Source organism: Leguminivora glycinivorella, chromosome 20, assembly GCF_023078275.1.
Source record: "Leguminivora glycinivorella isolate SPB_JAAS2020 chromosome 20, LegGlyc_1.1, whole genome shotgun sequence".
NCBI lineage: Eukaryota > Metazoa > Arthropoda > Insecta > Lepidoptera > Tortricidae > Leguminivora > Leguminivora glycinivorella.
This window is the reverse complement of record NC_062990.1, coordinates 14,128,046-14,200,134: the sequence shown is the minus strand read 5'-3', so window position 1 is coordinate 14,200,134 and position 72,089 is coordinate 14,128,046. Positions and strand designations below refer to the sequence as shown.

Genomic DNA, 72,089 nt, shown 5'->3' with positions numbered 1-72,089 from the left:
ACATGCTCCGTTTTTCGTCAATACCTCGTAAACGGTGGCCCACAGCAAAAAATTATGTTAAACAGAAAATATCTACATAAAATTTCCTATAAGAAAGGTTATATAACTTTTTTCGCTAGGATCAATTTTTTAGTTGGAAAGTATTTTTAAATAGATATTTGGGCCGTTTTTTGTTGATAACTCAAAAACGGTGGCTCACAGCCAAAAATAATGTTAGACAGAATTAATCTACATAATATTTCCTACAAGAAAGGTTCTATACGTTTTTTCGCTAGAATCAATATTTTAGTTGAAAAGTACTTTTAAATACATTTCATGGGCAGTTTTTTGTTAAAAACTCGAAATCGGTGGCTCACAGCCAAAAATAATGTTATACAGAATTAATCTACATAATATTTCCCACAAGAAAGGTTCTATAACATTTTTCGCTAGAATCAATATTTTAGTTGGAAAGTATTTTTAAATAGATTACATGGGCCGTTTTTTGTTAATAACTCGAAATCGGTGGCTCACAGTCAAAACTAATGTTGCACAAAATTAATCTACATAATATTTCCTACAAGAAGGGTTCTATAACATTTTTCGCTAGAATCAATATTTTAGTTGGAAATTATTTTTAAATAAATTTCATGGGCCGTTTTTTGTTAATAATTCGAAATCGGTGGCTCACAGCCAAAACTAATGTTACACAGAATTAATCTTCATAATATTTCCTACAAGAAAGGTTCTATAATATTTTTCGCTAGGATCAATATTTTAGTTGGGAAGTATTTTTAAATAGATTTCATGGGCCGTTTTTTGTAAATACCTCGTAAAAGGTGGCCTACAGCTAAATAAAATGTTCACGAGAAAAAAATCTACATAAGATGTCCTACAAGAAAGGTTCTAAGTATACGTTTTTTCGCTAGAATCAATATTTTAGTTGGAAAGTATTTTAAAATGGGCCGCTTTTTGTTGATAACTCAAAAACGGTGGCTCACAGCAAAAAATAACGGTATACAGAATTAATCGTCATAATATTTCCTACAAGAAAGGTTCTATAAGATTTTTCGCTAGGATCAATATTTTAGTTGAAAAATATGTTTAAATAGATTTCATGGGCCGTTTTTTGTAAATACCTCGTAAACGGTGGCCCACAGCTAAATAAAATGTTCACGAGAATAAAATCTACATAAAATTTCCTATAAGAAAGGTTCTATACGTTTTTTCGCTAGGATCACTATTTTAGTTGGAAAGTATTTTGAAATAGATGTAGGGCCGCATACGTAACATCAAAAACGGTGCCCCATTACCAGAAATAATATTAAACAGAAATAATCTATATAATATTTGCTACAAGAAACGTTATGTAAGATTTTTCGTTAGGATCAATATTTTAGTAGGACAGTATTTTAAATAGATTACACGAGCCGTTTTTTGCAAATAACTCGAAAACGGTGGTCCACAGCTAAATCAATCTTCAACGGGAATAACAAATATAAAATTTGCTACAATAAAAGTTTTGTACGTTTTTTCGCTAGGATCAATAATAATTAAATAGATTTATTTACACAAGAAAATTACACAGTATGACAGTATACAAGACTAAAGCACCGTGAATTTTAAATAAACATTACAACAAGTAACACAAAATTAAATATTAAATAAACAGCAAAATCAAAACATGACGCTCAACATGGGTTTCGTATAGCCCGGTCTACTGCCACGAACCATATCTGTTTTTTGATTACATGTTGGAAAAGATGGACTCGCACCACCAAGTAGATGCGATATACTTCGATTTCAAAAAGGCATTCGACTTGGTCGACAATGACGTACTACTGTAGAAATTTGCAGCACTCGGTTTCACCCCAAAGCTCTTGTCGTTTTTTGCTAATTACTTGAAAGATCGTAGCCAATACGTGCAAATGTCGAACTTCCGGTCTAGAGAATATTATACGCGTTCGGGAGTTAGCCAGGGGAGCAACTTGGGTCCGACACAGTTTCTTATTATGGTAAACGACCTTTGCAGTAGTATTGTTGGGGCGCATTTTCTCCTCTTTGCTGACGATCTCAAGTTAATGTTGCCAATAGATAGTTCCTTGGACTGCGACTTTCTCCAGCAGATGGTGGATACAGTGTCACGGTGGAGCGCTAAGAACAAGCTGGAGCTTAACGCTAAGAAATGTAAAGCCATCACATTTACTAGGTCAAAAAACCCGATCACAGCGAGCTACCATCTTTCTGGCGTTCCGCTGGAGCACGTTTCCGCCATCCAAGATCTTGGTATTGGGTTGGATACTAAGCTCAACATGCACGATCACATCATAAGCATTTGCAAGAAGGCTAACAAGACGTTAGGTTTTATCATGAGAACAGCCGCACAATTCAGTGACGTGAAAATTGCCCTACTATTGTATAATGCGTATGTCAGAAGCAAATTAGAGTATAATGCGATATAAACGCGTATAAACGCCCATCTGCTCGCAAGAATATCAACATTAGGTGCCACGTCTAAAAACTCATTCACTATTTGCAGTGCACGAACTAGCGGTTACTTGCGGCAAAACACGGTTCGAGCGGCCGGCACCGCCAGTAGGGGGTGCCTATATTCACGAAAAGCATAATTATTTCGTCACAGAGAGAACAAATAGACGGACCAGCTGGGATACTAAAACCGGGCAAGCACGACATTACGCCTAACTTCTAACGAGAAGAAACCCAACGTCCCCAATAAGGAATTTTGTTGGGTACAAGAATCGGTAATACCCGTACATTTTTTTTATAAAAGAAACGCAAAAATGTTTTTTGGACCTTTTCGAGCAGCAGGATGTAGGGCGCTTCATGGGGATTCCAAACGGCTGAGGCTGTCTCAAGCTTACTTCTCACCAGGGCAGTATAAAGAAGCTTTATGTCCCTGGGATTGTCAAATTCTTTGACGTTGCGGACAACAAACCCAAGCCTGCGGTAACAGTCTGCAGCAAGCATTGTCATGTGCTCATGAAAGTTAAGGTGGAAATCTAAAACATAACCGCACAGTTGTCAACATTGAACTGAAGTTTCAGAAGTTTGTTTACAAGACTCAATTCATAAACCCGATCAATATCACTTTGTAAAGATTGTAAGTCAGAATCTTCCTGGACCCTGTAAATTAGTTTCAAGTCGTCAGCATAGAGTAGGCATTGCGCATGCTTAGGCACCAAGGCCAGATCATTGACCATAACACCAAAGAGCAGAGGACCCAGAATAGAGCCCTGACTGACCCCGGAACGGGTGGGGTAGGCACTCGACACAAAGCATCCGTGCTGCACATATTGCCGTCTATCACGTAGATAACTAGCAAAAAAGCAAAGCAGTTTAGGCGAGAAACCAATGCTGCATAATTTGCTTAAGAGTACGTCGTTATCTACGCGATCAAAGGCTTTTTGAAATCAAAGTACAGCACGTCCACCTGCATCCCTCTATCTAAGTAGCGCGAAACGGAATCAACCAAGGTTAAGAGGCCTTATTCCTAAAAAAGAGCGTTTTTTGCAAAATGTAACATTTTTCATTCAAAACTAAAATGAAACTATACTTAAGTGATTATTAAAAAACTGATAATGTTTCTAAAAGAACATATCTTAAGCTAGTTAATCATAATATAATATTTTAAAATATGTCTTTTTATACTTAAAACAAATCAGTTTTTTCGGTAGACGTTTTCAAATTTCGTAGTGGGATCACTCGTTTAGAATCGTGATTGTGCTGTTAAATATGTTATTTGGGGTAATAAATGATCACAAATCACAATCCTATTTGTTATATCCAGCACGGGAAGCATGGTCGCGCGATAGACGAAAAAATATCAGGCCGCGGCCGTCCGGATATCGCACTTACAAATAGTGCGATTATCGTCTATCGCGCGACCATGCTCCCCGTGCTGTACGAGGTAATCATCGTTTGACATTTTAAGATTTATTTGAAATGGTGGATAAATAACCTTCCGTATCTTCCTCATTTTTTCGATAAAAAGAGGTTTACATTATGTATTTTTCCTGCGATTCCTGCATTTATTGTAACTCTTAAATAATATTATCCTAAACTAGAACTTCTTGTTGACATATAAGAAAAAAATTATACATATAGGACATACCTTTCTGTCGACAGACATTTTTTAAAGCACCTAAAATTCGAATAAAATACACTGTTGATAGTGAGCGTCAGGACCCCTGGACCACTACAGATATTTGATGTTTAGTACATACTAAAATTTAGTACCTATTTGATACTATTTGGTACCTGAGTACATATATTTGGTACCTCCACTGATATCGAAAAATCGAGCGAATAAAGTGGCCAGACATTCTGACGTCAGGATGTCTGGACCATTTTTGGTTTACATAGTTCTAGACAACACTACTAATTGATATCTTGGTCAATATTTACTACCTATTTGGTACCTGTCAATATATTTTTTTCAAATTTTTTTGGCGTACCAGAAAAAAGTTATGACTGAATTTAAAGTTGTGAGCCCGGCCGTGCCGTTGAAGTATGTAGCGCCTGTCAAAAGTATAGAGGCAAATCCGCCTGCCGTCCTGCGCGCGTCAACTTAAATAGGAATTTGATTTAGGCACTCGCACATCATCTCTACTACTGACTAGTGGCATTAATACAGCGCGTAAACTTAATAAGGGCGATAAATGAAACCAGGCATATAATTCAATATTTAATTTTCACCCCGTAATGAATTTTTGAAAAATTTCCCAGCAGCAATGTACTGTAAACGTGGTTGCGATGACAATCAATGACAACTGTCAACGAGCGGTTAACGCGAGTGTGTTTGCATTACGTTGCGGGCCGAATTATTTTGTATGGATAAAAAAATATTTAAATTTTAAGTCAAAGTTATCTAATTCCATTTTTTAACACGCTTTTATTAGGTCGTCGTGTATGTAACTATGTATGTAATGGAATCTAAGGGAGCTAAGGTAACGGCGGCTATCAACGCGGGTATCGAAATCGGCGTCCATTACCGCCGCATTTGCAAATACGCATTTTATAGGCAAACCGACCAATTTCTTAAAAAAGTTACTCACACAAAGGAAGCCTGTTTAGTTGACTAACGCACATATAGACGATAGAGAGTGTGAATGAAAGAAGACGCTCGCTATTTGACAGTTTTTGCCACGGGGCCACGAGAAGAGGTTGTGTCATACTGACGTGTGACGCTAAACCTAAGTGAACTCCAATCTCATTTAGTAGTTTACGTAATAATTATGGCAAACAGGTGAAAGTTATGCATTTCAAATTATTGTTTATAGTTTTCTACATGACTTCTGAGTACTTTTTACGTATTGTTTAGCCTGGAAATGTGTTTAAAGTGGAAATTAAAAGACAGCGGTGAAAGGCGCCATTTCGTGAGTAGATTCTATTACTGTGGTATACCACAGTAATAGTTATAGTAGTGATATTAGTTCTTTTTGCTTTATTTTAAGTATATGTGATCAATTATATAATGTCTTACAGTTGTTTCAATCTTGATCTATTCACGCTATCAAAGAACTATTTACGCGGTATGAAAATTATTCAACAAAACCTTAATTTTTAGCAAAAACTTCATGACTGATTTCGTAGTTTCTATGAAAACCGTTAATTTGTCAATTTTTTTTAAACATTGACATAAAGTCTGATGCTTACTTACCAGTTATGTAAACTTGGTTTTAATATAAGGTTGCAATATTTTATTTTGATTTGTAATGAAAATACATCTGTATGACTTTGTTTTTATGGGTCGGAATTAGATTTTATAATACTCCAATTTATGCCTATTACCGATGGTACGATCAGATAACCCTCGGTAATAGAACATATAAGAATCTATTACCGATCCATGCAATATTTGTTTGGGTCGGTAATGGGTTCCTATAGAAGTATCTATTACCGAGCGACATTAGTCTTGTATCAAAATATGACATTTAGTGTACCGTAAGTACAGATTTCTTAGGTGAAACTGAGTTTTCTGTGGGTATTCATAAAGGAGGATAGTATTGGTATATGTATTTGTCATAATTTGTATATTCAACCGTCGGTATTAAGCTCCGAATTTTGAGATGGGTTTCTATTTATCGATGGCAGAAAAACACTGTCATTCATACCCTCGGTAATGAAATCTCAATTCGCGTTAATAGAACTGCAGCCTGTTCATTACCACGGTAATAGAAAATTTAGGTATGTTGGCTTCAATAATCATTTTATGACATATAATAAACTAAAATGATCCTAAAACTCTTCATAACTAATAGTTCAATAAATACTCTTCCATAAAAAAAATATTTGTGGTCGTTAATGAGCTTTGATACTCTTAATTTTTTGGTATCTTTTGAAATCTTCCTTAATACCACGTTAATAGGCGCCATTACCCTAATTTAACCATCTTCCAGGAGTCGTAGCGTAATGAAAATTGGCAGCTATATGTAGTTTCGATGACAATACAATAATATGGTACTGTTGAGCTGATCTGATGATGGAGTCGGAAGATATGAACTGGAACTACATGATGGAACATCGTATCATAGCCGTTTTTGGGTTTCTTAGAAAAGTCTTGTAATGAACTTTGACTACAATTAGGTTTCAAGGTCTGATGATGAAGCCGGAAGATATGAACTGGAACTACATGATGGAACATCGTATCATAGCTGTTTTTGGCCTTCTTAGAAAAGTCTTGTAATGAACTATGACTACGATTAGGTTTCAAGGCCTGATGATGGTGCCGGAAGATAAGAACAGAAAAAGGGGGGGGGGGCTCGAGGGGGAAAGCATGAAAGAAAGATCAACGTAGTATTTAAAATAAGTTGGGTTAGCGTTTTCTTGTGAACCTTAAGAGTAAAGAAAAGGGGGGCTCGGGGGGCGAAGCCCCCCGCATGAAAGAAAGATCAACGTAGTATTTAAGATAAGTTGGGTTAGCGTTTTCTTGTGACCTTTAAGAGCAAACAAAGGGGGGCTCGGGGGGCGAAGCCCCCCGCATAAAAGAAAGATAAACGTTGTATTTAAAATAAGTTGGGTTAGGGTTTTCTTGTGACCCTTCAGAGCAACCCCCCGCAAAAAAGAAGGATCAAGTTGTATTTAAAATAAGTTGGGTTAGGGTTTTGCTTGTGACCCTGAAGAGTAAGAATAAGGGGGGTTCAGGGGGCGAAGCCCACCGCATAAAAGAAAGATCAACGTAGTATTTAAGATAAGTTGGATTAGCGTTTTCTTGTGACCTTTAAGAGCAAACAAAGGGGGGCTCGGGAGGCGAAACCCCCCGCATAAAAGAAAGATAAACGTTGTATTTAAAATAAGTTGGGTTAGGGTTTTCTTGTTACCCTTAAGAGTAACGAAAAGGGGGGCTCGGGGGGCGAAGCCCCCGCATAAAAGAAAGATCAACGTTGTATTTAAAATAAGTTGGGTTAAGGTTTTCTTGTGATCCTTAAGAGTAAAGAAAAGGGGGGCTCGGGGGGAAAAGCCCCCCGCATGAAAGAAAGATCAACGTAGTATTTAGAATAAGTTGGGTTAGCGTTTTCTTGTGACCTTTAAGAGCAAACAAAGGGGGGCTCGGGGGGCGAAACCCCCCCGCATGAAAGAAAGATCAACGTAGTATTTAAGATAAGTTGGGTTAGGGGTTTCTTGTGACCCTGAAGAGCAAGAGTAAGGGAGGCTCGGGGGGCGAAGCCCCCCGCAAAAAAGAAGGATCAACGTAGTATTTAAAATAAGTTGAGATAGGGTTTTCTTGTGACCTTTAAGAGCACATAAAGGGGGGCTCGGGGAGCAAAGCCCCCCGCATAAAAGAAAGATCAACGTAGTATTTAAAATAAGTTGGGTTAGGATTTTCTTGCGACCCTTAAGAGCAAATAAAGGGGGGCTCGGGGGCGAAGCCCCCCGCAAAAAAGAAAGATCAACGTAGTTCTTAAAATAAGTTGGGTAAGGGTTTTCTTGTGACCCTTCAGAGCAAATAAAGGGGGGCAAGGGGGGCGAAGCCCCCCGCAAAAAAGAAGGCTCAAGTTGTATTTAAAATAAGTTGGGTTAGGGTTTTGCTTGTGACCCTGAAGAGTAAGAATAAGGGGGGCTCGGGGGGCGAAGCCCCCCTAATAAAAGGAAGATCAACGTAATATTTAAAATAAGTTGGGATAGGGTTTTCTTGAGACCCTTAAGAGCAAATAAAGGGGGACTCGGGGGGCGAAGCCCCCCGCAAAAAAGAAGGATCAACGTAGTATTTAAAATTAGTTGAGATAGGGTTTTCTTGTGACCTTTAAGAGCACATAAAGGGGGGCTCGGGGGCGAAGCCCCCCGCATAAAAGAAAGATCAACGTAGTTCTTAAAATAAGTTGGGTTAGGGTTTTCTTGTGACCCTTCAGAGCAAACAAAGGGGGCTAATAGGGGGGCGAAGCCCCCCGCAAAAAAGAAGGCTCAAGTTGTATTTAAAATAAGTTGGGTTAGGGTTTTGCTTGTGACCCTGAAGAGCAAGAATAAGGGGGGCTCGGGGGCGAAGCCCCCCGCAAAAAAGAAAGATCAACGTAGTTCTTAAAATAAGTTGGGGTAGGGTTTTCTTGTGACCCTTCAGAGCAAACAAAGGGGGCTCGGAGGGCGAAGCCCCCCGCAAAAAGAAAGATCAACGTAGTTCTTAAAATAAGTTGGGTTAGGATTTTCTTGCGACCCTTCAGAGCAAATAAAGGGGGGCTCGGGGGGCGAAGCCCCCCGCATAAAAGATAGATCAACGTAATATTTAAAATAAGTTTGGATAGGGTTTTCTTGAGACCCTTAACAGCAAATAAAGGGGGCTCGGGTGCGAAGCCCCCCTCAAAAAAGAAGGATCAACCTAGTATTTAAAATTAGTTGAGATAGGGTTTTCTTGTGACCTTTAAGAGCACATAAAGGGGGGCTCGGGGGGCGAAGCCCCCCGCATAAAAGAAAGATCAACGTAGTTCTTAAAATAAGTTGGGTTAGGGTTTTCTTGTGACCCTTCAGAGCAAACAAACGGGGCTAGGGGGGCGAAGTCCCCGCAAAAATGAAGGCTCAAGTTGTATTTAAAATAAGTTGGGTTAGGGTTTTGCTTGTGACCCTGAAGAGCAAGAATAAGGGGGGCTCGGGGGCGAAGCCCCGCAAAAAAGAAAGGTCAACGTAGTTCTTAAAATAAGTTGGGGTAGGGTTTTCTTGTGACCCTTCAGAGCAAACAAAGGGGGGCTCGGGGGGCGAAGCCCCCGCAAAAAAGAAGGCTCAAGTTGTATTTAAAATAAGTTGGGTTAGGGTTTTGCTTGTGACCCTGAAGAGCAAGAATAAGGGGGGCAAAAAAGAAAGATCAACGTAGTTCTTAAAATAAGTTGGGTTAGGATTTTCTTGCGACCCTTCAGAGCAAATAAAGGGGGGCTCGGGGGGCGAAGCCCCCCGCATAAAAGATAGATCAACGTAATATTTAAAATAAGTTGGGATAGGGTTTTCTTGAGACCCTTAACAGCAAATAAAGGGGGCTCGGGGGCGAAGCCCCCTCAAAAAAGAAGGATCAACGTAGTATATAAAATTAGTTGGGATTGGGTTTTCTTGTAACCCTTAAGAGCAAATAAAGGGGGGCTCGGGGGCGAAGACCCCCGCATATAAGAAAGATCAACGTAATATTAAGAGCTAAAATAAGGTGGGGGGTGGGGGGGTTGGCTTTATCAACGAAAATTTTCACTCCACTCCACTGCTAAGCATGTCGCAAAAGTCTACAGATCCCAGAGCCACTGTCAGTCTTTTAGTTGCTTAGCAAAATGTCGCGTCCACGTTCCATATCCAGGTTTAACCCCACGTAAATATACTAGAGTGCGACTGAGAAAATTCAACCCTTTGTCTCTTTCCTACTCTGTAAGATGAAATCTTTTATTTCTGTATTGCATTAATCTTCAAATTAGCGCACCACTATGAAAAAACTAGGCGGAGATAGAAAGAATGTGGGCTCAATAAAATATAAATTGAAATAAAAATTAAAATTCAATGAATCATGAATGTTTTTATTGCGATAAACTTGGTACCTACCTATACATCGGGTGGTATTAATTATTATAAAGTAGCAATACGTGTTAAGCCACAAATGGCTTGCGAAATTCGCCTACTTGAAATAAATTTATATTTCGATTTTAATGATATTTCATTATTAACGACTAAAAAGTATAAAATAAATTTATAGTTTAAAAAAACTAGAAAAACACGCTTTTATAAATGCACGTAAAAGCCAAAAATAAATTATAGATCGTTCAAGTTGTCTCTATTTTTGGGATGAAGAGTAAACTATGTGCTTTTAATTATAATATTTGATTGTAAAAGCGTGGGGCGCTGTAACAGGAAAAACTTTTTGTAGGTATAACTTGCTGAGAAATGTTACGAGAAGCAGTTTACACAGATTGGCGCGCTAAGTAGACTTGCAGCAAGACTGCAGCGCCCCACGCTTTTACAATCAAATATTATAATTAAAAGCACATAGTTTACTCTTCAACCCAAAAATAGAGACAACTTGAACGATCTATAATTTATTTTTGGCTTTTACGTGCATTTATAAAAGCGTGTTTTTCTAGTTTTTTTAAACTATAAATTTATTATGTCCTATACTCACCACCGTTAAGAGGTTCGCCCGTATTAGGTTTACACCCTGTATAGTCGAAATATAAAAGTAATTAGTGTAATTCATGGACTTTCAATAGGGATTGAGCTCACACTTTTTTTGCCATACTAAATTGAACTTTATCACCGGTACAGAAAGGCGTTCTTATCAGACTAGTAAAAGTGTGTCCACATGAGAGGGTCAAAGTTGGGGCTGGTGTCCCTCTCGCACGTGTGACCAGTGTTAAAGAGATTACTATAGGAGTAGTATTTTTACCTGTATGATAACTAAGTTTATAAACTTCTAAAATTATTTTTGTATTATATCGAGGCAAGGATATTAATTATTATTGCCTGTGTGGTGACGGGTTAAGAATTTCACCACCCCCTTTCTTCCCGTGGGTGTCGTAGAAGGCGACTATGGGATTTGGGTTAAATTGTAGCGTAGGCGAGAGGCTGGCAACCTGTCACTGCAATGCCACAGTTTCGTTTTCTTTCAACCCCTTATTTTGCCAAGAGTGGCACTGAAGCTTTAGTAGTTTCATGTGCTCTGCCTACCCCTTTACGGGATACAGGCGTGATTGTATGTATGTATGTAAGGATATTAATATCTTGTAACGAATTGGTAAAAATAAATTCCTATTTAAGTTGACGCGCAGCAGGGCAGGCGGATTTGCCTCTATTCTTTTGACAGGCGCTACATACTTCAACGGCACGGCCGGGCTCACAACTTTAAATTCCATCATAAACTTTTTTCTGGTACGCCAAAAAAATTTGAAAAAAATATATTGACAGGTACCAAATAGGTAGTAAATATTGACTAAGATATCAATTAGTAGTGTTGTCTAGAACTATGTAAACCAAAAATGGTCCAGACATCCTGACGTCAGAATGTCTGGCCACTTTATTCGCTCGATTTTTCGATATCAGTGGAGGTACCAAATATATTATGTACTCAGGTACCAAATAGTATCAAATAGGTACTAAATTTTAGTATGTACTAAACATCAAATATCTGTAGTGGTCCAGGGGTCCTGACGCTCACTGTTGATACGGGCCCGCTCAGTCTGCGCCGAGCGCTCGTAGACAACGGACTTGCGTTCGATCGTCCGGCGCTCCTTGCTTTCGTAAGTAGCTATATACTTAGTTCCGAGAAATGCTGTATACTGCGACTTAACAAATCTTGATTGGCAAACAGGCATACGGTCTTAGATATAGCTGCAACCCCACTGATTTCTAACCTCTCCCTATATCTGGAGAACGGCTAAACCGATTTCGACGGTCGAAGGGAGCGGGGAGACGTGTGGGAAAAATATGGAATCTGGTCTGCGACTCTTGGGTCAAAAAATGTTGGACGGCCTGGCTAAACGGGGGGAGATATTGGGGGGGGGGGGGGGGGGTTCTCGACCAAATGTCATAGAGGACCCTGGGTAGTTTTTGAAGCCGCCATTTTTTTTTTCAAAATGGGAGACTTTTTTTTTTGTCGATTTTTCAAGTTTATCCAAGAGTGCTCAAATTTTGGTCAAAGAATCTCTCTAGGGTCTAGATTAGAATGATATAATTTTTTTTTGAAAAATGCTACAAATGTGAAAAAAATTTCCACTTTTTTTGTATGGCAACTTTTAAACCGTAAGAGATAGCCGGGGGGTGCTCGATCAAATGTCATACAGAAGCCCGAGTAGAAAAAAGTTGCATCAAAAAAATTCAAAATGGCCGACTTTTTTTTTTTCAAGTTGGTCCGAGCGCGCTGAAATTTTGCATGCGGAGAGGTATGGGCCCCTAGAATACAAATGTCAAAAAAAATTTTTCGAAAATCCAAGATGGCCGCCGTTATGGCAAAATAAATTTTTCAAGTATTTTCGCGAGCCCGAAGGGCGAGCTTCAGGGTGGGAGGCCGAAGGCCGACCCCGCGGAGGGCCGCAGGAACGGAGCTCACCTTTAGGCTCCCACCCGGGCCAAATCCAAGTAATTTCACTGCGGGCATAAAGTGCTCCCATACAATTTGCTTACAAAAGTGTCTTAAACAAGCGTAACCGGCGGGCCGAAGGCCCGACTGTGGAGCTTCGGAGCCGAGCGAAGGCCGAAGGCCGAGCTCCGCGTAGGGCCTAAGGCCCGGAGCGTCCCTGATCGACTCGCCGGCGGTCCGGGAAGTTGGAAAAATACTTTCCAACTAAAATATTGATCCTAGCGAAAAATATTATAGAATCTTTCTTGTAGGAAATATTATGAAGATTAATTCTGTGAAACATTAGTTTTGGCTGTGAGCCACCGATTTCGAGTTATTAACAAAGAAATCTATTCAAAAATACTTTCCAACTAAAATATTGATTCTAGCGAAAAATGTTATAGAACCTTTCTTATAGGAAATATTATGTAGATTAATTCTTTATAACATTATTTTTGGCTGTGAGCCACCGATTTCGAGTTATTAACAAAAAACGGCCCATGAAATCTATTCAAAAATACTTTCCAACTAAAATATTGATCCTAGCGAAAAATCTTATAGAACCTTTCTTGTAGAAATTATTATGTAGATTAATTCTGTCTAACATTATTTTTGACTGTGAGCCACCGTTTCTGAGTTATTAACAAAAAACGGCTCTAATATCTATTTAAAAATACTTTCCAACTAAAAAATTGATCCTAGCGAAAAAAGTTATATAACCTTTCTTATAGGAAATTTTATGTAGATATTTTCTGTTTAACATAATTTTTTGCTGTGGGCCACCGTTTACGAGGTATTGACGAAAAACGGAGCATGTAATCGATTAAAAAAAACTTTCTTACTAAATTATCCGTTTATATATTGATCCTATCGAAAAAACGTACATAACCTTTCTTGTAGGAAATTTTATGTAGATATTTTCTGTTTAACATATTTTTTTGCTGTGGGCCACCGTTTAGGAGTTATTTACGAAAAACTAAAAAAATGACTTTCAAGATCGAATGGCAGGGTACGGACCCCACCTCATGTCATGGCATTATTTTTCCATGGCTATTTAGACCCTCATCTTCCACTGGTAAAAATGACAGACTGCCTCAAGAACCTTTTTTGGAATATTTTTTTTTACCACTTTGTACCGTTCTGGCACGGTGAAGGACCCGGCCAAATGATCTGGCATAAATACTATGCGACTTCTGAAGAACTCTATTTTCACTTTTTAATAATTCCAGGTTGCCTCAAACACCTTTTTTGGGCCTCAAAAAATTAAATCTTTAAAAAATCATAGCTCGATAAAGCCCCGCTCCCCAGCTGCCAGACTTGCAGACCTGATGTTGGCTATGATCAGAGAAGCATCTGAGCACCTTTCCAGGTTGCCTCAAGGACCTACTCCAAAATCCTGCCAGCTCTCCGTCTATAAGGTTGGCATAGTTATGGGAGTTATAAATGGGCTGTAAAAACCAAATCAGATCTTGTCTTATTTATCAGACTATGGCGGAATGAGCTGGATATGTGATGTCTTATATATCAGACTCTGGCGGTTAAAGGGTTAATGCGAGATTTACTTGTATCTTTATATGAATAAACTGACAAAACGGCTTTATAGCAATCGACAAAGTGGGACGTTTTCCCGTGCACACTCTCATATGGTATCTTGTATAGGCCAAGCAATAATAACCCAGGAGAAAATTTAAATTTTGAATAAACCTCCGACAACAGTGGAGTAAGAACTGTCAAAAATAATTCGAACGACTTGTTAAAATGGAATTTATATGAAATCGAAATAAGTACCGTCATGGTCAACTCAGTTACTTTATATATTTCTATCTGACTTATTAAATAGAAATTGGACTTAAAAATAACTTCTATCCATGCTTTATTTCGTGCATGGTATAAAATATTTTAGTCAAGGTTTCCTATTTAACATTTTTAAATTATACTTGCCTATCCAAAACATATCCACCTTCCTTATTGTATTGTACTTTATTGTAAATTTAAAATCTACTTATATAAAAACGAAAAACCAGAAAGGGATAAAAAACGAGGGAAGAAACGAGATGGCGCCTTACAAATTTTAAGAACTTTTGGACCACGTTTCTCGGATACAACGCAAGTATCGTATTAGAAAACTATTTAAATCTGTTGTCTAAATATAGGAATAGAAAATATATATGAAAGTTGACGCTTATGCTGCGTATTTATTTTACAATTAGCTAACGAAGATTTCATAAAATTTACCATATCAAAACTTCGGCTAAGTTCGGGATCCAATCGGCACTTACTCGGTCTTTCGCTTCGCGACAGTGGCGTCTATGTCACCAACTTAATGTAAGCACGTTCAAAAACCTTAATATGTTACGCAATTTGTCATGATTATTTTATGTTATTTGCAATACTTCGAGGTATAAATGGTCGATCGAATTAACCCATTAACGGCTAGCGGTGCCATACGGCATCGCTTTTCCTGTGCTTAGTATTTCGCTGTCTAAGGTTACAATTATTGAAAAACTAAACAGATTTTTGATGAATTAAGGTAAAATACCCCATAATGGACGGTGATGCCATTATGGACAAAAAAACACAAATCCTTAAAAATAAGTATCTAAAATACGTTTCTAAAAACTGACGGCTATGTACCATAAACTAGAGTTGTAGAGCTGTTTAATTTTGAAGTTTCAATTAATTCGGTTATTTCTGAAGGATTTGGAGATAAGATAAAATTCAGCAGTTTACTGAAAAAAATATCAAGACGAATTCTTAGTAATGTTGCTAAGAGAGATGAGTTCATGTATAAAATAATAAAAAAAATAACACACGGTGTAATCTTGAATGCGTTTTACTTACTGCATTAAGCATGAGATAAGGTAATAAAACATACTAGTTTGTTGCTCCAAAGATATAAAGAAATGATGTTATTTTGCAAGTGTCCATTACTGGACCCGAAAAACTGCCTACCTCCTATGATGGACAAGGAACAATTTACAAAACCAAAATTTACAAGAAACAATCCTATGTTAAAATAACCCAAACTAATTGTATTTATGGTGTATAAAAATGACTCATTGCGTATCAGTTGGCTTTAAAAGTAAAATTTTAAACTTATTTCACTGTCCATAATGGGGGATCCATTACTGGAGAACTGCCGTCCATAATTGGAGAAAAAACACCTAGTTTTAATTTGTTAACTATGAAGAAACCAATAGGAGTATCTATTCTGCAATACGCTTGAAATGTAGAAGAAGGATAGGACATTCAAGATTTAACACGCTTGGCGGTAGAATTTTTACATTTATCAGTGAAATATCAAAAACTGGCGAATTTTTTCCTTAAACTGTCCATGATTGGGTTCGTCACCTTAGATACCTAAGGGTACCAGTTATCACTATAACCACATATATTGTAGCAATTTGGATTATATCTACTAATTTCGAGTACCCAAAAATATAGTATCTAAAAATGGGCAAATTCTTCATGTTCGGTCTGAGGAAAATGGTCAAAAATGGTTTTATTTCTAGTAAAGTATAAATTAAATGCATTTTATTCTATTTTGGTATATATTATTGATCCGATGGTACTCAAAAACTATTAAATTTTAATTTCACTTTCCGTGTATAGCACGGCAAAATTTGCCGATGCCGTACGGCATCAGTAGCCGAGTATGTTGTCTTTTCAAATGATATAATATTACGTGTACTATGTTTAATTCCTCTTATGTTTTAGCATTTTGATTACAGTTTTAGACTATTATTGTCCTATTTCAACATATCTAGTGAAATTGCTTCAAGAAAAGTAAGGTTTTGAGTTATAAAATCTATGTTGGTCCTCTTGCCCATACAGTATATCAAGGTTCAACCCACTTGGTTATAAATTAATTTCTAACAACACTGGTTGAGATTAAGATAGGATGATGGCGTGGTACGATGATGCTTTTTACAGCTAAGAAATCTCAATACCAGTATCAATATAATTAAAAGCTTCATATAGTATAACCTTACACCGGAGCTTCATATACCTCGTTTTTAGCCATTATAGAACAATTAGGATGTCAATGCTACATTGTGATGAAGATTTTGGTCACTTAGTGGTTACTAATAATATACAGATATATTCAGACTGTTTCACAAACGGTTTACAACAAAATTAGTGAGATCAATATAAAGCAGTTGGCTATGTCTGGAATCTACCTAAACAATCAATCATTTTCTGGTACCATGCGCTGAGGGTGTACCTCCTAGATGGGTCTTATAATAGTGTAAAAAACAATCCAGATAACGTAGTTGCCAGTACGATTTAGGCCTAATGTACGTAAAACTTACAAGTTACATAAATATTTAAAAAATAACAACTTGTAATTGTTGACACGGTACAAGGCTAGAGGTGCCATACGGCATCAGTATTTTTCTCCAAAACTATTGGTCCGATTTAAATTTTAACTTTCGGTCTCTGATCCTGGAAAGAAATATAGTAATATATTTAAAAATTATCAAAATCGGCGACATGAAAAAAAATCAGCCGTTAATGGGTTCAATCGTCCCAAATCGTAAATGTTTGTTTTTATGGCACACAATGAAATAAATAAATTGTGTTGGATGGATAGCAAAATTAAAAATACGAACGCAAGTTTAATAGTTTCAATGCTTGAATTGTCAAAAATGCGTTACTTAATGTTAGTGCGAAAATTGGGAGTTCGAATTGTTTATCGTTTTATTTCGTTGTAGTAGTGTTTTTTCGCAACTGTATAATAATTACGATAAATAATATTAAAACTGTTTTACAGATGGTTTATTTAGCATTTTGTATATATAATGAAACGTTTTTATTTTTAGGTTTGTATGAAAGATTAAAGATTTAATTATGCGACCGAGTATGTTAAAGGGGTATAATAAACAGCCTTTTTTTGTTCAAAATAATAATCAAGGTTTTTGACTTCAAGAAAGGTAACTAACTTCCAAGGAACAAATTACGTTTAGTCAAATGACATATGACCTGAAGTGACTACTAATATGACGAAATAACTAACTTCCAAAGAACAAATTATCTTTACTCAAATGTCATATGACCTGAAGTGACTAATATGATAAAATAATTATAAAAATATATTTGTTTTACAGTTTGGGCAATTCGCTGTTTAAGCAATCCTGATTTGTTTTTTTGGAATAAATTTAAATATGTAATTCAATTGGCAAATATGGGACATAATAAAACTGCGTTGGTTATAAAGCCATGACACCAATATATTTACTTGTTGGAAACACATCAAATATTCGACAAGGGAGTAAAATCATAAACAGGGTTACTATTAAGTTACGTATAATGAAATAGTAAAACATATCTACTAATTTTTAATTACAATTTCATTAGTCCATTTCATCAATTTATTCAGGTAGTTTTCATTGATTAATTTCATAGTTAAATTCAAATAATTATTATGAAATAATCAGACATAAACAGTGTTGTTGTCGAGTTATTACGAAACACTAAAACATATTAACTTTTTAAATACATTTTTTATTAATCCATTTCATAAATTAATTCAGATAATTTTCATTGAATAATTTCGTAAATTAGTTCAGGTATTTATATTTATTAAATAATCAGATTAAGGCACTTAAAATAATTACATAAATTAATTCAGGCAATTATTATTATTATATAATCAGATCAAGGTACTTATCTCTGTTCGTGGCGCTGGTAGAACTAAAAGTGACCGCTCGCCAGCGAGCAGCCCCTTTTATAACCAACTCAGGTAAAGTGGCCGGATCGACCCGGTTTTCTTGTCAATTAGAATTATTGCTTTAAATTTAAATGTTTGAGTGAAAAGTACCTTCAAATGTTACATTTTTAAATATTATGATGACAAATCCAACAGTTTCATGAATTGTGAAACATGCAGGCTTGGGACAGCAAATGGGCTTAAGCGAAAAAATAAAATAGAAAAAGCGAAACAACTGTCGGCCGTAGCTAAGAGGAAGCAACCTGGAAGCAACAGAGTTCAGTTCAGAGCGTTTAGCCCTGGATATCTACATATTGAACCAAAACGACTTAGTAAGACGATAATGTTCTTAAACATACATATTATTTAATATACTGAATCGATTTTTGTGGGTAGACAATGTGACCTTCGAGGGCTGAAGACTGAGGATACGATATAGCTAAACAGATTACTTTATGAGGATAAAGAATATTCCTAATAAGTAATGATGCATATACTTAAGACTGATTGTTTTGCATAAAGGTTTTAAATAAATAATGTGGATAAAAAAGTACAATATTTTCTTTTTCAAATCATATCATTTATTGAGTGCAAACTAAGTTACATTTCACCTTTGTATTTGAGGTTTACAGTTTTGAGCCCTGGCAGGATTGAATGTTGAAGGCAATGATGCTTAGAGTATACATATAATATAATTAGTCGATATTTAATCATGTTCATGGTTCTTAACTGAAAAGTATACCCTACTGTTATAGGTAATATGGCATTGAAATTAGGGCATGTAAACAGGTAAATAATTGTATGGGAAATTGGGAATTACTGAGAAATCGGTAACTAACAAGTTATTTTCATACAAACTATTTATCGATTACATTCCCTAACTGAAATTGAGGCTAATCGTGATTCCACATTGGGTGCAAGGACAATGAATGTGTAATGGCCGCTGTACACATATGGCCAACGGTTCCACCAACCCCCTTGGCCAAGCGTGTAGAGGGCTCTTGGCCGTATGTTGGCAGTTGGCGCTTGCGGTGGCCGGCCCTCTACACGCTTGGCCAAGGGGTTTCACCAAGGGTTGGTGGACCCGTTGGCCACATGTGTACAGCGGCCATTAGGATATCGATCACTTGCGCGAGCGAAGCCGCGCGGGTACGTCTAGTTAGACAATAAGTACCAATCACCACCTTCAATCAAGAAACCTCAACCATAAAATTAGAGAAACTTTTACTTGGTGTACTTACCCTTGTTTCGCCGACAAACTTTTCATCGAATATCATTTCATCGACAACAAATCATCGAAAGTTTAGTTCGAGTAAAATTGTTTCGAGTAATTTTGTTTCAACTACTATTTATTTGAAATCTTCTTAGTTATTATAAATACTATTCAACTAATATTTCTTCATCGCTGATTCATTTCAAAGTTATTCAAATAGCAGAACTACAAATCATCGCAATTCATTTATTCGACGTATTATTACAAAACTTTCTCATTTGTCCTACTACACATTATTTTATATAGATGTTTTTATTCGAGGAAACTTCAAATTGTCGATTTCATCGTGGCACATCACATACGTCCATAATTAAACTATGACCATTGGTTTATATCCTATATTAGAGTAGATTTAGGTTAGAAGTGTGATCACTGATCACACAGAAACAAACGGATTACCAAGGAGGTTTAGGTTAGGTTAGAATACGACCTTCACAACAACGAATGGCTTTTAAATTAGGTTTAGGTTAGGTTAGAACTGTGACCACACAAAAAAACAAATAGTTTACAGAGTAGGTTTAGGTTAGGTTCGACCTGTGATTTACACAGAAGCAAACGTATTGCAGAGTAGGTTTAGGTTAGGTTAGAACTGTGACCACACACAAAAACAAACAGTTTTCAGAGTAGGTTTAGGTTAGGTTTGAACAGCGACCCCACACACAGTGACCAATCAAACGTTGACAAATTGTAAAATTTTAGACAAACTCATAATTAAAATATAATGTTATGCGTAATGAATTGTATTTAATGTAAAACAAAATGAAATGAAAAAACACGAAACGAAATACCGCGAAGCATACTCGGAATAAATTAGGTATCTACGAAATAAAAGTCTACGGTTTGATTTTACTTGTATCAATTATTCTACGATATAAACTGTCGATGAAATGAAATTATTTGAAACGTTGTCTTTGAAATAATATTCGAAGAAGCGTCTGTCGGCGATTCAAGGGTAAACCCTTTACTTGTACATGCAATTGCAATGATTTGCAAAAATATGAAAATAGCCAAAGTGCCAAACTGTAACAATAAAATTTCATTCTCCTTAATAAAGTAATAAATTTAAGAATGCAAGGCGTAGGTTACGCCTTCTACCGCCCTCTGTCGGAAATCGGCAGGAAGTCATCGACCGTGAGCTGTCTGATCCTGGATCGGCCTTCCTCGCCATCTAGCGTGGGATAGCTGCACTCTTGTATTCCTCTATGGACTTACGTGGATCATAGTTGCCATTTTGAAAAAATAGAAGTAAATCGTCATCGGGCGTTTGCCTTCCTTCCTTTTATTCGTAACCAGACTTAATTATGGTTTTTTTTTAAGCTCCGCGTTAATCGCGAAGAGTTTAGTATTATATTTTATTGTTGACTTAATTTCCATTGAACGTCCGGAGCCGGCTGTTTGCGGTGCGAGCCGATTTAGGCTTGGCAACACTAGTCCCGTCCAAAATGGCGAATGAGATGGGATTTCTTTTTGCCGGAGAGAGAGTTGAAGGGATATCGTTGGCCCAAGCCAAAATCGGGCGCAATCGCCCGTTTGAGTGAGTTTCAATAGTGATTCGGTTGTGTATTTCTTTTTAGTTGGTTAGTTTCTAACGAAGCGTTGCATATTTTCCAGCCCCGGAATCGGACGTGAATAAAACCATGTTCTGATGGTGATAGGCGACGCCCAGCGTGCCCGGATGTCGAAATAGGTGCAATTTTGCCCTCTGCTGGCCCTTTCTCCATCAACGGTAAGTCATACATTTTTTAAACCTTGTTGGAAGCCAACTTGTTCCGTAGGTTATGTATATCTTCCAAATTAGCAGTAGGTCGTTTCACAGAACGCGTTGTCGTTCGAAATTTAAATTCCTAGGTAGCCCCCGTGTCCTGCGGGCGGTATAAACCCCCCTTACGGGCACCATTTTTAGGAATTTTACTTACAGACTGGTATAACCATTCCAGGGTTCACGCCGCGTCGCCTAAACCTCGCGCCGGCCGCGAGAGGTTCCCCTGGTATCCCGGTAACTTGTGGGCAGCAGATTGCTGCTGTTCTACCTACTCCCGTCGTTTCACCCCAAGGCTGCTGACGTGGCAGTTGTGGTGTTTCGAGGTCAGATCTTTCCACGTTTACTTATTGACTGAATGAACCGGCCTTTCGGTTCTGGCGCCCTTCCGTGTAACTACCTTAATATATATTGACCGCTGTATCCGTTTCTACCAGTAATGATAATTTAGAGCTCGCTGACCCACGTTTGTTCCCTTAAAATATAAACTCAACATTATTGTTCTCGTGAGCTAGCCCTCGGCAAACAATTGTTACCGTGTATCTAGGATAACAAATTAGCATAAACAATTTAGATTTTTTTTCCTGAATTCAATAAATACCTGGTTCCTCTTCAACTGTTGTTTGATTTTTTTTTATTTTGGCGTTGGCTAAAGGAAACCCCCCATAAAATTAAATATCGTAACAAAACATATGTACATAATAAACATATGGACTTTACCACAGTCAAAGACATAAAGATAGTCTCAGCAGTTCTCGAAAAGTTTGTACAAAAATTAAGGAAAAAGTTAAATTTGTTTTTATTAATTCCTATTTTGTTACCAAGATTTTGTTGATGAATTGAGATTTTATTAAGTTTTATTTCGTCATTAATGTTCTCTAGTATCTATATTTTCTTAATTATAACAATTAACCCGAATCAAAGACCTATATAACTTCGTAAAGAACGATAAAGTCTAAGAGAAAAACGTACCCCAACACCATACAGAAAAAGGTACGGTGAGCTAGATGGCGATACACCTTTGGGGTATGCTCGGCTAGATGGCGCTAATATTAATATTTGACATTTTAAAACATATCAAGCTTCTTAGCTTACGGGCCAAATTGTCAAAACTGAGGTTCAAAAGTTTTAAGCTTGTGTCGAGAGATGGCAGTATATGCACTGTGATTACACATGCATTTTACCTTGACAGTCATTCTCTACAATACTCGATCCTCTTTGACCCGAATACATCTTACGAAAGTCGACTTATATTACTAAATGATGGTAACAAAATAAGATCAATTAAAATTTGCTGACGTGGCTATGTACACAGTTGCCGGAAATTGCTCGTCTAAGAAAAAAAACGTACCTCAAAACCATTCAGAAAAAAGGTACGGTGGCCTAGATGGCGATACACCTTTGGGGGATGCTCGGCTAGATTGCGCTAATATTAATATTTGACATTTTAACACAGATCAAGCTAATAATGTGGGCCAAATTGTGAAAACTGAGGTTCAAAAGTTTTAATCTTGTGTCCGAGATGGCAGTCTATGCACTGTGATTACACATTTTACTTTAACAGTTACTCTCTATAATTACAAGCTTTTTTACAAGCTTTTATTCAACTTGCCTTGTTAGTGGGTCTATATTAATTCGCATAACTGAATACTCCTAATATGAATTGGCATACCGTTTATTACGCATAACGTTTAATACGCATATCATTATTTCGCATAACAGATTTCGTATAATGCTAATGCGCATAATGTAAATTGTTATAACGATGAATTGGTATAAGTATAATAAGCATAACTTTGTTTCGTAGAATGTTTAAATGGCATACAAGAAAATTATATTTTCACCACAATAACGGGTAACGGCTTACTTTTCTGTTCGAAAACAGATAGCAAAATTGCATTTTATCCACAAGAGTGCAAAGTAATTTCATACAAATTTTAACTTGATGTCTTAAGCTAGCTGATAGAATTTTACCTATAAATGATGATTTTGAATCATAAATATTGAAGAAATCGATGGATTTGATTTAGTTTGATGTTTCATAGTCAGTATTTTGTTCGTGTTGGGGTGGTGAAAAATTTGGTTTTCAAACTCGGTGGCAATGTTTAACGTGCCATACGAAGGTTAATGTGCCTTGAAACCCTCGTAACGCTCAAGATTCCACTTTTTGAACCACTTGCTACGCTCGCGGTTCAATATTGGAATCTTCCGCTTGCTCGGGTATCAGTATTGGCACGTGCGATCAGCGAAAATCTGAACGATGAAATAATATTATTTATTAAATACTATCCATTTTCAATTTTTTAGTAAGGTACAGCGGGGCAAATCTAGACTAAAAGGCAATTTTAACTAAGCCATTTTTTCCATTACTACACTATTTCCATTATTCCATTATTACATGTACCCACTGAACACACTTACTACATAACTGGTAGACATTCTATTTTCTGAAAAACACTTATGAAAAACGAAAAAACTTAATAAGTAATGTATAAATAAAATAAAGGCTCCTTAACTCAAATAATCTTTTTAATTTAAGATTAGCAGATAAGTTCATAAATGCATGTATGTTTCTTAAAAATAAACAGTTTTTTTTTTAAATAATGCAAACATTGTAAAACATGGAAGAAATTGACCAGTTACATTTGCCCCCCACTTGAGATTTGCCCCGCTGTACCTTACTTACCCCTATTTTTTTCATGCTTAATAAGTGAGACAGTATAAAATTAAACACTCAAAATCGAGCGCTCGAAATTGGAAAATCAGCCCCTGATTGATCCAATCGCTTTCTCCATACAGTTAGTAGGTATGGCAATTCATTTTAGGATAATTAAAGTTATACGAAATAATAGTATGCAAATTTCAATTATGCAAATTCATTGTTATGCGAAATAAGAATTATGCATTTTTAATATTATGCTTATTCAATGTTATGAATAATTATGTTATGCCAAATCTGTTATGCGAATTTAAATTATGCGAATTAATGATAGGCGAAATAGAGGGCACCCCTTGTTAGTATGTTAGTGTGCGTCAAAACGTAGAAGCTAAATTTGACCTACTTCCCGCTTTCGGAATGAGCTGAAATTGTGCACACATATGTAAATCACGTGACAATGCACTATTATGGTATCATGGAGCTGATCTGATGATGGAACAGAAAGGTGGTCATAGGAACTCTGTCACGAAACGTCGTATCCTATCGAGTAAGGGGTTTTTAGAAACGTCTCGGAGAGCAGTAGATGACTGTTGAAAGAAAGGTACAGTCGGATAAAAGCTTGTGCCAAAAATGATTTTTTTGCAAAAAAACTTATACTCAATCCTCTTTACTACAGTATAACCAGTTTATTGACCAGTTGACCTGTCACATCTCACTCATACAAGCATGACGCGTTTACCTATACGAGCTTAGACTGTGTGCGTAGGCGTAGGAACGCGCCTCTTTCATATATCTGATCGCCAGTGTCCGAGGTGTGACTTTACCGCATTTTCATTAAGGTCGTGTATATATATTTCTGGCACTTTGGCTGTATTTATATTTTTCTTGCTAATTCTACAATTCTATTTAACCTCATAGTTTCCTCAAATATTTATCGTATAAATTGTAATAAATCCTTTTTTACAGAGTCCATCGAATACTCATATATTATTATTACAGTATCTACATTATGTTGTATTATGGCACTGTCGATTGACTATAGGAATCTAGCACCAAATCAGCATACTGATTATTTGGCATAAACTTCAAACACTTGTATCTTTCGTCATCCATATAACATAAATAAGACACTCACTTCAAAAATGGAAAAATTCACACCTCCGGCAGGACTCGAACCTGCGACCTCTGGCTTTGCCGGAACCAGTCGCGAAATGATTGAGGAAAGGCATGGATAAATTCGCAAACATCCAGCAGGAATCCGTGGCGCAGTTGGGAGCGCGGCCGGCTCCGGCAAAGACAGAGGTCGCAGGTTCGAGTCCTGCCGGAGGTGTGAACTTTTCCATTTTTCCTTTAATTTAAAAATACACTCACTTTTACTTCTTACAGTAAAAACATATTGTAAAACAAACTATAGTTTTTAGGAAGATTAACCTAGAGATTGTACATTATACACCCTGTTTTTATTGAATTCCGTTACCTTCAAGGGAAGATTCTTTAGTTCAAATACAATAAATTTCTCTAAGAAACTAGCCTCTTAACTCTTACTAATTACGGTTACTTAACCTTCCCTGAAAGTTAACGGAATTCAATAAAAACAGGGTATATATGATTATAAACTGAAATAGATACCAAACACTAAAGAAAAAGCGATCAAGCCCACTGGTGGCGAAGCCGGGAATCGAACCCGGGTCTCCAGCTATCGCGTTTCCTACATCGATGGTCAGGGTGTATATGACTTGATGATCCGGTTAGGCGTGCAGCGGGGCAGGGCGTGCGGCGTCAATTTCAAACAATTAAAGCTCCTACAAGAGTCCTGAGTAGACGCTCTGACCCTCTGTACGCCGCGCCATACGCTCCACTCCGAACGACCACACAGAACCCCCTTGTTCCTCGTAGATAACAAAGTTTGATAACTGGTTTTGTATGAAGAAAAATAATTCTTCTTAGCTAACTGGGTTCCAAAACCATTATTTTTTGCAGTTTTCATATTCGGGTAAGCTAAGAAAAAAAAAATCTTCGCAGAAAACTGCGTACAATAATGGTTTTCTTTAAGGAAAAAAAAAATCAGGAAGAAGAAAGTGTCTTCATAGAAAACTGCATACAATCACATTGGAAAAAAAAAACCATTTCATAACTGGGTAAGCAAAGGAGAAAAAATATTCTCCGTAGAAAACTGCAAAAATAATAATCGTTTTCTACGAAGAAAAAAAAAAAACTATTTATGAAATAAAATGAAAATATACCCAGTTAGCTAAGAAGAATTATTTTTCCTCATACAAAACCAGTTATCTACGAGGAACAAGGGCTCAGGACACTATTAAAATGGAGAGGTGCCTTGTTTTTTGCCTACATAACCTGCAATGGGTAGCAACAATGGTGTTGCACCTTATGCGTTGGCAGAGAATATAAAGTCCTCAATAACATTTAGAGAAAATAAATTCGGTCAGATACCGCCGGGAAGACAGTGTGGTGGCGTATCTGTGTCAACCAGAAGCCGATAATTGGCAGGAAGCTGCGCAGGATCGGTATAACGGCCCAGCCACGACATTAGTCTAAAATAAATAAATTAAATAAACGCTATGCGCGACAACGGGGAGCGGCGGCCATACATTGGAGCGAGACACAGCGATGGGACTTTTCATTCGCTCGTATGGCTGCCGCTCACCGCAGTCGCGCTTAGACCAATGTCGTGGCTTATCCGTAAGTGGCGTACTCTCGTTTTAGAGGCCAAGATCCTCTTTGGATCACAGAGCCATCCTAGTTAGTTAAACTTGGCTACATCAGTTCAGTCTTCGTGTTTGCAGTAGCAGTACGGGGCGAGGTGTGGATGAGAGTCCAGAATGCAATCCGATTCTCCACGGTAACTGTTGAACAAAATGTCTCAATGTTTTGTTTGCTTTGATATTTTTTATTGAATTGTTTCTTTTGCTTATTTATTTTAATATCTTCCGAGTAGTTAGGTAAATGACACATTGTACAGTTTTGGAAAAAAAAATACTGCGTGTGGTCCCTCCGCGCGGAAAAAGTGCAAGTTTGTTATGTGGAAATGAAAATAGGAAGAGGTATTTCAAAATTTGAGTTGGCAACACTGAACGTTAAACGTTTAACGCTGTCTTTTGGAAGTCACATTAAAAGTTTCACTTCAATATACTTACGCGTTCACTCTTGAGATGTCTCTCGACTGCACTACAAACTTATCTTCATTCAAATTGTATGTCAGTGATGCTTCGTAAAATGCGCCTCCTGGGTTTGACTCAATCTGTAACCAAAAAACTGGTTTTAGTCATGCTAATTTGTTTTTGTGTTACTTATACAAAACTAGTGCCTACGCCAAATTTTGGGATTCGTTAGCTGACATAAGGCTTCCATGAGTCGCGGCGAATGCCGGGATAACGCAAGGAGGATAATGATTGTTGATTATTACTTATAATAGAAATAAAAACTAAGATACAGATTTACAGAAACTAAAATTGTTGGTATTAAGTAGTTCTTCTTTATAATCTCTAAATATGATTCTAGAATGACATTTGCTTTGCGAATAGATCAGAGTATAGTAATGTATTATTACTACTTGATGTTTTCAGGACACTATTTAATTTTCCAGGTTAGGTATTCATATGGATCAAGAAAGGAACCCTGAGGCAGCCTGATACTTTTGCGCTGCGTTTTGGATTTTTTAAATTTATTTACTTAAAAATCATATGGAACAATCAACAAGTTAAAGCCAATAGTAGCATTTTTTAGCAGGAACCACCCTGTATATCACTTTTATTTAAATTGGAAAAAAATAATTTTTCATAATTTTCATACATAATAAATGAATTGATTCATATTCATATTCATATTCATTTATTTCGTAAATGCACAGATACATTACACGTCAACAGTTACAGTTCATATATTAAAATTTAGAATAATAATTAAACTTTAAGTTTTGAATTAAATTAAGAGATCATAATACAATATTAAAAATAATACAATATTAGTGTGAGAGACCCTTAAGAATAACTTTCAAGTTAGTCTCAAGTGATTGACGGCACATGTCAAAACAAATAGCATTAGGAATTGGTAAAGGCTGTCAGACACGTGTTCAGTAATTATCTTAATTTTTTTGTAACTCGATAACCTTTTGATGTTAATTTTTTTTATACTTACTCCGATCTGAAAATTCTCCATAGTTATTTCTGTCTTAACGTTGAACCGTCCCAAATAAGCGTCGTAGTCTATAGCGGTGTTGAAAGCAAGAAGTCGGTTGTTGACTCGCTGTCGCAGTACATAACTTGTGGACGCCACGGTACGACGAACACATTGAGATCTGTTGACAAAGATAACACGCATTGAAGAATATCTAAAAAATATTTACAATTTTATTAAGCCATCTTTGAGACCATGGACATGACATGGACATACCTCGGACAATGGCGATCAAATATAAGAAAGAAACGCGTTCCTACGTACACATTCCAAGCTTATGTAGGCAAACGCGTACCATGCTTATATGAGTAAGATATGACACCGGACGAGTTGGCAAGGGCGGGGGCGGAGACGGAATTTTTGGGTCCGGAACCGGGTCTGCCGATGTCAACTGACGTCACGAAGGGAGTCATTGAGATGATAAAAGAGATGGAAGCTCAAAGAGACTGGGAAAGAGAAACCAGTTGCAGACAGACGAAGATGATGATATAAGATGGAGACCAGAGGAGAAACTAGGTAAAAACAGTCTAAGAGTCAACATTCTTATCGGTATTATAACGGGACACAACACTCTCAACAGATATATGAAGATATTAGGTATCAGTAGTGACGAATCCTGTCCACACTGTGGTAAGGAGACAAGCTTGCACTTACTAGCAGAATGTATCATGTATGCGGCACCGCGATATGATACATTCGGTAGAGACAATTTGAGAGAAGATGAACTCAAGGATGTCGAACTTAAAGATGTACTTTTGTTCTGCAGGAAAACAAGAAGATTTGAGGAGAGAAGTGTGGGAGGGCAGCCGGGATAGTTAGTAACCTGAAGCTCCAACTCCAGGGAACTGGGCTGAATGAACGCACCAGCGATCGACAGCCCGCCTATATCCGGCTAGGCGTCCACATCTGCAAGATATGACAGCACGACTGGTCGCGTTATTAAAACACATTAACTGTGAGGTAACTAAGAGAATATGGGCGACACTTTTAGTGAGAAGCAGAGAGTGGCCATACTGTACGATGGTACTCGTTATTGTACTGTGCCACGGATTTCAGTCTTAAAACTTAGTTACCTCTGCATTTAAGTACCATCTGTTTTTATTTATTTTTGATAAAGAGGCAACCTTGGACACTTTGGGAGTGCACAGCTGGGTCAGCGGGGTTAACTGATGGTTACTACTAAGAAAGCTTACTATAATATAAGTATTTTAATAACTTCCAACATACCCAGCATCCTTTGTAAATTTATTGATATAGTCTATCAAAGCGGCAGCAGTCCTGTTGTTCATCGGATCTGAATCTGACACGATTTGCCAGACGAGGCAGGTGCACCAATGGGTCTCGATCCCAGCTTCGCTGCAAGATCGGCTGCTGGGGATCTGAAAATTTGTGAACATAGAGATGATATAATTATAAGGTAGGTGGAAAAAGATAAGATAGACTTTTTTGCTTAGTAGGAGTCTGCGTGATTGAGTTTCAACAATCCACGGAAAATCCATAGAAATTCATTGATAGAAACGTGAGATGCTAGAAAAAACTTCTACCAACAAGCTATTTACTTAATCCTTGGTAAATTTTAGCGGTTGAAGTGAAGACCTAAGGAAACAGGAGATATAGTCCGTTTCCATAGTTTTATTTCATGAGTTGAAGACCTTCACATCCGTCTTTTTTAATTTGTAAGGATTCCTAGGATTCCTTAAACGCATTGAATCTAATCATCATCATCCTCAAAAATCTACGTTACGTTCTGGTTGTCCTATAACTGAAGTTTCCACAGTACAATAAACAACTTTTTTATTTAAGATATTTACCGGTTCCAACCAAGGAGCGAATCTGACGAGAGGCCTCTTGTCAGATCCGCTCCTTTCACCTTACAAGGATTCCAATGTCTTTTCAAACCAACAGCATCCAAAACGGTTGCATGTACAAATAAAATCCTGCGCTGTAGTCAGAACGTGCGTGCGTGTTAATCTAAAGTACTTACAGGCTCTAGCCAAGTCAACCCCCTCTTCAGATCCGCTCCTTTCACCTTATAAGGATTCCAATGTCTTCTCAAACCAACAGCATCCAAAATCGTCGCATGAAGGTCATGCGCTGTTGTCAGCACGTGCGCGTTCGCTTTAAGCGCGCGTAACGCGTCGGGGCGAGCGCGCGTGAGTTTGTCAGGGAGGCGGATGGCAAGGAGGGGAAGTCGTTCGTCGAGTTTGCCTCGCAGGGAATGCTTTTTACGGACTGCTGCGTATCTGTGGGCAATGGTTTTGTTTTAGAATACTGCCAATTGTTTAAGGTATTGTTTCTATTCGTTCTCAATCTCCCCATTCTTCATCGGGTCGGTACGAGTATACATATATGTTTCTTGTCTTTGTCTCATTCGGGCTCATTAGTTATTCATTTATCGTCTTTGGTCTTATTAATGTTCGAATACCAAACTTGCCAGAGTTTCTAATGTAAGCATCACAAATATCACAATAACATTCTGTATATATAGCCTTAAACTGACCGTAGCTCATCTGTGCATGGGCTTAACGAATGTCAACAGTAAACATCAGATTTGGCGGGACTTCACTTTTGGGTTGTAATAGTTTTGGTACGGATTTGACTACTGATAGTAGATGATTAATTGATGTTATATTAGAACAATGTAATTAGAACAATGTAATAAAGCAAATGTAGCTGGAAGCAGTGGTTTAAATGATAAACCCCTATACCGGAGCTCGATGGCCATGTCATGCCATGGAGTGATGCCCTCAAATGTAACTGGAAGCAATGGATTAAATGATGGACTACTGTAACTGAGCTCTCGAGCCTTTGCGTGGCTCACACTAATGGGGTTGGAAGGCGCATGTGACACTGTTTGAGTTGCAGGCGTCCATAGGTTACGGTGACCGCTTTACATCAGGCGGGCCGTATGCTTGTTTGCCACCGACGGATCGTAGTAAATGAAAATCCGTGGTCTCTGCCTACCCCTCTGGGAAAGAGGCGTGATTGCATGTATTTTTAAACTAAAACATCTCAACACAGCTCAAATATTATGAGCATGACATCTAGAGAGTATATAAACGTATGAAATTAAACGCAACTGTAATCAGGTCAAGAAAAATTTGATTCACCCAAACACCCCACAAGCTCATTCCATACCTGGGCCCATGGTCTCCCATAACAATAATAAGCGTGTCCTCAGTCCGTTTCATCATACGCCTCAAAAACGCCGCCGTATCACCGTCAGCGTACTGAATGTCGTTGAAATTGTCGTGAGATATGTCTGCGATGAAAGTGAAGATGAACCGCCTTCCGTCAAGCTCGAGAAACTGAAATAGTATAACGAAGTCATCGTTATCGTCCATGTGTTATCTCGGCTCAGCTCGTGAGAGAACTGCCATCTGACCTTACAACCTGAAAGGTAAGTAGACCTTATTGGAATTAGTATGGTTTCCTCACGATGTTTTTCTTCACCGAAAAGTGACTGGCAAATATCAAAACCGGGATTCGAACCCGCGACCTCCGGAATGAAAGTCGCACGTACTACCAGCGCTTCTATTCGGTGTTAGAAAACATCGTGAGGAAACCTGACTAATTCCAATGAGCCTAGTTTACCCACTGGGTTGGTCAATTGGCACTGGCTCTCGTATAAACTAGTGTATACGTCAAATCCTGCGATAAGTTTCCCAAGCGGACTCACATTCCTATGAGTCGTAGCTAAGAGAGAGAGAAGGCAGGAAAAAATAAACAAATGAAGATCGGCTGTGCATTAATTGGATGCATCAGCAGTTCTGAAAAAGTTTGTACAAAAATTAAGAAAAAAGTTAAATCATTTGTTTTTAGAATAGAATAGAATAAACATTTATTCGTGAACACAGACAAGACAAAGAACACATAATAACAACAAGACAGAAAGTAATGAAGTGCCACGAAATGGCCTCATCTCAGCGTGTTGCTGGTGACTTCCAGCGCTGATCTTCCGATGAGACCATCAAGTGAGAAAGATTCACGGAGGGTAACAGACAGAAGAAATGCAAAATATATGTGATACAAGAAAAATGGACTACAGTTAAAAAGAATAAAATTGAAAACATTACAAGAAAAATAACAACAGGCTGTGATATAAGAAAGATCTAAGATCTCTTTTATTCCCATTTTGTTACCACTATTTATTTGATGAATTGATTTTTTTGTGTCTTATTTACTTAAGGTGCTCTAGTATCTTTGTTTTCTTAATCATAACATACCAGCTCTTGCCCTCGGCTTCACTCGCGTTAGAAAGAGACAAAAGGTAGCCTATATCACTCTCCATCCCTTCAACTATCTCTACTTAAAAAATCACGTCAATCCGTCGCTTCATTTTGCCGTGAAATAAGGACAAACAAACAGACACTCACACTTTCCCATTTATAATATTAGTATGGATGCCTGTATATATCTTATGAAAGTCGACTACAATGATTACTAAATCATGATGATGACGGTTACCAAATAGGATCGAGTATTATAGAGAATGACTGTCAAAGTAAAATGTGTAATCACAGTGCATAGACTGCCATCTCTCGACACCGGCTTACAACTTTTGAACCTCAGTTTTGACAATTTGGCCCATATTCCTAGGTTGATCATAGATTTATACATTATTAAGCTAGATTGAGTTGTTAGGCCAAAAAGTGTGTCCACATGAGAGGGTAAAGTTGGGGCCGGTGTCCCTCTCGCACTTATTGCCGCTGTCAAAATCATTTGACTGACATCATCACTGTCATTGTCTGGGGATACCAGTCAATATTCAAAGTTACTACCAAATCTACAAATACCGAATTAAAGGTTTTTTTAATTGCGCAAATCTTTGGTTTTATGGCTTCATAATAATGACTTACCAATTCGTTACAAGGTATTAATGTCTTTGCCTCGATATAATACAAAAATAATTTAAGAAGTTTATAAACTTAGTTATCATACAGGTAAAAATACTACTATTATAGTAATCTCTTTAACACTGGTCACACGTGCGAGAGGGACACCAGCCCCAACTTTGACCCTCTCATGTGGACACACTTTTACTAGTCTGATAAGAACGCCTTTCTGCACCGGTGATAAAGTTCAATTTAGTATGGCAAAAAAACTGTGAGCTCAGTCCCTATTGAAAGTCCATGAGGTTGATATGTTTTAAAATGTCAAATATTAATATTAGCGCCATCTAGCCGAGCGTACCCCAAAGGTGTATCGCCATCTAGCTCACCGTACCTTTTTCTGTATGGTTTTGGGGTACGTTTTTTTCTTAGACTTTATCGGTCTTTACGAAGTTATATAGGTCTTCGCGGTTACTAAACGATGGTAAGATAAGATCAATTAAAATTCGCTGACGTACAAAGTTTTTGGGAACAGCTCGCTTGGTAAGAAGTTATTGGGAACTGGTTAGATTTATCTAGTCAAGTTCTTGGTGTTTTTACTGAAGGAGACTTACTTGTTCCGTGACATTCATCATCATAGTATACTGTGGCGTGTCTCCATAGCAAAGGTTCCACCCCTTAAACAGGTGTGAGTTGGCGTTTTTAAACGCTCTGTAGTAATGGTCTGCTGGTTGTTTCTTGAATCCGTTGAAACGGAACGTGAATGTGTTGTCCAGAGGCATGTCTTCCATGTATGCTGTGATGTACCTGGAAGGTGATAATGGTGTGAAATATCATTAAATGAAAACGGGACTTAATCGAGTAAAACTTACGTTTATATTTAACCCGACGTTTCGGACATGACATTATGATAAATTCTCGTATTTAATTGTATGGAAAGGTAAGCTGGTGGCAAGAGCGTGCGACTTCCAATCCGGAGGTCGCTGGTTCGAACCCCGGCTCGCACCAATGAGTTTTTCGAAATTTATGTGCGAAATGTCATTTGATATTTGCCAGTCGCTTTTCGGTGAAGGAAAACATCGTGAGGAAACCGGACTAATTCCAATAAGGCCCAGTTCACCCTTCGGGTTGGAAGGTTAGATGGCATTTGCTTTCGTAAAAACTAGTGTCTGCGCCAAATCTTGGGATTCGTTGTCAAAGTGGATCCCAGGCTCCCATGAGCCGTGGAAAATGCCGGGATAACGCAAGGAGGATGATGACAGTATTTATAGTGCCTATTGGGAATTTTGGTGGCCATATCTATACTCCACTTCTTGCTTATCAGCCATTGATAAAGTTATCATTTAAATTAGGAGAGTTTGGTGCTAAAAGCTTTTTCTGGTTCCTGTAAACTTTATATTAAATACGGTGTCATGTTGAAACAAAATACATACATTTGAATAAATCTTGCATTAGGTCTGTTATTTTTTATAAAATTATAAATGGGCTTACTCTTGGCCACTGACTAGACTAGACTAGCCAAAGGCAATGACAGTGGTCTACGGTGGATTATTAACAAATGAACATTAAAATAAATGTCATATACAAGGAAAAAGTGACCAAGGCCTCCAAGTGTTCCGAGCTGGAATAAAACCAGCGTACTCCGTTAACCGGACGGATGCCTATAAGACCACTCGGCCAACGGATCGCGAAAGAAAGGGTCGAAATTTAAAAAACACAAATGGAAATATTTTCAATGAAAATAATTTAATTTGATCTAAGATTATTAACAAATTATAAATTTAAATAGATATCATACACGAAAGAAAAAAACGACAAGGCCCACTGGTGGCCGAGCCGGGAATCGAACCCGGGTCTTCAGCTTACGCGGCTAACGTCTTCACCACTAGACCACCCGCCCGCCGCGGTACCCGACCAAATTTCTCTAGTGTATGTTATCTCTGATAAGGCTAGGCGCCTTTTATGACCAACTCTAAGGGCGACGTACGGCGGCGGCGCGGCGGGCGGGTGGTCTAGTGGTGAAGACGTTAGCCGCGTAAACTGAAGACCCGGGTTCAATTCCCGGCTCAGCCACCAGTGGGCCTTGTCGTTTTTTCTTTTGTGTATGATATCTATTTAAATTTATATTTTATATATAGTAGTGTGACCACTTGAAAAAAAGAAAAAATCAAAAAATATTCAATGAAATAATTTTATTTGTTCCCTAGTTGTATTATTACAAATGTTTTTTACCAATGAGTTTTTCGAAACTTATGTAAGTGCGAAATGTGATTTGATATTTGCCAGTCACTTTTCGGTGAAGGAAAACATCGTGAGGAAACCGGACTAATCGCAGTAAGACCTAGTTACCCTCCGGGTTGGAAGGTCAGATGGCAGTCGCTTTCGTAAAACTAGTGCCTACGCCAAATCTTGGTATTAGTTGTCAAAGTGGACCCCAGGCTCCCATGAGCCGTGGCAAATGCGGATAACGCAAGGAGGATGACGATGAAGTCATAATGGACAACTTTGATTACGGGACTAATGCTGAAATCGCGAAAAAAATGTACTGTTCCATAGAAATAAGAGGCATCGCTTCAGTCGAAACCGCTTGTTGCCGCTTGGTGGCGCTTGAGGCCATTGAGGTATAATGTACTAGAGAGGACACGGCGAACAAAAAGTTTGCGCCACGAACATAAGTCCAATGGACTTATGTTGCCTCAGCCAGTCTCTGCGCGTGGTGGGAGGAGGTTGTCTCTGACTGCACACAAATAAAATGAAAAAATGCCTTCCTGTGCTATAAGATACTGTTGAAGCCATACGAGAAAATCTAATAAAAGTGACGGTGTCACATTTCATCGGTTATAAGACAAGCTATTTTGATCTAACTTAATTTAAGTAATTATTATAATGAAGGGACGGGCTCCTTAAACGCGAAGCTATGGCCGCCATTTTGACAACTGGAATCATAGATGAATCGTGCAGACATGACATGTAGGTAATAAGGTATTATAATTGTGATCATATTCTGTTTTCAATATATAATATAAAAATATTTATTTCAATTTATAGTTTTGAATATTACACGGTTCTAATACGAATTTTAGTCGATAATATTATACAATAAGCATGATTTTGAATTATTTCTGAATTATAATTCTCATTATTGACGAAAAATAGTGACACCAAAACTGAAATAGTATTTAATGCAACCGGTGTTTAAGGGAGGTAAAACAAGGTGAATGGCGCGATTATTATTCTGAGCGACAGAAAATTACAAAACTAATTTTATTCAAGGGAAATTAAAATTTATGAAAAAAACAATTACGTATTTTTATTTCACTGAGTAGAAATTAAATAATATAACACAATGTATAATAGTGCTAAAAGTAAACTACTTAGTACTTATTTCACACACAAAGTAATAAAACAAAAGTCTACACTAAAAGTGTCGCGTCTAGGTGGTCAAGTCTTACTCGTTGGCGCACAGAATATGTTCGAGTTGTCATTTCTAATCTCCAAATGCTAATTCAAGTCCAAAAAATCTACTACGAATACTACGATGTTGCCACTGCAAGAAAATGTTTGTAGAATAGTATAATTTTTTTTTTATAAAAGCACACGCAAAGACAATTTATTTATTGATAATTTCAAACCTTTGATTTAAATAATTAAAAGCATTTACTTCTTTACATAAATACTAGGACGTCCGAATATAAAAAAATATTTTCTATGATTTTGGTTGCAAAGTTGGTTTGCGCTTGTATCACTTCAGGTGTTAATAACGTTTGGTACATTATTTTACGGTAAAGAAAACCTAAGACATTGTGATATTTTTTTTTTAATATACTGGTACTCATACTGTACTTGACTTATGAACGAAATTGTGTACATCGCGTTTTATGGTTATCATGGGCATCATGGCCGCAATTTTTTTCGGAGGCAGCCATGACACCATGGTTTGTCACTTTCATCAATTTTCATTCATTCTTGTATATTTTATTGTGCTCCGTGGTGATTTCTGTCTTGTTGAGTATTTGTTTTTTGTTAAATTTTTGTTTCCTGTTGAGATATCGTGTGACTAATTTAATACACATGTGCAGAAATTGCATTTAGTGCATAAATTTGTGATTTATTTATTCATTATCTTAGGTGTAAGTAAGTTAATTATTGGAAACGTGCATGAAGGAGTTAGGTATTGTCACAAATACCCCTAATCTAAATACCAATGACCAAGATTCATAATTTGTGGCGGACGTTGCCACTAATTATACTGATAAGTTTTCAAACAAAAAAAAACACACACAACACGGAAAAAAACATCAACCACGCATCACCACATCACCTGCATCACCAGTCGCGAATTTGATCATACGTATAATTTTGTATTTTGGGTTTCTTATATGCTATAAAGAATGTATTTAGATTAGATTAGATTTTTAAAATTTAATGGCCTCAGTCCCATTGGTGGGACTATTTTGCCAGTGTCAAGGTGATATAAGCTAATTGTTTTAGATTTTGGTACGGTAAGTACGACAGTGTTCGGTAGTTGGCACTTGTAAATTGATAGCTAGATTTTACAAGGGCACGTGGACTATCGGCCGTTGACGACAAAAAAGGGGCTAAACGCGTTTCGAGATTAATTCTTCATCAGCTTCTCACTATAACATTAGTTTACTGCATAATAAGCTATCGATATTACACTTTAAACAAAATTAATGAGCAAAAGAAGGAGAAATTATTCACGACACGATACCGCTAAGATAGCGCCCGTACCGGAAGTCCTCAAAGAATGTATTTATTTAAAAGTTTGACGAATTCTGAATAGTACTTTGACAGTGACATAAGTGACATTGACAGCTTTGACAGCTAAGTGACATTGACGTATCTGTCGTAGTTTTTTTGAACTTGAACTAGTGTTTGGAGTATAGTACGTAGTACATAGTAGTTTAATGCTTGAGGCATAGACAATTTGACTTGGTCGCGTTCATGAAAAACGAAAAGAAAGCTAATTTTTCGTAATGTAGAATTAGTTTTATTTTATTTTACTTCTGTATTTTTATTTTTATTTTTTACTGCTTAAAATGCTTTTGTTATTTAAATATTTTTGTTTTGTAGTGTAAATAGTAAGTATATTTTATGTGTTTTTTTTTTCTTCTTCTCGATCTCATCTCTTTATTGTTCTGTGTGTGTTATCTGTCGTGGCTTCACCGAATGGGCCCTACGGAAGACCAGCGCTGGCTTTCAGTTAGCAATATGCTGAGTTGGGTCCATTTCGTGATGCGCACTTAATGTTCTGTTCTGTTTCTTGTTTTCTTATTGCTTGTACGTCAACCAATTGGAACCATAGGCCATTCTACAACCATGTCAAAATGACAAGCAGTAAGAGATTTCTTACAATCTGATTTATAACGTTACTATGACATAGTTCTACAGTGGCCTAGGGTTCCAATTGGTTGACTATACAGTCATGTACGTACGTGTTGTGAATGACACGAATAAATGTCTTTTGTCTAAACGAAATACAATAATGTCCTTTAGAGTCAATGTTTACATTGTTGAATGCCACTTTCTGTGACTTTAAACTTTTTTACAAGCCTTTATTCAACTTGCTTTGTTAGTATGTTAGTGTGCGTCAAAACGTAGAAGCAAAAATTCGACCCACTTCCCGGTTTCCGATTGAGCTGAAATTTTGCACACATATTATGTAAATCACGTGACAATGCAATATTATGGTATCATGGAGCTGATCTGATGATGGAGCAGAAAGGTGGTGATATGAACTCTGTTATGAAACATCGTATCCCCATCGAGTAAGGGGTTTTTGGAAACGTCTCGGAGAGCAGTAGATGACTGTTGAAAGAAAGGTACAGTCGGCGATAAAAGCTTGTGCCAAAAATGATTTTCTTGGAAAAAACTTATTCTTTCTAAGTGATAAACTTACCCTTCTTCTTTCAGATAGTTGAATATAAAGGGGATGTCGTCCAGGGTCCTTTTATTTTCCTTAGTTTTCCTCACATCCGGGTGTTCCAACTCTGCCTTCCCAGTGAGGAACGGGAACAGGCAGGATGGAGTACCGTCTCCCAAAATATTGTACCTGAAAAAGAATAACTTTAAACAACAGACATATATAACTTCGTATAGTCAGATAACGACTAAGAAAAAAAATCGGTACCATACAGAAAAAGGTACGGTTGCCTAGATGCGGATTCCCATACAAAATACGAAAATTTATCAGAAAATGACTACTTGATTGTAAAATGATGAATGATGGTTAAACGTGTAAGTAAAGCAAGTAGTTTGATAGTGAAAATAGGTTTCATTTGAAGAATGGTACTCGCATGATAACGAACGTGATTTGCGCTGCCTCGTACAGTGAGTAAAATCACGTTAGCATCTGCTGCAAAATAATAATTAACTTAAAGAATTTTTCCCATACCATATTTATTCTGATCAAGCTATCTACAGTCGCCGTCAATAGAATTTGTGAACAATGTAAACAAACCTTGTAGTAAATTTAAATAGATATCAAAAAAACAAACAACACTACAAATCGAAAAATATTCAATAAAATAATTTGATTTGTTCCCTAGTTGTAAACCTTGTAGTAGTCAAAATGTTTTTAATTTCCATTCTAATTTCCCTTTCATTATAGTAGCTTTCAACTCCTCATTAAGAACCTTCCAAGTCTTCGGCATCAGTCTAATGAAGCCACTTCTTGGGGTTGGAATCAAAGGCGAGTATCATCACATTAATTTTATCGTCCAATGGTTTAGCATCCAGTGAATTAGCATCGAGTGGTTCATCAACCATTGAATTTGCATCCAGTGGTTTAAAACGCTGACAACAGCCAATGACCTTGATGCTAGCGTACACTGACTATTCCCATGGGAGTAAGTGAGAGCGCGATGTCACTAAAACACGACGGCTCGGTACGAAAAGTACGGAAAAATATTAAAATAAAATAGAAAGATGAATTATTTGCGCAATATGTTTCGTTAGAGTTTTAGATATGTATATTTTGTAATTTAAATTTTAATTAAAGACAACTAAGTGAATAATTGAACGTCATAGAACCGTTTAATGACGAATTGGAGACCAATCTTTGCAATTTTTTTTCTATTTAGCCGAGCCGATTTAGTTAAATTGTGTATTTGATTACGGCTATATTCGTTGAAATACAATGAATAATAACATATAATTTACATGCCTTACTAAAACGAATAGTTTGTCTTAAAAAACTGCGCAAGTAACATCAATTTTGCGCAGTTGGGTGTTGTCAGCCCCTTAACATCCAGCGGATTACCATCCTGGCCCCGTAGCCGAATGGCATTTCTCCGACGCCAAACGAAAGCGATACGCCGCTGGCTCTGTCGCGCCAATACGCAAGCGCGATAGAGATAGATATCTACTAGCGCTTCGTTTCGTGAGCGTTTCGTGAGCGATTGTGCCATTCGGCTAGCCACCCAGTAGTGCTCATGCGCGCATTCTGAAGCAAAAGGTCCCATATTATGACTTTTCATAACGACGAAATTCGTTCATAACTTTTAATCGTACGAATTACCGAAGCGTCGATTTGCTTAAAGAGAATGTACCTACCTACTTAAGCGAAAATGTAATACCTTTTGCTTAAGGTGGCTCGCCTAGGTTACCCGAAGCTCAGGCTGCGTTAGATGGCGTTAATCTGCAAATTACCGGTCTTATTTTTTTTGTGGAGTCGTACAGGCATTTATATACTTTCAATTATGCTTCGCGAACATTTAATATTAAAATTGACGTATTACAACATACATTCAACTTCTCATTGTAACGTTAATCCCCTTAATGTAGATAAATTTACTATTTTACACTATTTTTAAGTACCACTCACACATACAAACAGTGTTTTTGTATTCCTTCTAGTCGATAATTTCACGCGGCGACAGCTTGTTTAAATAGCCTTGCGGTAAATACGTGTTATCGCATGATTTGCATGGAAGTACTGGGTTCGAATCCAGGACTTTTTCTCTTTTTTTTTAATACTACGTCGGTGGCAAACAAGCATATGGTCCGCCTGATGGAAAGCGGTCACCGTAAGCTATGGACGCCTGCAACTCAAAGAGTGTCGCATGCGCGTTGCCGCCCCATTAGAAACTTGTACACTCCCCTTTGCTGTGTGTGCACAGCAAAAAGGAGTGTACAAGTTCAAAGGAGGGTTTGGGTTGCCGACGACTCAAAGGACAATAGACGGAACAAATTAGTTCCGTAAGTCCTCCCGTCGTCAGCACCCCGCACCCTCGTTGAGCTCTGGCACCCTTACTCACCGGCAGGAACACAACACTATGAGACACTATTTTTTGTTTTATTATTATACATAAATGTATATGTACTCGTACAGTAGTTACTGAGCGTTTTCCACAAAAAAGATTAAAAACCTATTCTCTTAACTCTCTAACATAATCAGGGGCGGCTCACTTCGCGATTCTATCGCCGCGCTACAAGTACATGCCCGCGGCCGCGAGTTCGCGGCCTAATCAGGGTTGGCGCGCGTTCTCACGGAACGCACGTTCGCAATTTCTAATGTTACTTTACGTCGCGAGTTTTTTTTTTAAGGTTCATATGCGATGTCCGCGTGTGGAATGGCTAATAATGCTTAGTTAAATATATATCATGAATAAAATAAATACCATAGGACATTTTTAAACAGATCTACTAACTGATTAACTCCCCCAAAAAGATTCAATAAGGCTTGTGATGTTGGAACTCAAACAAAAATATATACTATATATTTTTAACTTCTGATTAGCAGAAACGTCTGCAATCGATGCCACTAGGCTTAGAATAAATTTAAATTTAAAAGTGCAAAATGTCTGCCTTGGGTGAGACTTGTACTCATGGCTCTTATAAAACCATGGATGCAATAAAGAAATATGAATATATGAATAAGACTATCCATCCAGAGGCCATGAGTTCAAGTCTCACCCAAGGCAGACATTTTCCACTTTTTAAAAAAAATACTAATATACCTAGAAATTACCCAAGACTTAAATATAATAGTATAACATTTTATCTGAGTATTAATTCGTTTTATTCCATAGGCAACCCTATCGCCGGGCGCCGCGCACGTGCGGCTCGTTTCTTTGTAAGAGTTTTGTAGGCATTTAAAAAGGCGGCATGTCGTGAACATCAAAGCAGTGGGCCTTCTGTACTTGTACTATTATATATTCTGTGACATAATTATCCTAATCTGATATTTTAAAAAATTCCAAAAAGTATAGATAAATTTTAGTTTCTAAACTACGATTCGAATGATTTTTTTTTTCTAATTGTTTATTTTCGATGGAGCAAGGGTATGCAAATCGCTTTTGAAATCTTAAATTAGTAAATTAAAATGCAATAGTTAACTGAGTATCGTAGTGCTTTAAAAACTCAAGTGGACTTTTTTTATCTAAGGAGTAATTTCGAGAATATATTATATTTAGCGAGGGTATTAAAAGTTGTGTTTTATATCTCAACTTAATAAATAGAAAATCAAAATGACAATAAAAAAATCAATATGTTTTCTAAGATAAAATTGATACCTTCGGCTCTCCATTCTTGCTCGGTCAATAAAAAATACGAAATTTATATCCAAAAAAAATACAAAAAGTTTATAGAATCCCGGGATTCGAACGCAGTTTCACGGCGTGACAGGCGATTGTTCACCAATGACGCCATTACATAACACGCTGTTACCGACGAAATTAGGCTATACGTATATAATTATTTAAATATAAATAATAATGTCAAATCCGTACTAAAATTACAAATAAGAATGGGTGTGTGTCTGTTTGTTTGTCCGTCTTTCACGGCAAAACCGGAGCGACGAATTGACGTGATTATTTCAGGGGATTTAGTTGAAGGGATGGAGAGTGACATAGGCTCTACCTTTTGTCTCTTTCTTACGGGAGCGAAGCCGCGGTCAAAACCTAGTTTATTATAAATGGGAAAAGCTGGTTACTCTATAATCTGAATTGGAAGAATTCGTTGTTTCACCAAAGATAATGTGTGTTTGTTTGTTTGTTTGTCCGTCTTTCACGGCCAAACGAAGCGACGGATTGACATGTTTTTTAAGTGGAGATAGTTGAAGGGATGGAGAGTGACATATGCTACTTTTGTCTCTTTCTAACGCAAGCGAAGCCGCGGGCAAAAGCTAGTACAGCACGGGTAGCATGGTCGCGCGATAGACGATAAAATATCAGGCCGTCCCTGTCGCACTATTAGTAAGTGCGATTTAATAGGGACGGCCAGATGTTTTATCATTTATCGCGCGACCATAATTGCCTGCCTGGACCAGATTATATTGATGATAATTATTATTTGTAACCATTTAGTTAATATTGTCTTCAGTTACCGCGATAGTTACTCATGAAATAAAAACTATGAAAACGGATTAAATCGTGTATAATGAATTTACAATTCATCCCGAAGTTTCGAACACTACAGCGTTCGTGGTCTCTGAGCTGAACGGGTGACTGAGGAAAAATTACAATGTGCAAAAGCTACCCACATACCTACATACATATTCATATACTTATATAACTATTTAGTTGTTGAAGAAAAACATTCACACAACAATAACATAGGTCAACTAGCTCAGTAAATGTAAGGAAGTCAGCACATTACTAATACTATGCCCACACTATGACCGATGTACCTGACCTGACGTGTAATATTTTATTTTATCAACAAAGGCACAATAAAGATTGTATTGTATTTTTGTATGAAAATAAAAAATAGGAAAGAAATATATATAGTAAGAGTCTTTTAGCTTGACAATCCAGCGAGGAAATGCTGCCAGCGTCTTCGGTACTATGCCACAGGGGCCGTTTTTAGATTTACTTTAGTTTAATTTTAGATTTATTTAGTTTAATTTAATTTTAATTTTTATTTTATTATAATATAATTGTCATGTAAAAAAAAATAATAATAATTAGGTACTTCAATATGTATTTATTATTCAAATAAGTTACACAACACAGCATAACAATAAAACCAGAGTCTTTTTTAATAGAATATTTTATTCTATTAAAAAATATAAAAAAAACTTAATAAATCCAAAAAAAGTTCAAATGATTAAAAAAGACTCCGGAATGGAACTCGAGATCTTCTGCTTCATAGTCAATGCGTTTGACCGAGACGCCATTTCGATTTACTCTAGCAGTGTCGAAATACACGATATGTATCTTTATTGACAAAATGCGTCATTATTTCTGAGTCTGCTTGAGTTAAGTAAACCAATATCTTTAAATAATTACTTGTCAAGAGCCAAGTGTCACTGATGACAATGTCAACTAAAAATGCGCGAAATATGACAGCTCTGTGTCTGTACACAAAATTTGGCACGCACATTTTCGTAAAATTAATAAAAAATTCACATGGATTTGTCCATGATTTCTGTATGAAACAATGTATTTCGTTCAATACTGCGACGATGGATAATGTATAGTAGATGTATGCGCATATTTTTATTTAATTGTAGTGTAGTGTGCGGTGACTAAATAAATGGTAGATGTTTTTTGTATGGAAAGCGAGCCACCTTAAGAACAGTGACAGTTTAGCTATTATAGAGAGTGTTTTTTGTAGTGATCCCTCTGTCACTCAGATTTTTAATATATTATATAATGTATTACCCTTCCATTATAGTAGCTTTCAACTCCTCATTAAGAACCTTCCAAGTCTTCGGCATCAGTCTGATGAAGCCACTCCTTGGGGTTGAATCAAAGGTGAGTACCATCACATTAATTTTGTCATCTAATGGTTTGGTCGAGTCTAGAGGCCGGAAACCGAGAATATTGCCGGACCATTTCTCAGTTTTTGTCCTGTAACGTAAAGTATAGTTTAGAGAACTGTTGAAAAATTTGTAATAAGGACGTGGGACCGCCACCAAAGAAGATAGAATCATTATAGATGGAAGAAAAGAATTGAAGTTATTGTTACAAGCCATCATGAAAAACAATGAATTTGAATTGTGAAAGGTCGAATTTGGGGATTTGCATGTTGTGTTGATTTTTTTTTTACTTTTATGTGTTTATAAATTTGTTATGCTTTTATGTACACCGTGTCCAATAAGTCCGAATACTCAAATTTTACCTCAGTTCTAAAGATATAGGGATCACAGGCCATCAAATTCTTATTAAAACTAAAGAGTATATTCCTCTTAATAAAATACAAGCACAAAGTACATGAAATTTCCGAAGTGTCTAAGAAAAACAAAGAGGTAAAGTGCCAACAAAATACTTGCTCGGCACGCAGGTGACGAGTTATTTTTTATAAGGAGAATCTGTATGTGATAAAACAGACGCCACGTGTCCAAAATAAACTATTATGGGTACCGAGGATAGATAACGTTCCGGGCAACTAGAAAAATGTGTGTTCCAGAGCTCACCATCGGCCCAGGTGTGGGATGCAGTATGTAAGCGAGGTAAACTACCTTCAGTACTTACAGATAAAAGCGTTAAAATCAACGTTTTTTTTCTTTAAAACCAAGGTTTTGGAGAAAAAAATGCCTTAAAGTTAAAAAGGATGCTTGGGAATGAGTAATACTGATACTATCATGTGTCCCAACAAGACGCACCTCCAGCACATTCGGCAAATGGTATTCTAGCGTAGTTTCAGACTAATTTGGCAGTTTTTTATCCGAAACATGAGTGGCCACCCAGGCCTCCAGGTTTAGGCGTATTAGACTATTTTGTATGGTCATACATGCTTTGAAGACTAAATTTTTATAAAATCATAAACCTAGATCATTTCAAAAAGGTTATCGAGAGTATTTGGGATGAAATGTGAAGAAAACGGTGCGTGCCGCGTGTGATCCGTTTGAGAAGCGTTTGAGGCTGGTAAACAAGTTAATGCTGGAGTTATTCCAAAACATTTGTTGTGAATGTAGTAAATAAGAGTGCCATTCATAAAATATAATAATAATGTAGTAACTATTTGTTCATTTTGTTTTATTGGCTATTTGTGCTGTATTCAAACTTATTGGACACGGTGTATTTTAGTTACTCAGTGCTTTGGTTTTTACTGTCATGGAACATGAAACTAACGAACTAATTAATTTGAAATTTGGCACACATTATTAAAGATCGTTATCAAGGTGCACTTTTCGTGGCAAATGGTACGGTTGGCAAAAAAAACAAATACTTACAATTATACTTTAAATACATATTCACTTTGTTCTTAACTACAAAATAAATGCTTTTTTTCTTAGGATTACACCTCTACGGTACAGTCAAGTGCAAAAATACGTATCGAAATAATCTTCTCATAAATATGGTACTACGGTCTTATTACACCGGACTAAGATGCTATAGGACATATTTTTGAGTAAGATGTGTACACCCATATTTTTACACGTGACTGTACAAAGCTTTTTCCAACCAACTGTATATTTTTAAAACAAAATACGTCAAATTATGTCGTAAAAATACATTACGCGAAGTGTATAATATTATTTTAATCCAAATAATCAAATGCACTCTAGATACGACTATTTAGAATTGTTATTCAAGTAGTTCAAGTCAAAAGTAATGCGCGAAGCCAAATCTGTTGAACAAACTTTAGTTATTTATTCAATGTAATTTAGATAAGTAATTATAAACATGTATTTATATTTCATAATTTGTTAAGTATATGGGCCATTTTTATTTTCAAAGTTGTCCACCCCACTTTTTTTTTGGATTTGGAAATTTGTATGTGGTTTTCACTTAGAATCGCGGGCTCTTTCAATTCTAATAGGAGAAAAAAAGTGTCCCCAGATTTTTTTTTCCATTCCGTTACCATTTTTTCATACATTTTGTATGGCGGTAACGGAATGGAAGGTTCGAAAAAATGTATGGATATCTTGGGACATTTTTTTTTCTTTTATCAGGATCGAAAGAGCTTGCGATTCTGAGTATTAATCGCGTAAAAAATACCCATGTTACAAAATAAGTGGGGTGGACAACTTTGAAAAAAATGGCCCATATAATGTTTTAAATACTTGTGTATTTGTTTTTTTGTCAACCATACGCTGCCACCGATACAGCACGCTGATAACGATCTTTACACATTATGTAAACCTGTGACCCAAAGACGGACATGTAATTTAAATTAAGAAAATTCAATTATAAGGGCCACTTCTAGGGGGTAAAAGTGAAAATTAAAAATCAAAGTTACCAGAACTGTATTGCGTTACATATCAATTGAAAGAACTTTTTATAAGTATTTAATTTTCAAAAATATTTTTTTTTTTATAGTTTTTGGTAAAGTAATTTTCAAGACTTTTAAGAACGTAGGCAAAAAATTACCACCCCCTCCCCCTTTATCACCGAAACTACCAAGCGTAAAATTTTCAAAAAAATACAAGAGATAGTTTTCAATCATATCATTACAGGAAACCCTATTAGAAATCTCAGTAAAGCGTAAGTCGGACTTAAAAGAAAAGAACTCAAATTACAAATTTCACTCACTGCCGCTGCAAATCTCTTTAAATTGTGTGAGCGCGTTTGAATATTACATATATTATGTCGGCGGCAGATCGAAGAATCCGGCAGAACACGAGATTCCTAGGCATATCGTGAAACGCCGCCAAATCATGATTTGGCTTAGTAACATTCGCCATATCTTTCAAAACTCACCGTTTAACGATTTGCCCAGTGACGTTTAAGCAGATCGTGAAATTCCTAGACATATCATGAAACGCCGCCATTTCATGATTTCACCAAGTAAAGCCCGCAAGTGGCATTTAAGCAGATCATGTGATTCGTAGGCATATCATGATACGCCGCCATATCATTCAATACTTAAGTAGGGTGTCCAAAATTGAAGTAAAAATGCAATAAACATAATAAGTACTATATTTAATTAAATAATTTGTATTTTATAAATGAAATGTAACGAGACTTACTGTTTTTTTGACATTGTGCACAGAATCCTTGTGACTCACATAAAATGAATGGAGCTGATGCTCAAAAGCTTCTTTTGCACTTCTATATTCCATAATGACACTATTTTCGGTGCTAAAATCGTTTTGTTGAGGCGCCGACATCTTTCACTCGGTAAACAAACACCGCCGTAGCATGCGCTGCATACGCAGTAGCCAAGAAAGAAGCTATTCTACGAAATGCCCGTTATAGAGCTAGGAATATCGACGAATGCGTTGCTCTAATCGATCTGCCGTATTGTTTATCAGGCATATCGTGATACGTCTGGCCAACTTTTAGGCAATTCATGATTTGGCGGCGTTTCACGATATGCCTAGGAATCTCGTGTTCTGCCGGATTCTTCGTTCTGCCGCCGACATATATAAACTCAGTTCTGTTTCGTTTTGTTCAAAATATCGATTATTCGTAAAAATGGTTCCTACTAAAAAGGAGGCGCTTAAGCCCTTCTTGTAGTGTACGGAACCCTTGCAACGCGAGTACAACTCGCACTTGGCTGTTTTTTTTTTTCGTTTTCCGTTAAATTCGACACGCAGTTAGGTTCGTCATCAGGCCAGGAACCACCCTGAATATCGCTTTTTTTGTTCCCATGCATAATAAATTTATTAATTAGTGTGATTTGGTGTGATATATAGGACTTTAACCATAAAATTAAAGTCATTGTCAAGTGTTTGACGGCACATGTCAAAACAAATAACATTAGGAAGTGGTAAGGGATGCCACACACGTGTTCAATAATTAAATTATTTTTGTAAATAAATCGATAACTGTAAGAATTAAGAGGCCAGTTTCTTCGAGAAATTGATTGTATTTGAACTAAAGAATCTTCCCTTAAAGTTAACGGAGTTCAATAAAAAATCTATTCAGGAGCGTGGGTATACAATCATGGCCAAAGACCTTTACAACTTCGTAAAGACCGATAAAGTCTAAGAAAAAAATGTACCCCAAAACCATACGGCCATTTCTCAAAAATTTGGCACCGACAGGTGAAAGATTTGCTTTTTTTTAAATGTCGCATTTTAAAAAAAAAAATTGTAGGGATCGTTTGAACGCGTCTCAAACATTTCAAAAATGTCAAAGGCACCGATATCAATTAATTATTTCAGAAGTTATGATCGATTAAAATTCAGGTGAACGACATCATGATCAGGTGAAGGATAAATATACACAGGTTATCGACAACAGCAGCAGGTTAACGACAAATGAGTACAAATTTGTATGACACATTTGACAAGTTAACGACAAGCGTCGCTAACCTGCGTCCGTAGTCGATCACCTGTAGTTTGGTGGTCATTCACCTGATATGGACGTCATTCACCTGCCCATCAGCATTATAATAGGTTTTAACCGCCGCCCAAATCTCAAGGAAGGGGCTCATTAATATTTTATACCAGACCTTTAAATTAAATCATAATATAATAGCTACTCTGAAGTATAATGAATGAAGTGACTTCACTTCAAGCAACCACTTGCTTACTGACACGGTATTTAAACTATAATTAAGATTTCATTTTTTAAAGGGGGCAAGAAACAAATGAAAAAATTAAAATATGTAAATAAATCACAGAAGAGTTACTTTTAATTATAAAAATATAAGGATACTCATTATTATTTATCTTTTCTCTTAGATTAGGCTGTTTTATAATATGATTATAAAAGTAAAATACAAAACCACATACAAAACAATACAAAATATATAAACACATTATAAAAAACCTAACCTAGGGTGCCGCCGGCAGCGGGGCAGGGCCCAAGCTGCCGGTGGTTAGGGCTGCAGAGAGAGGAACCGTCGGACTATCCGCGCCGTGTCCAAGATCACCGCCTTCTGCATCTGACCCTTGATCCAACCACCTAGCGAGAGTCTCTCGAGATGTTGGTCGAGACTCTTCGCTATGAGACCGTTCGCTGAAACGACTATCGGGACAATGATCGTCGAATCAACATCCCACATGGCGGTTATCTCGTAAGCCAAGTCTAGGTACTTACTGGACTTGTCCTTCTCGGCTTTCACGAGATTCTCATCATGGGGGATGGTGATGTCGACGAGCACGGCCCGGCGTTGCGATCGATCTATTATGACAATGTCAGGCTTATTGGCTACAATAGTCCTGTCAGTGATAATAGATCGATCCCAATAGAGCGTGGCACGACCATTTTCGAGAACTGGCGCAGGTATGTACTTGTAGTACGGTACTTCGCGGTCCACAAGACCGTATTGAAGAGCAAGCTGCTGGTGAATGATCCTGGCTACGAGATTATGCCTGTGCGTACTCACCGTTAGCTAGATGAGAACAATCGGAGATGATATGCCTGAGTGACTCTCCGGGACGGCGGCATGCCCGACAAATGTCGACCGTACCGTCCTTCAGGATATATTTCCGGTAGTTGTTCGTCATCATAACTTCGTCGGCAATTGCACAGGCAAAACCCTCGGTTTCTCTGAAGAGGTCCCCGAATCGTAACCAGTTCACCGATGCGAGCAGATCTACATCGGGTCCCGTGAGGGCCTTGTAGAACCGCCCGTGTAGCTGCTTGCTCTCCCATACCGCCTTGTGGTCCGCAGTACTTAGTACCACAGGTTTGCGCCAGTTCTCTTTCGCCAAGGAGAGCGGCGTTAGGTTTCCGTCTACTGCCACCACATCACGATGCATCCCACACTCGTTGTTATGGAAGTAATTCCTGAGATTGTACACCTCACGGTTGTGAAGATCTTTGGCGTTTAGGAAGCCTCGACCTCCGCACTTCCGTGGGATGTACAATCTCATAACAGACGAGCGCGGGTGTAACATACGGTGTGTGGTAAGCAGTAACCGGACCCTCCGATCCAGGGCGTCCAGCTCAGTCTGGGTCCACTTTAGTATGCCAAAGGAGTATGTGAGTAGATTATGTTTTAATACTCATTATCATTACTTATTGATCCGATTGATCGCCCCTCGTAATGGTTCATCTGGCTTATGACAAGTGATCGACGTGTCGGTTTCCTGTCACTGAGTCGTTCACCTGGCTTTATCGCACAGGTGAAGGACACACACCACAAAAAAGCAACAATCCTTTGAGAAATGCAGCCTAAACCGAAATTACAGTAATACTTTTCTCATTTAACGCACAAAACAAATATTGAAGGTGTCAAAAAGTATTATTACGATTGGTAAATTTATCATTATTGTCATCACCCTGTCCCAAAATGTCGTTCACTTGCCTATTTTAGCCAGGTGAACGATGCACAGGTGACCGACAAAATGCCAGTTATTTCGCCAAAACTCAAAAAGTATTTGCCGAACGAACTAAATATTTAGGTGCCTAAAAATAAGCAACAAAATACGAAACATATGTTACAGTTAATGCATTATCTCAAACAATAACCAGTTTATGATTGACAGAATATCGACTACTTACCCGTTACAAACTCCCGTTCGAGGTAATTAAAAATTTATATTTTCTAATCAAGGCGTAGTGAGCACGTGCCGTTGCTTGCAGGTGATGGCCGATACTGGCGGCTTCGATTCATGTGGGGTGGGGCGGTAGAGGTGGAGTAGGGATCGCACAGTGCTTGCGAGTTTGTCTCGACAGGTCAACGACAAAAACGGCCGTGGACAAACTTTAAAGCCAAATAACTTGGAACATAAGTGTAATATTATTATCAGATACTCTAGTTTTAAAAGTTAAGGATATATGCAAATAAAATACAGCAATAAAAGTAAGTAAAGTTAATAATTTGTGTACTTTTAACAACTCGAAACATGAGTACTCCGCGTTGGGACACGGAAGGTGAACGACAAAACTTAGTTACAATTATTATTTATTTCATTAATATAAAATAAATCGATTTCAAAGCATCAGGCCTCTATGTAAAAACTGTCTTTTAATATGTATTGATAATTTATTTATGAAGATATTGTATACTAAAAAAAAAGTTCTAACATAAACGTACTGACAGGTGGGGGTGGCAAAATTTTGAGAAATGACCACAGAAAAAGGTACGGTGAGCTAAATAGCGACACACCTTTGGGGTACGCTTAGCTAGATGGCGCTAATGTTAATATTTGACATTTTAAAACATATGAAGCTATGAATATGGGCCAAATTTTCAAAACTGAGGTTCAAAAGTTTTAAGCTTGTGTCGAGAGATGGCAGTCTATGCACTGTGATTACACATTTTACTTTGACAGTCATTCTTAAATACTCGATCCTTTTTGACATGGCTAACGTTCTATAACGTCAAGCCACTATCAGATACCTAATAAAAAGCCCTACATATCATTTGTTAGTCGTATAACTCGAAATCAAAAAATCCTTGTAGCTTTTCACCTATTCGCGTTTTGCCGCGATAGCGTATTTTGTTGTAGCGTGTAATATCGATAGTATATTTTGTTACTCGCATATATTTTCAATAGATTTTTACAACAGTAGCAGATTTTAATGTAGCGTTTATCACTAATAGCCTATTCAGTTAGCCGCAAATATTTTTAGTCGCATTTTACCTGGGTCTCATACTATTGTATTAATGGTTTAAAAAAAAGGCTATATCACTGGGATATAATACGTTGTCAAATGGACATATATCAACATCAACATTTGCATTAGTAATATAATATTTTATTAGTAATATCAGTGATATGCACAACGAGGTTATATAACCAGGAGAAACCCTACAAATGCGAAATGCATTTGCAAAACAAAACTAAAGTGCTAAAAAAAAGGAAATATCACAATGTCTAATAACGCATTACAAACAAATATCTATTGAGGTGAAAAGCGACTACAGTGAAAAAAGGCAGGATAATAAATATACTATGAATTTTATACACAATTGTAATTGGCGACCAAAAATTATACTACAAGAAAAAAATATTGTTCAGAAATTTTGAGATCGCGGCAAAACGCGAATAGGTGTTGATTTCGAGGTATACGACTAACAAATGCTACATATTGGTAACATAATATAATTCATAGTGACATTTGATCTTCATTTAAAACAGACATGAGACATGCTATACAGAATATGTACATTTTAGATAATGCAATCCACAATTTAGGTTGTATTAAAAAATACTAGTTTTTTCTTAATATTAATATACAATTTTTTGCCTTTTTCGATTTTTATACGCCAATGAAATTTTAACTTATACAGGGTGTTTGTATAGTCACTTGCAATAATTACCTAAGGGCCGGGCCACTCGCGTAAAAAATGGGTACTGAAGTATGATACCTTTTGACGGTTTCACCTAGAAATTTTCTGAGATGCAAAAATAATCACGTAAAATCGTTAATTTCATCTTTTTTCTACTCCCGTACTGTTATTCGTGAGTTACAAGGTCGTGCATAGAACTTAAAAACCCTACATAAAAGATGTCAGGACAAGTCTATCTAGTCTATACCCTGAAAACATTTAGTAGAAGTAGCACGATATAGCTGTTACAGTTCAGTAAATACATTGCTACCAACTTAACAAACCAATTCGCAGAGTCGAGACTCCTTCGTTTTCTGCTGCGTTCATTGGCGACGCGTCGAATCGCATTCAAATGTATGAGAACTCGATTCAACTCGGCTCGATTCGTCTTAGTGGCCAGGCTTCAAAGAACCATACCATAGACAGTTTTATTTTCATGTTTGCACTCAAACTGCATATTCAAAATGGTAGGCGGTCCACTAGATAACTAAGATGACTGAAAGTAGGTATTTGTTGATTTATAATTTTCTTTCAAAATAAGTGCTTGGTCGTAGAAAAAGTATTGTATGCAACGGTGTTTAACTGAGTCAAAAAATGCTCGTGGCGTCTTTACCCACGCCACTCACCTTTTTTGACCTCTTTTAACCACCAGTTGCATAAAATACTATTTAGGGTTCCGTAGTCAACTAGGAACCCTTATAGTTTCGCCATGTCTGTCTGTCCGTCCGTCCGTCCGTCCGCGGTTAATCTCAGTAACCGTTAGCACTAGAAAGCTGAAATTTGGTACCAATATGTATATCAATCACGCCAACAAAGTGCAAAAACAAAAAATGGAAACACAAACGGAAAAATGAAAACAGAGAATGGAAAACACATGCATATATATGTACCTCCACCTTTATACTAGTATAGGAATCGTGGATAAAAAACTCATATACTTAATAACTCCTTTCCATTTGAAGACTGTATACGACAAAATCCGGCCATTCATGACATGGATTTTTTTTTCTAAATCCACTTTTTGAAGTAATTTTTGTACTTTTATTAACCAGTATATCTTAACCTATAATAATAACTAGCTTTTGTGAGCGGCTTAAAAAGACAAAAAGTAGCCTATGTTATATATATATACTCTCCTTTCCTTCAATTATGTCCACTTAAATAAATCACGACAACTCGTCACTCCGTTTTGCCGTGAAAGACGGACAAACAAACAGACACAAACACATTCTCATTTTTAGGGTTCCGTAGTCAACTAGGAACCCTTATAGTTTCGTCATGTCTGTCTGTCCGTCCGTCCGTCCGTCCGCGGATAATCTCAGTAACCGTTAGCACTAGAAAGCTGAAATTTGGTACCAATATGTATATCAATCACGCCAACAAAGTGCAAAAATAAAAAATGGAAAATAATGTTTTATTAGGGTACCCCCCCTACATGTAAAGTGGGGGCTGATTTTTTTTTTCATTCTAACCCCAACGTGTGATATATTGTTGGATAGGTATTTAAAAATGAATAAGGGTTTACTAAGATCGTTTTTTGATAATATTAATATTTTCGAAAATAATCGCTCCTAAAGGAAAAAAAAGTGCGTCCCCCCCCTCTAACTTTTGAACCATATGTTTAAAAAATATGAAAAAAATCACAAAAGTAGAACTTTATAAAGACTTTCTAGGAAAATTGTTTTGAACTTGATAGGTTCAGTAGTTTTTGAGAAAAATACGGAAAACTACGGAACCCTACACTGAGCGTGGCCCGACACGCTCTTGGCCGGTTTTAATATTAGTATGGATAGTAGCTATTCGTTGTAATAGGTACTTAATTGTATTACATGAGTGTGTGAGTTTTCGCCGAATATAGTCCATAAGTAGTACATTTCATTTTTTGTTCAGCGTTTTTTGACAATCTTCACAGGCTTTCTATCCCACTTTTCACAATTATAGTTATATTTTTAAAAGCCGTTTTACATGCACTAGAATATCATCTTATTAAAAAATAGTCACTTCAACATTTGGGAGTCAGAAAACTTCAAGCAGAGAGCCAAAAACTGTCTAAAAGTCGAAGTCAGCAAAGTTAGAAAATCCTATTGTGAAATCAGTATGTCATCACTCATCAGGTATATTTTGGCTAATATAATTATTAATTATACCTACAATAAAAAATCTTTTTAACGTGAAAGTTTTGTAAAGACTGCCAGAAGACAGTGGACAAAAAAATATTGGTACTATGAGATATACACTGCTAAAATTTATAAACCAACTAACGTTATGGTATGTTAATATCTTTAACAACTAACTATATTCCGCGGAGGTGACCTTACCACAAGTGTAATGATAGAAGCCTTTGCAGGCCCCACATACTATTAATTCCAGGCGGGTGTTTATTTCTAGTTTGCAGGCTAAGCATATCATTGTGTTGTATTTGTTGAAATGTGCGTAGATGTAAATAATAGTTGTACTTGCTGTGATAGCAGATTATCCGATGGCGCGTCGGGTAGAATTATCCGTCTAGAGTTGAAGCAGCACAGATGATACGGTCTGCCGCCACGTGCGACAGAGATGGCGCACGATCTACTGATTGATAGCCGTCGGGTAGAACAACACTTGTTTATGCACTTCGAATTACGCTACTTAATTGCAACTTATTTCGCAAATAAACTGTTATAATCTCGCCAATTATAAATCGCACTAATGTTCTTTTCACTTTGAACATCCCATATACGGTTCCAGGTGGTTAAAATAATTATGGTTACTGTTTTTTGTTTCCGCGCTCGCGTTTAACCGGCCGCTCACTCGCTCGCTCGCGCGGTAATTTACTTACCAGAACCACCTAAAAATAAAAACTTGTTTAATATCTTTGCAATCAATCTATATTTTTACAAATTTTAGGTAAGTTCTACAATTATAGTACATTGTGAAATGTGAGCGGAAGTTGAATATTGCTAACGAGATTAAGTTAAATCGCCACGGCTTGACGGAGGAAAGACCCAAGTTTTCAATATTCTTACATGTAAGAAAAGTTAAATACAGTACAAGAAATTCCATAACTCTCCAGGGAGAACGAATATTCTGCAACTCCCGCTCCGCCTGAGTGCAATTGCACATTTACTGTGGGAGTGTGATGAAAATACTTTTTCAGTACAGATGTTGTTTTTTTTACGCACTAGTGCGAGAAGTGGTTCATTATATAACAGGTCGAAACTTCGGAAGCTCATCTGTACTGAAAAACGTCGTACGATACTCGTGCGAAAAGGAAATTCGCAACTCGTGTCGATTTAAAACACTCCCTTCGGTCGTGTTTTAATTTATCACCACTCGTTTCGAACTTCCTTTTTTACGCACTTGTATCGTAATGTACTATTTCAGTACAGATGGTGTTTTTTTACGCACTAGTGCGAGAAGTGGTTCATTATATGCCAGGTCGAAATTTCGGAGGCTCATCTGTACTGAAAAACGTCGTTCGATACACGTGCGAAAAGGAAATTCGTAATTTATCGCCACTCGTTTCGAACTTCCTCTTTTTCGCACTTGTATCGAAATGTACTATTGAATAACAGGATATAATTATAAGATTACAGTATTTACCATCTTATAAGAGAGTCCATTTAATTTTAACCTCTTATTATACTAAGTTACTAACTAAAAATACTAAAGTAGCTTGAAACACTAATTTACTAACTCTTCTTCTTACATCCATACCTACCAAGCATGTACAAAAACATACAGGATGGGCCAATGATAAATGCATTTTTGAAAATTGAAATAATAGGATTTTTTTGTGGTTTTGAAATAAAAAGTATATTTAGAAAGTATGTCAAATAAATAAATTTTACATTTTAAAAATTTAATCATCAAGATGTCGACCGTGGCGGTTGCGGCACTCTTCCAGCCTTGCCTGTAAATTTTGAAAGACTTTCGTCAGAAGTTGCGGAGATATTGCTTAGATTTCTTGGCGAATGTTCTCCTTTAATTCTGCTGTGGTTGCCGGATTATTTGAGTATACTTTACTTTTCAAGTAACCCCATAAAAAAAGTCAGCTGGAGTTAAGTCAGGGCTCCTGGGAGGCCAAGCAACATCACCCCGAATCCGAACTCAAGTCGAAAATGCCGACGAACAGACACATACGATCGATTGTTTTCATAAAAAGCTTGAATGCAAAACGCTCGCTGTTCTCCCGTGTAAGACACCATTTTGAATAAAAATTTACTTTTTTTTCTTTTAAATGACACCATTATTATATGCCAATGTTTTGTAATTTTGACAAAGGAGGTCGAGACAAAAGTGAATTTATCACTGGCCCACCCTGTATTATACAATCTACGTCGGCATTTCAACAGCGCGTTCTAGAAAACGCCATCAATCGCACAGCGACATCTATCGTCAAACTAAAATATTACACTTACATACCTACTTTTCTCAGTCGCAGTACAGGATACGCTGACATGGTCACTTTCTTTTAGTTCATATACGTCGCCATCTTTGACTATAGTAGGTTTCCCGAATTCGTTGTGAAAATCGTCTTTGTAAATTATGTCCTTGTATTCACATTTTATGTTTTTGTGCTTGGCTCTTATGGCGTCTACGACGCGGCATTTTGAGTGCTGAAAAAAGAAGTATTAATTAATTTTCATGACTTGCAGTACATAATTTCTGTAAGGAGCAATATATTAATTATTTAAATATATTACGTTACATAAAAAATAAAAAAATGTTATTTGTAATACACATACAAGGGAGGACGAAATCAACATCCGAACTCAAAACACCTTACGCTGCAGTGCTGCGCTCCACAAGGTCTTGGTGTCCAAGCTTCTTAGTAGACACACAAAACTACGGATCTATAAGACCGTGATCCGCCCCATTTTAATGTATGGGTGTGAGGCTTGGACACTAACACTCAAGGAGGAAAACAGCCTCCTAGTAACAGAACGTAAGGTGTTCAGGAAGATTCTGGGACCCGTGAAAAGAGACGATGCCGATCCGAAAAAATGCCGAAATTGAACATCTTATAGCCGAACCGAATATAATAGGTGAGACCAAGGCACATCGTCTCCGCTGGCTTGGCCATCTTATAAGGATGGGTGAGGATCGGGCAGTCAAAAGAGCCTATCTGGGTTGTCCAACTGGACGCCGTCCCGCTGGCCATCCTAAATATCGTTGGGCAGATAGAGTGGAAGCAGATCTCCGTGAACTCGGCGTTAACGAGGGCTGGCGAGAGGTCGCTCTGGACCGCGTAAAGTGGCGTGCTCTTGTGTTGGAGGCCAAGACTCACTTTGGGTCGTCGCGCCAACAAAGTAAGTAAGTAAGTATTTGTAAGCTTTTTGTACTTCCTATTTTTCATTTTTTTATATATTATAATGACTGTCAAGCTTTGTAAAAAAAACAAATTGGAATTATACCTTATCTCTTTCATTATCAAATATCTCAAAAACCCATTAGGATGATTTTTTTTACCCTAATGCACCGCCGCACGCTTACTATCCATAATTTACGAAAAAATTTGCCTGCCCATCATGTTCATAAAATATTGCCTGTTATAAAAATTACATTATGTATAACTCAACAGTCTGCGATGGGACTTACTTTTACTTTGACTTTAGTTATTTTTTTTATAATAAATTACTTTTATTATTTATTTAAAATCGATGAGTTTTTTTAACATTCTATTCTCGAACCACTCGCTTCGCTCGTGGTTCAACTATAGAATCCTTTCACTTGCTCGTTTTTCAATTCCACACTCGGCGTTAAAATACAACTTTGCCCCCTTGTATATCAAATAACTATTAACTTAACGTAATAATTAGCTTAACGTCGAAATAATACATTTCGATACAAGTGCGAAAAAAAGGAAGGTCGAAACGAGTGGCGATAAATTAAAACACGACCGAAGGGAGTGTTTTAAATCGACACGAGTTACGAATTTCCTTTTCGCACGTGTAACGAACTTCGTTTTTCAGTACAGATGGGCCTCCGAAGTTTCGACCTGACATATAATGAACCACTTCTCGAACTAGTGCGTAAAAAAACGACCATCTGTACTGAAAATTATATTAAAGGATTACCCCCTTATTCATAAACGTTCACTAAAGTAAGTTATCAAGCCGATAAAGTTCCTTTGTCCCTTTCTGTCACACTGATACGTTGGAAAGGGACAAACGAACTTTATCGGCTTGATAAGTAACTTTAGCGAAGGTTTATTAATAAGGGGCTTAGTTTACATAGATAATTTGAAGTTAAAACTTTCTGTAAGCAATACATCAAAACTGTACCTAGCGTATACTTACTTAGATAGTTCTACCCACTTAGATTATGTAGGGAGTCCCCTCTGCCAACAAACTGTCCTGCAGTTTGGCAGAAGATTTAATGTTGTTAAATAAGGGTTTATTTTAAGAATAAACGATTTTTTTTTTACGAACGACAAATAAGTGAGGAGGGAAAAGGCATGACCCCTCCTCTAGTGATGCTAAAGGGACAAGTGAAAGTAAAGTGACGAGAAAGGTATAAGTAAAAGTAAAATGAGTAAGGGGCAAGTGAAAGTGATGGGAAAGGGACAAGTGAAATTAAAAGTGACTGAGTGAGTGACTTACATAGCACTTGACCCAATCTTGTCCCTTGCATTTGAGGGGTTCCAGTTTCTCGTAGGACCAAGCCATGTCGTTGGAGTAAGGGTCCAACTTTGGGGTCTGGCAGCCTGTCCCTTTGTCCCATTTTAGGGCCTTTTGTAACTTCTGTTCTAAGAATCTGTCAGAAATAATTTCAAGGTTACCTATAACATGGAATACTGATTTTTTTTTAATACTACGTCGGTATCAAACAAGCATACGGTCCGCCTGATGGAAAGCTGTCGCCGTAACCTATGGACGCCTGCAACTCAAAGAGTGTCACACGCGCGTTGCCACCGCATTAGAAAATTGTACACTCCCTTTTGCTATGTTAAGTATAAGTAAGTACACAGCAAAAAGGAGTGTACAAGATCTCGGGTCGTCACAGATAATAAAATAAAACTTTACTTTTGACTTTTAAGGTATGTATTAATTAGTAATGATTATACCACAATACAGACATACAGTTATATGTTGCAAAAGTATCACTTAACTATGTTCACAAGTCAAGTAACCAATAAAAACTTTTATTCAATATTTTTAAATCAAACTTATTAAGAGGTTTATTTAAATGTACTTACTCGATAATAGCGGTTCTGGAAAAGAAAAGAAGAATAAATAATTAATTCATAACATATTATTTTCCCATCCCGCTTTTGTTTTCCCATCCCTCCACGTACTCGTGTTACTCCTTATCTTAATAGTGGCAAGACGCTAAAGATGAATTCACGACGGTCTTTACAATTTGCGTCCTTACTTTTTGGGATAATAAATTCCAAGCAACCTCATTACCTATTTGAAAAGTTATCGTTTTCCTCCCGCCCAATGAGAGAAGCGATTCGACTCCTCTGTTCAAGACACGGCAGTTCTGCAGCATTTCGTGGCAGTTTTCGCTACTCTGCCACGAAGTGCTGGAACAACATACCCCCTCCCATACGCAACTGCAAAACATTATTCTCCTTCAAAATTAAATTCAAGCAATAATTTTAGCTTGCAACTGCCGTGTTCTTCGCGTTCCGTACATCACATTTAGGTAATTTAATGCAAGTAGCCTTTAGCCGTAACACTGTGCGTACCTACCTAATACCTACTTAATGGTTTTCTATATGTCAGAACGGCGTTACAACGATAATTATGAGTATTTAGTTGTTTAAAATGTGATGACTATTTATCAACTACGTAATATTTCACTTTATATTATATTTAATACATTCACAGACCTGTTTATATATTAATTATTCAAATAATTGCTATTCACTTCCTTATTAAAATCAAATTACTTTTTTGTTCCTTATATTGACACTGCCTTTAGTTTTCTGAGCTATCTCCTTACTTCCTGGGCTTCACGGAAGACCAGCGCTGTAGCATTATATGCTGGAGCATATGCTGAGTGGAGTCCTTTTGTGGCCTCTATCTGCAGCATCAGCATCTTTTGTTGTATAATAATAAGCAATATAGTTTTAAGTATTAGTTCATAAGATCTCTCTTTTCTCTATTTTTTTTAAATATATCGATACCTTTGGGTTCAATTGGCGTAAAGGACAAAATGCAGGTTTTCAGGAGAAGCAAAAAACAACTTTTTTTTTAGAAAAATGTTTATATCTTTTTTGTTTTTTGACCTATATTTGTGACGTATATAGAAAAATATGTAGGTTTTTAGTATCCTTCACCTAGTGTAGCAACCGTAGTGATAAACTAAACGGTTTAGAAGTTAGATGGTTGTAAAGGACACGTCAAAATGCTATGGACGTCCTTTACACCCACGATTGTTTTGAACAATTAGAGTTGATAGGGTCGTAAATGACGGTCTTAGATGATTTTTATACAAATTCGGGGCGTAAATGTAACCGGAATGGTACAAATGGCAACTGTTTTTAGCTTAGTTTATAATTGAGAAACTTGAAAAATGTATCAAAACGTAGTTAATATGGCATAGAATAGCCACATTAGTGTTACAGTGTATATTTATCTAAATATTTAACAGAGACAAAGAACAAGACTATTTCATATCCAGTTTTGCAATAAAGAAACAACATTTGCTTAAAAACTATCTAATATTTTGGAAAGTTATTATTTTAGTACTCGCCGCTCGGTTGTCTCAATAAGTTACGCATTCAGTAGCATTCTAGCAGGGAAACGATTTCGTAGTTTAAGTAAAACACTAATTGTAATCACGTAAAATTTAATCAGCAACTGTGAATAGTAGACTATATTAATACGACAGTAATTTTAAGTCTAAAGTAGAAAGAAGTTTTAAGAATAACTAAGAGTTAAGTACTTATTTATAAACGCAAGTTAGGACGCGTATACAAACTGTAGTCAAGACTACCTACTATGTTGATTCATATTTTTGATAATTTTAAAATAGAAGATTGTTATTTAGTCTTAAACCTGTTAAATAAGAATAATTTTAATTATGAGTTCAATCCTAGAAATATTATAGTCAATGCTTTAAGTACCTGGGTACATAGCCAAGTCACTAAACGCTAACGCTCATTCGCTAGCGAAACGCACCTGTTATTGTCGCAGTCGCACTAAATGTTAGTATAGTCTACTGTTAAAGTTTACTGCCGGCGTAGCTGAATGGCAATCGTCGACAAAAATGCAGTCTGGTGCAATACGCAAGAGCGATAAAGATATATAGCTACGAAATAGATATTATCGTGAGCGTTTGTGCATTTGGGTACGTACCCTGATTACCATAATGTTTTTTTTTATTACCTACATCTCGCCGCAGTATAATAATACTACGAAAGCGTTTCCCTGCTAGAATTAAAGACTGAATGCGTAACCTACTGACTATTCAGACAGCGGCGAATACTAAAAAAATAACTTTGAATTTGTTGCCAAAGTATTAGATAGTTTTTAAGCAAATATTGTTTCTTTATTACAAAACTGGATATAAAATATTAGTCTTGTTCTTTTTTGTTGCTAAGTAGCTTAGATAAATAATACACTGCATTAAACTGATGTAGAGCTATTCTATGCCATATTAAGTACGTTTTGATACATTTTTCCAGTTTTTAATTGTAAACTTAGAACAACATTTGTACCATTTCGGTTACAATTACGCCCCGACTTTGTATAAAAATCATCTAAGACCGTCATTTACGACCCTATCAAATCATGGGTGTAAAGGACGTTATAACATTTTGACGTGTCCTTTACAACCATCTATCTTCTAAATCGTTTAGTTTATCACTACGGTTGCTACACTAGGTTAAAGATACTCGTAATCTGCATATTTTTCTTATACACGTCACAAATATAGGTCAAAAAAACAAAAAAGTGGGTTTATCTTTCTCTTAGAAACCTGCATTACATGTCCTTTACGACAATTGAACCCAAAGATATCGATTACAGTTGCGGATAAAATATTTTTAGTGCTGGTCGTAAAGGACGAAGAACAAAAAAACTTGTCCTTTACGCCCAACTTTATCACACTACTATAGAAAGTGATCCTTAGAAAGTAAGGGCTTAAAGGTCAACAATATATAACAAGGCGACTTGCGACTATATTTTTATTTGTAGTTTTCCTTTACGACACAAATAATAATTTATAATTAATGACTTGATATTTACGCCCCTTCAGAAAAGCTATTTTTGCAAGTCCATAGTAGAAAATCTTGGTCGTAAAGGCAACTTTTTAAGAGATATCGAAATTTTAACTACACAGATCGATAGCGCTTGAAATTCTGAACAAAACTGTATATATAACTCATTTTCGCCAAAATGTCCTTTACGCCAATTGAACCCAGAGGTATCGATATGTGATGCTGTATGATGGTTTCTGCAATAAACGTTTTTCTATTCTATTCTATTCTATTCTTATTACAACTATAAACTCATACATTTTATCAATATCTGTTTACTTTTCCATACAATTGAACAAATAAAGGTTTTATCCATACTTATGTATTTTGGATTTCTCATATATACATACATACATACAATCACACAGAGGGGTAGGCAGAGGTCACGGATTTCCATTCACTACAATCCTGACGAACCACTTTCTCTTCACACAATTTCATAAAATTTCTCATACACGCTCGCCCGTCGGTTTCGAGTATAGTATAAATTTTCTGAGATGTTTTTTTATAGCTTTTACCGTAATCTGTTAAGTTAAAGCCTTTGTTTCTATTATTCACGGCGGCTAGATCCCGTCTTCACGGCACGCGCTATAGTCTCAGTGTAGTTAAAATACAACTATCATGATGGTAATAAGGTTCAAATCCATAAAAATCCCTTTCGGAGATAACACGTTTTGTCATCTTCAAAAAAGTTACCTGCGTACTGCAAACTGTTGCATAAATTTGAATCTTATTGCTATTATGATACTTAGTCGCTTTTTGACTACACTGAGACTTTAGCGCGTGCCGTGGAACCGGAGGGAGCCGTTGTGAATAATAGAAACAAAGACAAATTACAGCAAAAGCCAAAAAAATCATCTCAGAAAATTCATACTATACTTCCGACCCCGGATTTCTTATTTTTAAATTGAAGGAAAAATGGAAAAATTCACACCTCCGTCAGGACTCGAACCTGCGACCTTTGGCCTTGCCGGGGGCATCCCGGATTTCTTATAATTATTTTCAATTAGAATATATTTAATATTGTCTTCGGTTACCGCGATAGTTACTCATGAAATAAAACTATGGAAACGGATTAAATCGCGTATACTGAATTTAAAATACATCCCGACGTTTCGAACTCTTTACAGCGTTTTTTTTTAACATAGTAATGGTAAATTTTTTGAATATTGTATAACTAGCTTTATTAATAGTGTGTGAACCTGCCTTGGAAATCTATTATTTGTGGTCATGGTTTGTTAATATTTCTTGTAAGTGGGTAGCTTTTGCACATTTTAATTTTTCCTCAGTCACCCGTTGACCACGAACGCTGTAAAGAGTTCGAAACGTCGGGATGTATTTTAAATTCAGTATACGCGATTTAATCCGTTTCCATAGAATATATTTTTTGAAGTTTATTGTCGTAGGTAGGTGTACCTGTTCTTTATGTCGGTTCCCAGTAACTTATCGTCATCCTCTATTGTACCGGGAACTTGTACATACGCGCCACATCTACAACAAAAATTTATTTGCCTAAACAGTACATTACAATACACGTGCGGAAAAGAGGAGGTTTGAATCGAGTGGCGATACATAATAGGGTGGAGCGTGCTTGTATGGAGAAAATTAAAAATTCGAAATTCATAACGGAATAGGTATCGAAAGTTGCGGAAAAAATTGTAGATTATATTTCCGGTATCAAATTTAAAATTAGGTACTACTTTTAGCCCTCTACCAGCCGTAAAAAAAAGGTAAAATTAACATTAAATTAAATATTTCTGATATAAATTATAATTTTTTATTATTAATTTATGATATTAAAAAAACCTGTTATTAAGTGAATTTAACCATAATAATGTTTAAATTTATAAAAAAAAAATGATACTTCAATATTTCATTTTTAACTCAATAATCACTTTATCATGCGAAATACGATAAACGAAGTAACAAGTACAGTATATTTTTTGGGTTGTCTTTTATATGAAAGGACATTTTTAGATATAAATAAAATGCTTTGGGTTTTTGCATTTCTCTTGATTTTTCCTATTTTTACATGATGACCAAAAGTGACATTTTAGGCGTTAATTGGGCAATTTAAGCATACTTTGATGCGATATAACCAAAAATTTTGGTTGGACAGTTATGTTGTTCAATGTGCTATGAGTTTATTTCGATTGAAAGCTTTTCTGTCACATGCTTAGAATATTGTTTTAAGCACTAGTTATATATAAATAGGATTTTTTGGAAAATTCCAAGTTTACAGTAAATTTAGGTCTCAGAAAAATTTTTTTTAAAAGTAAATAAATCTGAAATTAAAATCATTTCCGATTCCAAAGGTGGTGTTTAATATATAAATGTAAAAAAAATATGTAAAATTTAAAAATGATATTTTACAAAAAATATATATATATTTTTATTAAATCAATAGTAGAGGGCTGAAAGTATATAGCTAGATTATTTTTATTATTTTTCTCGGAATCTACATAAAATTAGGCATTCTTTGAGAGGTATTCAATTGCATATTTCCAAAATTTTTAAATTCGCTCCACCCTAATACATAATCTTAATCGAGACGAGTAAGTTATATTAATAGACACGAGTAATTTTTTTCAATACAAATGGTGTTTTTTTACGCACTAGTGGTTCATTATATGTCAGGTCTTAACTTCGGAGGGGCATCTGTACTGAAAAATGTCGCACGATACATGTGCGAAAAGGAAATTCGTAACTCGTGTTGATTTAATTTATCGCCACTCGTTTCAAACTTCCTTTTTCACGCACTTCTATCGTAATGTACTATTTCACCGCACCAACTGGTAAATATTCTCTTTGCTATTCGAAAACAGATAGCAGAATTGCATTTTATCCACAAGAGTGCAATGTAATTTCATACAAATTTTAACTTAATGTCTTACTCTGACTGGTAGATTTTACCTATAAATGATGATTTTGAATCATAAAATATTGAATAAATTGATGGATCTGATTTAGTTTAATTTTTTATACTCAATATTTTGTTCGTGTTTGTGTGGTGAAAAATGTTGTCTCACTCGACGGCAAAGTTTGTTTAACCTTCGTACCTTGAAGCCCTCGCAACGCTCAAGATTCCATTTTTTGAACCACTCGCTACGCTCGCAGTTCAATATTAGAATCTTTCGCTTGCTCGGGTATCATTATTGGCACGTGTGGTTAAACAACAACTTTGCCCCCTTGTAAAACAAATAATAGTTCGGTCTTACCAGGGCTTGGATACCGGTTAAATTGTCAAACCGTTATCATGTACTTGCGGACAAACCTTTAAATTTCGTTTTCGCTGGAAAAACCGTTATTTTAAAACCGGTTGTTAGAAGAACTGTTTCATAAAGATTTCGTTAATCGTAACCCGTTTAGAACAAAATAAACCGGTTTATTCCGCAGCATAATAGGTAATACTGTTCTAACCAAACAAAAAACTCGCTGCGTGAACTTTGGTATTTAGGTGCGTCTCGCCGCTCGTCGAATAAACCGGTTTATTTCAGTTAAAATAAAGTTCTCATATCGCGTTCTTTAAAAAGTTCGAAGTGAAATCGAAATAAACCGGTTTTAGCCGGTAAAAATAAACCGGTTCCAAGCCTTGGGTCTTACAGCTGATGTCCAACCAACCTTGACACCTTGGCTAGAGAGCAGTAGAAGTAGAGTGCACATAGACCGACGGTCACCAACACGTACCACCGTTTTCTGAACATCTGTGCGCCCTGCGAAAAAAAAAGTTGACAAAAATTCCTATGTAGGGAACAAATCAAATTTTTTTTTTTTATTTTTATTTGTTTTTTTAAGTAGTAACACTATTCTACTATGTATAAATTATAAACTGAAATAGATACCATACACCAAAGAAAAAGCGATCAAGCCCACTGGTGGCGAAGCCGGGAATCGAAAATCGGAAATCGAGCTATCGCGGCTGACGTGTTCTCTCGCTACATCGTAATCCTGCAAAGGATTCGTATAGGAGGTGCAAGCACTAATTGCTCGCCCTTAGAGTTGGTCAAAGGCGCCTAGCCTTCAGAGATAACATACACTAGAGAAATTTCGACGGGTACCGCGGCGGTCCTAGCGGTGGTAGCGGGTTCGATTCCCGGCTCAGCCACCAGTGGGCCTTGTCGTTTTTTCTTTCGTGTATGATATCTATTTAAATTTATAATTTATATATAGTAGTGTGACTACTTGAAAAAAGAACAAATCAAAAAAATATTCAATAAAATAATTTGGTTTGTTCCCTACTTGTATAGATGGCAGCACCATCTCTCTCGCTATATCGTAATCCTGCAAAGGATTCGTATAGGAGGTGCAAGCACTAATTGCTCGCCCTTAGAGTTGGTCAAAGGCGCCTAGCCTTATCAGAGATAACATACACTAGAGAAATTTCGTCGGGTACCACGGCGGGCTGGTGGTCTAGTGGTAAAGACGTTAGCCGCGTAAGCTGAAGACCCGGGTTCGATTCCCGGCTCAGCCACCAGTGGGCCTTGTCGTTTTTTCTTTCGTGTATGATATCTATTTAAATTTATAATTTATATATAGTAGTGTGACTACTTGAAAAAAGAACAAATCAAAAAAATATTCAATAAAATAATTTGGGCTGTTCCCTACTTGTATAGATGGCAGCACCATCTCTCTCGCTATATCGTAATCCTGCAAAGGATTCGTAAAGGAGGTGCAAGCACTAATTGCTCGCCCTTAGAGTTGGTCAAAGGCGCCTAGCCTTATCAGAGATAACATACACTAGAGAAATTTCGTCGGGTACCACGGCGGGCTGGTGGTCTAGTGGTGAAGACGTTAGCCGCGTAAGCTGAAGACCCGGGTTCGATTCCCGGCTCAGCCACCAGTGGGCCTTGTCGTTTTTTCTTTCGTGTATGATATCTATTTAAATTTATAATTTATGTATAGTAGTGTGACTACTTGAAAAAAGAACAAATCAAAAAAATATTCAATAAAATAATTTGGTTTGTTCCCTACTTGTATAGATGGCAGCACCATCTCTCTCGCTATATCGTAATCCTGCAAAGGATTCGTATAGGAGGTGCAAGCACTAATTGCTCGCCCTTAGAGTTGGTCAAAGGCGCCTAGCCTTATCAGAGATAACATACACTAGAGAAATTTCGTCGGGTACCACGGCGGGCAGGTGGTCTAGTGGTGAAGACGTTAGCCGCGTAAGCTGAAGACCCGGGTTCGATTCCCGGCTCGGCCACCAGTGGGCCTTGTCATTTTTTCTTTTGTGTATGATATCTATTTAAATTTATAACATTTATAAAGTTTACTTTAACTTAATTAGGCAAATGCATCATTAGCCATGTTAATGTATAGATTGCCTGCGCATGACGTAAATCGAATTGAGCACAAAATTTTCTGACATTTAAGTTATGAGGCATAAAGTTCATCATGCCAGTGATTGACTCGGCATAAAGTTAAATTAGGTTCTATTTATGACGTCACTACACGTCTGACAGCGTTTTCGGTGGCCAAAGTTAAAATAAATATTACACAAACTTTTAATCGACAATACGTAGCCACCGTACACTTTTAATACCCAAAATCTATAAAAATTGGTTTCTTATGTCAAATACTACAGGAAACAATCACTTCTTGTGCCAAATTCGATAAGAGTCTAGTAGCTTGTTGCGTTGCCCGTGTAACAGCACTGCACCCTTAGGTACCTATACCGTCCTTCGAAACAGTCGTCCATGGTATTTATGTTGATAAGCCGGGGTAAACCATAAGTTGTGAATATTATTTAGTTATACTTTCCTGTTACGTTAACTACTTCGTTTATTTAAACAATAATGTTGCCAAGGTTATACACATTGCCATACTCAAACTCATTAACATAATTATGTGAAATATTTTCTATGCGTATAATACTAGGTACCTACTATATACTTTCACATCCCTTAAGACGATACGATACAGGTCAATTCTCCATACAAACGCTCTCGACTATTTCCTCCCTGGTTTTCGAAGATAGAGCAATAAGTTTATCATAATCATTTAACTTGGTGCTCAAAAATTTTACATCGTATATTCGATTATCTCGAAAGCACTTCACAAAAGTACAATTCATCATTATCTTTAGTGAAATCAGTCATTTCCAAGACCGTACATAGACCGTACGTAGTCCATATCAAGACGCCACACGCCGTCCGTTGCTACAAAACGAATACAGATCGTCGCGTGCGGCGTGTGACCTTCGCCCGTCGACCTACCCGCCGCCGGCGACGTTTCAGAGAAACCATTCAAGCATTTCGGAACAACACATTCGAACGTCGTCAGTCGCGGACCCGCGTCGGTCGCCGGCCGCTGGAGGCGGGTGGTCACAGAAACCAGAGCCAGAAATAGTTTGTATGAAAATAACTTGTTATTTACCGGTGTCTCGGTAATTCCCATACAATTATTTACCTATTTTCAGTTAAGAACCGTGAGCGTGATTTATCTACTTACAATTCTAGGCATCGCCAAACCAAAATTCGTCACATTAATTTTCGGTTTCAGCCATGTTTATATTCCACAGTTGACACTTGACAGTAACGTAACGACACGACATATGTAACAAAATAGGCCTTTTATTTCCTGTCACTTCGAACACAATAAACATCTATACTACTGCAGGTGTACCAACATAACAAACTCACAAAACATAATAAACTTTCATCAACTTGAACCAAGATTGAACTTACTCGCGAAACGAAAGACCGAGTAAGTGCCGATTGGGTCCCGAACATAGCCGAAGTTTTGAAATAGTGAAGTTTATGAAATTTTCGTTAGCTAATTTTAAAATAAATACGCAGCGTAAGATGGCAGTTTTCATACTCATTTTATATTCCTATATTTAGACAATATATTGAAATTGTTTTCTATTACGATACTTGCGTTGTATCCGAGAAACGTGGTCCAAAAGTTCTTAAAATTTGTAAGGCGCCATCTCGTTTCTTCCCTCGTTTTTTATCCCTTTCTGGTTTTTCGTTTTTATATAAGTAGATAATTATAACCATGTCTGCTCACCTTTTTAAACATATTGCTGCAAGGTCAATAGTAGCTACAATGGTCTTCTGAAATTCGTTTTCTCACTTGAGTAGATCCAAACGCGATGATATATTACTGTAAGTAAAAAAAAATATTGTAAAAATTTGAGCGTCATAAAGAAATCTAAAATAAATTACACCCTGTATAAAATTACAATACAATTGACGGGATGAATAATTTATACATGATGGGCCCTATTAATGGAGTAAAAATAAATAAAATTAATGCACCTTTTGACTAATCAGCAGGGCAAGCACACGAATATATATATATATATATATATATATATATATATATATATATATATATATATATATATATATATATATATATATATATATATTTTTCATTGTTTTTATCCAGTAATAAATATGGACCTGTCTGAAATAAAATATTTCATTTCATTTCATAAGAACACGTAGTCAATGCCGCGGTAATATAATCTCGCACCAACCATTCACTACCTACTGCGGACCTAACGTCCAAACCCTTTTGTCGTAGAAAGTTAGAAACTCTAGGTCCATGGGGTCCCAGCGCGAACAAGTTGTTCACAGAAATCGCGAAGCGTCTGGTTAAGGTAACTGGTGACCGAAGAGCTGGCGTCTTCCTCGCACAACGTATCAGCATTGCGATCCAACGAGGAAATGTCTCCAGTATCCTTGGTACATACAATGCCTCAAGGGCCTATTTTAGACATTTTAAGTTTAGTCTTAGTTTCTTATATAATTATGTAAAAATGTTCATGTAAATAAAGAGATTTTAAATCGTCCAAATAGTATACATTTTCATTTGTAAATAATTATGCAAATGATACTTAATGAAAACCTACACATAATTAGTAGGTATGACTGTCAAATAATTCCTCCCCCTTTTTTAAACAATGTAAAGTAATGCAGAATTAGGCTTGTCGGTATTCCGCTCTCGTCACAGAAAAAGGTATTCTTGCACCGAGTACGTGGTTTCTAGATAATTATGTACTGGAAGGGTCCATTTTTAGAATAAGTTTATTTTTAATAGACCATTAATTAATATTTATTCATAAAACACAGATTATAAAACAAATACACCTTAAATTAAACACAAACACACACAAACCAGTCCTAATATCTAAAATTTCCTTTATAAACTAAACTACAAAATAAAATCCCCCAAATCCGATCCCTGCGGAAGAGTGCCCATAATGCCGGCCACATTTCCCCGCTGGATGGCAATGCCAATCCTCTGTCCCAGGAATGAACCAGCCCTAGGATCCCTGGTGGTGTCAAGGAGCCTTTTCTTTAATTCCTTGAAGAAATTTCGCGCATCCTGACACCAAGGCCCTAAAGTTTCCACTGCAAACGCCGCAAATACGTGGTTACTTAAAAGACCAGCAATTTTAATAGTAAATTTAATGATTCATAACCAAATAAATACAAACCTGATCCGCCACATGCTTCGTCAAATCCCAAAGTTACATACTAACAAGGCAAGGTAAATAAAAGCTTGTAATATGATAATAGAAATAATCTATTCGAAAACACACAAAAATGGAAAGTATACGATAAAAAAAAACACAAAAGCCCCCTCAACTTCTAGCGCTGATCTTCCGATTAGGGTCCCCCCACATCGAGCGTCGCGTCGGGCCAACTCTATGGAAAAAGACGCCGCGTCGACGTCGCGTCAGGCTTTGCCCATACAGTTGGCCTGACGCGACGCTCGCGAGACGCTAATAGATGTGGGGGGACCCTTAGACCATATATTCGGTTAAAATTGTCACGACAGGTAACAAACTAACAAATTTAAATAAGTATAAATTATAGGTAGCACAAAGAAGATAATATACTATACAGGTATGTACAACATAAT

At 36.9% G+C, this 72,089-nt stretch overlaps 1 protein-coding gene and 1 long non-coding RNA gene across 3 annotated transcripts; one reads left to right on the top strand and one right to left on the bottom strand.

Moving 5' to 3' along the window:
• Positions 1 to 20,518: 20,518 nt before the first annotated feature.
• Positions 20,519 to 21,866, top strand: LOC125237087. The gene is made up of 2 exons (XR_007178283.1): positions 20,519 to 21,217; positions 21,429 to 21,866. It is a non-coding gene; the product is annotated as an uncharacterized LOC125237087 (long non-coding RNA).
• Positions 21,867 to 26,571: 4,705 nt separating this feature from the next.
• LOC125237199 lies at positions 26,572 to 44,634 on the bottom strand. Of its 2 annotated transcripts, none has more exons than XM_048144193.1 (9): positions 44,563 to 44,634; positions 38,856 to 39,008; positions 33,550 to 33,742; positions 31,242 to 31,411; positions 30,088 to 30,346; positions 29,331 to 29,482; positions 28,065 to 28,224; positions 27,065 to 27,168; positions 26,572 to 26,773 (listed from the first exon to the last, which is right to left on the bottom strand). In XM_048144193.1, exons 1-9 carry the CDS (start codon positions 44,616 to 44,618, stop codon positions 26,695 to 26,697), a joined length of 1,326 nt encoding a protein of 441 aa, XP_048000150.1. In that variant the 5' UTR covers positions 44,619 to 44,634; the 3' UTR covers positions 26,572 to 26,694. The 2 variants fall into 2 exon arrangements, with proteins under 2 accessions (XP_048000150.1, XP_048000151.1); XM_048144194.1 differs by having other exon boundaries at positions 30,133 to 30,346.
• Positions 44,635 to 72,089: the final 27,455 nt, after the last annotated feature.

What these genes read in the sequence shown, in the direction of transcription:
- LOC125237199 (XM_048144193.1), bottom strand. Translation starts at nt 44,618, where the DNA reads ATGCCGAAGACTTGGAAGGTTCTTAATGAGGAGTTGAAAGCTACTATA. An exon ending in AACTATCTGAAAGAAGAAGG is followed by an intron (nt 33,743 to 38,855) that starts GTAAGTTTATCA and finishes ATCACCTTCCAG; the next exon opens with GTACATCACAGCATACATGG. An exon ending in TGATGAATGTCACGGAACAA is followed by an intron (nt 31,412 to 33,549) that starts GTAAGTCTCCTT and finishes ATACTATTTCAG; the next exon opens with TTTCTCGAGCTTGACGGAAG.